This window comes from Bacillus rossius, chromosome 11, assembly GCF_032445375.1.
Source record: "Bacillus rossius redtenbacheri isolate Brsri chromosome 11, Brsri_v3, whole genome shotgun sequence".
NCBI classification, from domain to species: Eukaryota; Metazoa; Arthropoda; class Insecta; order Phasmatodea; family Bacillidae; genus Bacillus; species Bacillus rossius.
In genome coordinates this window covers 59,326,547-59,398,635 of record NC_086338.1, presented here as the reverse complement: position 1 = coordinate 59,398,635, position 72,089 = coordinate 59,326,547, and the positions used below count along the sequence as shown (strand labels likewise).

Sequence of the window (72,089 nt, the reverse complement as noted above, 5' to 3'; positions counted from 1 at the left end):
GACACTTTTATTTTTACTGAGGAGCTCGTAAAACTAAATCAACGAATAAATAAGTATACCATGGTGCTTGGCTTCATACGGGCGTGTGAGTGTATTTATGTACAATATAAACAGAGAACATTCTCTTTTAAACATTAGTACAATTATCTATATCAAAACTAAGATGAAATTCCAACTAAAATGGTTCGTACCTGTCCTTCAGAATAAAATTGTTTAAACAAATACTGTGTCGATATGATGAAGATAATTACAGAAAGAAGTTTGATTAAGATGTGAAAATAATATGTTCAGTTTCAAGCCACACGTGGTATGAATAAGATATAAAAGGGATCTCTGTAACGTACGTAATAAATCATATTGTAACGCAAGGACTGGCAGACATTATCATTGTGTTACACCTGTAACGGTTTTATCACCGTTAGCCAAGAATGCAGGCAATTTGTGTGGTTTCCTGCGGCTTTATTACAGGAAACATAATTGAAAAACATATATAACATAGTCTTTTTTCATATGTTGGAAATTTTTAAAATAGTTTTTAAGTTTAGGTCTTAAAAAATTCACCATCTGTCTCTTTAATATTATGTTATCATAAAATATGTCAGTGATATTTTAATCAATATCTGACTCTCGAGTGCTACCTTGTTTTGATTTGCAATACATCGTGTGAAACTGTTCCCCAGCCAGGAGCGGACAGGATATTCTGCTTCGCTGTGACCCACTGCCTGTAGTAGTGTCCGACACTGTGTGTGTGTGTGTCGGAAATGTCAGACACGACACGAGGTCCCGTGGGAACTGACGAAATGTCACGTGAGCTCCAGCCGACAAATTACTAACCTCCCTCCTGGCAACACGGTAGAAAAAAAATTGCACCACGTGAAAGATAACGGCTGCTTCGACCCAAATTCGTGCGTCATTTATTTTATATCATTAGGGTAAAAAGCTTGGCTCGGGTGTTCTCAAATTTTTGCCATGTTAATCATTTAAGTCTAAATGAGAATGTTTCCAATCCTTCCCCCAACCCCTCTTTTTCCCACGTGGATAGCAAAACCTTTATTTCGTTATTGATTACTATTTGGCATCTGGGTTGGCACCATGTCCGTGAAAATGAATGTGTAGCCGATGTTTCGGCAAACCTTGTTGGAGCCATCTTCAAGGGTGGTTTATAAACGAAGACCTTATTTATGGCACACACACATATACATATATATACATGTATACATATATATATAAGATGAAACGTCAGACACACCATAATATTCACGGAAGTGAGCTCTACACCTATATTTTTAAAAGTAATGGTTAAAAATATTTTTATTTCCTCGAATGCCCTACAATATTGAACAGTAATATCCTGTTGCAAATTTCTTTCGTTCTGTTGAATTGTAGGTTGATTCTGTCGGTCAAATTACACATAAATAAGTGGCAGTACTACCAAAGCGACATTGAATCTCTTGGATGTTGAAGTTAAAGGGGGGGGGGGGGGGAGATATGAACTAGGGATGGGCCAATCAAATCCTCAAATACCATCAGATCCCTAGTATTCGAAAGATTCGATATTCGAGGAAAAAGATTAGAATAAATATATTATAGGAAATAAAGTAAATTTAAAAATTCAACATTAATAACCTCAGAAGTTTACTAGGTCAATATTTTTCTTGAAACCTATCTTGTACACTGCACTCGCGAGGCGCTTGTATGGTCCCGTTAGCGCGTGTGTGAACACTTCTGGCACTTTTTATTACGTCAGCACCGTAAACTGTAGCCAATTAAGAAAATCAAAAATGGTGGAACACTAACTTAAATACATTAAAATACATACTAAACTAACAAATCACTCGCAGATACAAAAATAACAAAACCAAATTAGCACATAAGATAATCATGAATTACGTAAAGTATATTACATCTTAAGTTTAAAAATGTTGTCTGGAAATATATCTTATGCTATAAATTGGAATTAGAAACACTTTATAAAAACTAACCAATACGTAAACCAAATTTGAAATACAGTTATATTTTCTTAAAATAATTCACAAACTTCGGATTTAGATTCAACACGAACAAAATAAGCTAAAAAAGTGAGAAAAAAGTTAAATTAAGTGGGAAAAAAGGAAGAAAAAACATCTGAATAATGTGTGGGATATAATTTTTATACTTATAATAAATTATTCAATGGAATCCATCATACGCATGAGGCTATTTTTGCTGTGGTTGAAAACGTTGTTCAATTAAGCATTATCCATAGGATTTTTACTCCATCAGAAATATTTTCTCTATAATTTATGATGAAAAAAAACATTGTTTAGTTCCACCTTAAGACCATCAGCTGAAATTTGTCAGTCAAATCCTAACTCAGTCTGTGTTTGCACGCAAGCCAGAAGACGTCGCAATTACAACGCGAGGAAAAAATCTTGATAGAAAAGTTTCCGCAGTTAATAACAATTTTCTTTTCTTTTTTTTTTAATTTTGCTTGGTTTTTACATTTATGCGTAAAAAATACTTTGACAAATTTATGTGCAGTTTCATTATTTAACGAACGCTAAACTTTTGTGATTTTATCAGTTTTAAAATTACTCCCCAAAACTTATTTCTTGTAAAGGTCAAAAGCGGAAGAAAAAAAAACCGAGCAAAAACGTGCAAACTTAGTTTTACGAAGTTCTTCTTCCTCAACTGAAAAAAAAGGATCAAATTACGTTTTTATATTTTTTTTACAAGAATTTCATCGTTATTTCCTGGGGTCGGGAAAGTAATTTTTAATGTTCTTTCTAAAGCTCGTCTGAAACCAGATATTCTTAGACGAAACTGGCTTCTATCCTGCCGGTCTCAAACTACACGAGTAATATAGGCAAGAGACGATAAGAAGAAGGTAATCTGTGGTCGAAACATACTTTGATTATGATGGGCCTGCTCGAATATCAGTCTCTTTTAGTTTTAAATCTAATTCGAGTGCAATTAAAAATATACTATCGAAAACCAATTTCAAATACGATTACCATAAGTGGAAAATTATTTCAACATATCTTACAGCACTCGTACTTTCATGCAGCTGAAATTATAAAAATTGACTGTAGATGAAGATTGTTTTCAAATTTTTAGGACGTCCTTTGTATTGTTTGTGAGATGCTTAGCGTTGCAATTTTTTTATTTCGTTATTCTCCGCCCTAGATTACTCTACCGGCTGTAAAGAAGTTTCACATCAAAAATGAAAAGTTTCAAAATTCATATTTACATATACGCACAGTTGTTTGCATTTTTACGACAGGTACTTGTCTTTTTTACAGGCAGCGTGGATGCCAGATTTATAGACACACCCTATTATAATTTTTTGTGTGTGTAAGTGTATTTTGGGTACTTCTTTGCTTTTTTTTTTTTGCCATCGCACTACGCTGCTTTGTTCCGGATCCATCGGAATCATCCGAAGCATAAAGAGTTCCATAAATTGATTTTTTTTTTTTCGTCCGCTTGTCGACGGGGTTCCTGTTTCGCTCCGCGAGTGCACTCGATCAAGGAAACGACCATCACCGCGCTCGTTCATCGACTGAGTTTGAAATAGATGAGTTTCAAAGTCAGACAGCGCTGTCGTCGCCGCTCAAGCCAGCGAGCGGAAATATCGCGTGACACCAACTCTCGTGCATTTCATAAACAGTGAGTTTTACAGACAAGTGATGATGATTTTTTGATGCCTATGTACAAGGCATATATAGTCTTCCAACACTTGTAGCTATAAGTAGCTTGGCTTCTGGGTTGTAGCCGTGTCCTTGGCGGATAATTCACAGACGTTTCTGGTCGACATTGCAGTCGCCATAATTAGGGAGCTGTTACCTACTGTAGCTAACTGCTCCATGATGATGGCGACTGCAATGTCGACCAAACTTCGGTGAATTATCCGCCAAGGACACGGCTACAACCCAGAAGCCAAGCTACTTCAGACAATGGCCGTGAAAGCCTGCGCACATTATTAACTTGTAGCTAACGAATTTAATTGAAGGGAAGGATGTTATTTTTGAATTAAACTACTTTTTTCAGAGCAACAGTATTTGAACAGCGCAAATTAAGAATCCAAATAGTATCTCTACTGCACGGAATTGAAAAAAAGGGGGGGTTTATGTGTTATTTATCATAATGTATCACGTTTTTATACCATCATTTTGAAACGCCTCCCATTTTTAAAACTAGCATTAAATTCGTCTACCGTAAAGATTTGAAAACAACCCTAAATTATGTCGCAGAATACTTTTAAGCCACCACAATTCTTAAGAAGTATCCGAATAATGCAATCAGGCATGACAAAGATTTTCAATAACTTACTGCTGCATCGGAAACCAAGACAATAGGCTGGAAATTAAGAAAATAAAGAAACAAAAAGCTAAACGGAGAGAAAACTATAAATTATGTTAATGTGTCTACACCTGTTTACAGCAGCTAATTTCGGCTGATTTCTTTGCGATCATGCGGTTTTACGTAGAATCTTTTTTTCTACATATTTGTAAATCATTTAATTTTTTTTTGTTTGAACTCTCGTCGACATGGACGCACACGCCAGCTTCTAGACGAGGGGTGAAGCTCACAGGCCCAGAGTCAGGGTGAGTCGTTCTGGTCGCTGTATCGTGCAGCTCCGAGCGACGCAACAATCCTGTCACAGCGGATCAAAATAGCGGGGTTTTTTTCTGGGAGGAATCGACAATGGATTCACTGACCCATATCATACACCTGGAGCTCAACCGTCTAATCTTTAATGTAAAACGTAAATTTCTCTTCAATATTTTCTTTACTACGTTCCATTTGATCCTGTTTGAAACAGAGCGGGTTGAACATTCGACTGCAAACATGCAACGATTTTTTTTTTCCCAGTCCGAGTTGCTCCGCGATGCTGTTGACTCAAGGGCTGTTTGATGGAAAACCAACCCCCCCCCCCCCCCTATACTTCCCCATTAGATTTTTTGTGCGAGTTTCGCGTAGTTTTATTTCCGTCCGCGGCGCAGCGCTCGCGAGCGGGAGCTATGCGATCCTTGTCGTGTTCGCGGAGCTCAACTTTTTGCTTCGCTCGTGTTTTGTTTTTGTTCGGTGCGGAGCGCGGAGGAAGTTAGTGCAGGGGGAAATGGCACGCCGGGTGGCGTGAGATGCGAAAGTGGATTAAGGGCGGCGGCTCGGGCGAAGGGAGAAGGGGGGAGGTGGTGATCCAGCGCCTCGATGCAGGTCGCGATGCGTCTCCCCCCTCCACCCCCCGTGTTGCTGCAACTCGGCAGGAATGTTGCTGGATGCACAGGCGTCGACCAACACGAAATAAATATGCACGCACCAAAACAGGCCAGTCGTCAACGTTTGCAAGCTTACTTTTTTAGTCAATATTGTTTTAGTAAAATATATATTTCACCCAAAATTTTAAATTAATTTAAAAAAAAAGGTCGCGTGTAACTCAGTACACGCGATAGAAGCGAAACTTCTTCGGCAATTCAAAACTCGACTCGTATGTTTATCGTGAAGGGTAAAACGGCAGACAGAGAGAGAGAATACGCAGCTCTTTGCCGTTCGTTTTTCTAAAAGTAGTCTTGAACAGCGCGGCGCATTGCCCTTGCTTTTATAATGTTATAAATACGTTGTGAGGTAATAATGTATAATATATAATAAAAATTCAATAATCTGTATTTATTGTATTAAAATAAGTGTTGTTTTAATACAAGGTCTGTGATGCAATAGGTTAGATTTTACACATCATTGAAGAGTACTAAAAGACTCGCTCATTTTTTTCCCTTAATGAAGTTGTGAATAGAAAAAAAAAACAGTTTTTTACCTAATGAATTTTAGAATAGTATTGTGAAAATCCGAGTCGTCGGAATATATAATATTCTATCAAGAATTTTTTTTTTTATGTAAATATACTTGTTATTTAATTGAAAGTAAATTTAATTTTGTTTTTAACACCACGGGTACCCGAAACTTTTAAATACAACTGAAAAAATTTTCGTTCATTTGAAACCATTGGATAAAACTGTACTTAACCAACTTCTTTGGATAACTCCGCGATATTCATGAGAACTGCATTTACCAATTTTTGACGTGATAACGTCTTATAAATCGATAAACGCCGGTTGCACGCACGTTAAAACATGACTCATTGTCACGTTCCGCCTGAGTCGAGCGTGCAAGAACCGGCCAACCACCGTGCGAGAAAATCTTCTATAATACCAAACAGGTTAAGGCGGGCTTTTTAACTAATTGTTCGTGTATTATATTTAAACAAATTATTTAAATTAAATTTGCAAAAACTGTAAATAATATTTGAAAATTCAAAAATATGCAATTTTTCATAAATGTTTTCTTATGACGTTATCACGTTAAATTATCGTCCGTGAACCGACTTTACAGACAACCCCCTTTTTTTCCTCAGTGTGACAATACGTTAGTCAGGTAGGCTGCCGAGCAGAGTGCAGTCAAGCGCGCGCGGGGAGACTGCAGAGCGGGGGACGTGCTTGGGTTCACTTGCCCAGACGCCACTTCGTTAGGGGCGTGCTTGGGTTCACTTGCCCAGACGCCACTTCGTTAGGGGCGTGCTTGGGTTCACTTGCCCAGACGCCACTTCGTTAGGGGCGTGCTTGGGTTCACTTGCCCAGACGCCACTTCGTTAGGGGCGTGCTTGGGTTCACTTGCCCAGACGCCACTTCGTTAGGGGCGTGCTTGGGTTCACTTGCCCAGACGCCACTTCGTTAGGGGCGTGCTTGGGTTCACTTGCCCAGACGCCACTTCGTTAGGGGCGTGCTTGGGTTCACTTGCCCAGACGCCACTTCGTTAGGGGCGTGCTTGGGTTCACTTGCCCAGACGCCACTTCGTTAGGGGCGTGCTTGGGTTCACTTGCCCAGACGCCACTTCGTTAGGGGCGTGCTTGGGTTCACTTGCCCAGACGCCACTTCGTTAGGGGCGTGCTTGGGTTCACTTGCCCAGACGCCACTTCGTTAGGGGCGTGCTTGGGTTCACTTGCCCAGACGCCACTTCGTTAGGGGCGTGCTTGGGTTCACTTGCCCAGACGCCACTTCGTTAGGGGCGTGCTTGGGTTCACTTGCCCAGACGCCACTTCGTTAGGGGCGTGCTTGGGTTCACTTGCCCAGACGCCACTTCGTTAGGCCACTCGCCCCGGCGCGCACTCGGGTCCTCCAAGCTGCCTGAGACCTTCAGGGAAGGGAGAGGGCAAGGAGGGGGGCAGGGGACTGGAAAGGAATCCGTGCGTTGACTCGACGCAGTGCGAGTTCGGTAACGATTTTCTTACCCTCCCTCTTCCCCGTGCTTTATCTCGCTCTTCCCTCGTTGCACCTTCTGGTCCGCTGTGCTCTCCTGCCAGGGACCCGCTCCTCTAGCCCCCCCCCTCCCCGCAGCGCTGTGGAGTCTCGCGTCACGCGACTGCGCTCAGGGGCTATCAGGTGACTGCCATCCAGCCGCTGAGGGTCAGCTGCAGACGGACACTAACAAACGGAAAACATGACAACCACAAAAATAAATTACACATGACTCACCCGATTTCACGATAAAATAATATATATATTTTTAAATATAAACACACTGCGACACACTGTCGAGTTGCGTCATCGGAGTTCAGGCAGGGTTTCGTCTGGAAGTGCGACCACATGTCCTGTTGCGCCGCTGAGTTGTGATCCCGGGCGAAGATCACTGGGGACTTCTGGTCGGTGGCTCATGGCAGTGATCTGGGATCGAGCAGTGATCTCGGATCACACTTCGAGAGCAGACGTGGCATTTACACGTTTCAATCACACGTTAATATTAGAGGATTAAGTACAAAGTTGTATATCACATAAAAAAAAATTCTTATTCTGGTGTTACAATCTCTTTTACATTTTTTAAATTTAATGTTTTAATAGTTTTTTCGTCATGATGACTCTCCATATTAAACATAAGCCTTTTTTTTTAGAAAAACTATTAATATTTCTGACTACTTCGTTAAGTATTAACTTTTAAATACCAGAATGGATTTTCAGTCGTTATTACAATTGAAAAGATAAGGCAGCGACTATGGTAATCGCATCAAGCATTTGTTCGCCGAGTCACGGTCGATTGTAGCGACACGTGTCGTTCCAACCCGCCAATAGAAATGCACCTAACATTTCTTCAGCACCGCTTCTACCGGTTGTCACCTGTTGGGAATGGATGAAGCACAGTTCACGCGGACGGAGATCGTGTTGACGCAACGGTTAGAGGAATGATCCAAAGATCATTCTTGGGCTAGGATCATTGGATCGCGGATCGAAAAGCGGAATGAATGCTTCAACTGGCCGTGAGTTGTCGAGGCGCCCAGCAGTTTCGCTTCTGTGGTCCGAGATGCTCTGGGCGCGCGCGAGAGATTCTTTTACGGTCTGTTTGGCCGCCGAGTCGTAAACGTCGCTGTGATTGGCTCGCCGTCACCACCTGCTCTCGCCGGGGCAGAGGGGGGGGGGGGGGGGCGGGAGAGTGATGAGAGAGGGGGGAGGGGGGCGGGAGAGTGATGATCTGGCCGCTCGAGGTCGGCAGTGACGAGTGACGCTTCAGAGAGACTCTTACTGGCTGGAACAAGAACTGTTTGTGGCCGCCATAAAACATAACATACGCACCAGTAGTGTACTGCAGAGACTCCGAGCACAGTCTGTGGCCTGTCCGCCATATTAGGCTCCGTCAAGACCCTAGCAGCCATTTTGGATTACTTTGGCCAGTCACACTTCTACAATTATTTTGCATTTTTACGTAAAAAAAACTGAACGGCTAAAAATATAATAATTTCTCAGTTCATCCGACATAAAACAGTTAATTAATGTGAATTCCAAAATAGGTTTCCTATAATATTTCGCATTGTTCCAAACTGAGCCAATTTAACAATCTGATATTGTAGTAGTTTTGGAACGGGATGGTTTGGAAAATTGGAAAAATTATGCAGAGATGTGAAGTTTCACTGTTTGATGTGCGGTCGGTATGTATCTTTATAATTCATTCCCAACTCAGAACTAACCTAAAAGAATTTTGATATGAATGTCATAGTCTTCAGCTGAGTCACATTCACGAGAGACGACACGAAACTGTAAACTGATGCCTATAATCTTTCTAGAGATTTTTTTTTTTTCGAAAGAGGGATATCTTAATAGAGCTGCGGTTCAGAGGCAGGTCTGATCCTCCAGTAAGCAGCTCAGTGTCGCAAGACGCCAGTTCTGCTGACGGCTCGCATTTCAGATCGTCTAATCCTCCCGCAGCTTGGTCGCTTTTCCGGAGAGTCTCCGGAGAAATAGACACTCAAGATGCGAGCTCCCCTCCATCTTGTATATTTACTCAATATTTTGATATGAAATACTAAAAGAATAAAACTCGTAATAACATTCATAGTAACTCGGCCTTTTTTTATGGTATTGACTGAGTGACATCCCATATTTATCGTGTAAGTTTGAAAAGGAAAAAAAAAAAAATTATATCATTTAAGGGGGAGGAGAGAAACATAAGAGAATTCAGTGGAAAGAATTTATTCAGAAAATTATTAAATTAATTATATCTCTTGTTCAAGTATTTAACATTATTGACATCAACTGATATTAGATTGTTTTCCATGTGTTTGTATATTTATCTGTGCTGTCCATCCTTGAGGTTTTCCTGTGATAGCCAGTGTAGAACAGCAATAGTGTGTGTTCATTAAATGTTTTTTTAATCAGTCATTGCAATAATCATTCAAAGAAAGTATTAATAATGACGTCAATAGAAAAAAAGGATTTTGAAACACCGATTGATCACTTCCAGTTATAGTGTGTTTACTTCCCAAGAACAAGAGGTAAATGAATCCTACAATAAAGTTGTGACGGATTGCATAAGTGCAAAGAAGTAAGAATAGACAATAGACATGCGGCAGTATAACTATCGTTTTTAAACCTAAAAAACAGTAAAAATAAATATTTTTATTTCAAGTTGTAAATTTATTCTAAAAATCAATACACGAATCAGCTAATTTTATAGCTGCTAGGGACAAAGAAATTTGGAATACAGGGATAGCTCCGATATTTGAAAATTTGTGAATACTTGGATATTTAAAAAAAAAATTGACAGAATTTTAGTTAACAAACTAACAAGTATATTTTGATACTAGTTTGTTCATTAAATGTCTTGAAACTAGTATATATTATAATTCAGTATTCACGTGTAGTTGAAAACTAGTTTTCATTATTAATCAAACGCAAGAAATACAGTCAGTGAGTCAACTGTGTATTGATTTAATGATAATTTTTAGAGTGAAATAATATGACATTTTCAATGGAAATCTTATTCCAGTTTCATAATTGGGGAAATGAGAAAAAGAATATCATGAAACTATTTTTTTTTTAATCTGTCTCTACATTTTTTTCACGCTAAAGTTAGACACAGTTAAAATATGAAAGGTGGAAAAAATATTGGCTATGGAAAGGAAACGAGCCACTTATAGCGTGACACAAACTACTATATCTCATGGGGAAAAAAACGTGCAGCGAAGGTATGCCCAGAATAAGTTGGTTTTATTAATCAGGACGAGTCATGGCAGGCTAAGTTATTTGTGAACTCAGTGCTGTAAAAACGGCACTTTTTATTGCAACCGTGTCATGTGATCCAACAAATCCAAACCAAGAGATGCCTCCGATAAGGAATATTTTTACGTAACCTTTCGTCAATTAAGACGATGTATTCAAGACCAGGCTGAATAAAAAAGGTTTTTTCTTTTCTCTGGATAGTTTTAGGCTATTTTCTGAAAGGAAGAGCAGCTATTATTGAAAAAAAAAAAAATTATTCAAAATATTTTTTTAAAAAATATTTTTTATTTCATGATATATCTTTACTTAATAAACAAAATATCTGATCAAGATTCACCTTTCGAAAATTAGTTAGTTGACACTGAAAACGAACAAAAATGCTTAATGGTTTTAAAAAAAAAAATAAAAAAATTCTTCGCGCGCAGACTGGTTCCACAATATTTTTCACTTTTAAACATTAATCCGGATAAAATATTTCATAATAAATTGCTGAGTTCAATAATGTTTTACTTCCAAACGAGGTTTAATAAAATTCCCTAAGGATATATTTTTTTTATGAAAATCCAATAGAGCATGTTCATTAGTTTATAGTTATTATTACTAAAAATAATAAAAAAATTGTTGATGTTATGTATCTAAGGGATTGCGTTTGGTGAGTTTTGTTTACGCTATATATAATTTAATTAGGCCTAATTTTTATTCATGATGTAAATTTTTTAAATAATAGAATATTTGGTTTACATTTGCATGGTTAGGTTTGAGATAGGGCACATCCTAATTTGGCCAAAGTAAATATGTTACTAAAAACGCGAAAATGTCAATCACCCCCCCCCCCCCTCCCTTTCCCGGGTAAAAAAGGGTAGTATTCCTGACGGAACAAAGAGCGGTGATAACTTGCCTGTGCGTGGCGGCCAACCATAGGAGACTCAAAGACGTCCAAGTGAGACCAGACGGTGCCATCTGGGCGTGCATATTCATGGGGGTGTCTACCCCCTCCTCCCCCTCTTCACCGACCCAGTTTTCCCTTTCACTCCTCCCCTCTCCCTCCCGCCACAATTACGTGCCCGAGACAACCAAGTGGGGCCGCGTGCGGACCAGGCCTTGAAACAGTTATTAGTAGGTGGAACACGACGGTTCTGGACCACTGTGAAACTAAAATAACAGGTCTCGTCTGCACGGTTCTCCCACACGCACCCCACCACAACTGTGCGGCATGCCGTCATTTCGCGTCCGCAAAACACACCTTTCACGACATGACTAACTTTTTGAAACTCCACTTTTTTCTGTTGCGACCCCTAAGGGCCATTAGATTAGATAACATCACCAGGTCGCATTAGTGTGATTTCATCTATGACATGCGAAAATAATTCGCACTTATGCTATCCGCTTTTTGAGCAAATAAAAAAAAATAAAAAAAAACTTACTTCTAGGATTCAGTCTTTTGACGTGATTGTCGTTGACAATCGATTTTTTTTTTCGACACTTCTATCGCAATGTTCTTTCAATCAAGTTTCTTATTTCTAGGGTTCGTAGCCGGTCATGTGGCCGACGACTGAATGTGGGTTCAGAAAAACTAAGTTAGGTTTCAGGTGTTTCAGTTATAAAGCAGTTGGTTCAGGACCGTAGCCAAAGGGAGTCCAAAGGTTCCTTCCAGGATTTAAAGAAAAAAAACACAAGAAAATACAGAATGAAAAGAATTATTTATAATCGTTTGTGGGCTGCAATAATGTTTCCTTCCCATTATAGCCCGCTATGCCTCTTACATAGAAGCGGAAGGAATTGTATTTACAAGTATATATGCTTTGCATATTTACTTGTTTTAGTGAAATCATCAAATAATTGAGCTAATAACAAAATATGAAAGACAATTAAACACAAATCAAAATATACAAATATTCAGTTTTCTTTAATCAAGCAAAATCATCACTTAAGTTTCTAGGCGTGAACGTTGGGATTTCTAAACGTTTCCTTACTTTTCCCTGAGATTTTAGTGAGACAGTCAATATTTACTTCAAAGGAACTTGCTCGTGAAGCTGACATAAAGGGTGTACTGGAACATAGTCCCTGCCTAGACGCGAATCCGCACACGTCACTTCGTCGCTGAGAGGCTGGCCAGGGCGGCTGGAAATAGCCGCAGGACATAGAACAGGACCTCACCACATCCTCAGGAGTCTGCCCACACTCGCGTCACAGACACCCGAGATCCTGTTATTCGAGAGTAAAAATACTCACATACTTAGCTAGCACACGCGCAAAAGCTTACACAGTAAAAAATAATATCATAAAATTACAACAAAAAGGTTTAACAATTAAATTTTTATTTCACGTCATTTGATTTTAAATTTGTGTTATTTTAAAAAAACTTTAATAGGAACCAAATTTTCTGCAGGCTTCGTTTTAAAGGCACATATTATATTTAAATGAACTAATATGTTAAATTATTCATTTGGAATGTATGTGTGAAATTAATCTCGGTCTAATTTTTATAAGTACACTTTTATTCTGTAAACACACATCATTTTCAGGAACGTAAAATGTTCGTATTGAAGTTACAACAACCACATAAATGCCAAAATACATACCTATGCATATTGACAAACATCATTTTTCTGATTATTTAACAGTAGTTTAACACGCCAGCCAATATATATGACGCAACAAAATAAAATTATTTTGAGGTCAAAAAGAAAGAAAGCTCACAAAGTATAAACATGAATTTTGATTTAAATATAAATACTTATAAAAATTTTGAATGCACTTCTCGTTAGTATTGCGGCACAGTTGCGAAGCTAGAGAGGGTCTTTTTGTTCTGTTTCCAGAACGGTTTTCATGGAAAGTTCACTGCAGAAGAATTAAGGAGAAGTTACAAGAAAAGAGAATTGCAAACAAAAAAAGTATATAATTTTTTTTTGTGGAAGGTGGTACTGCGCATGCGCTCACTTTCTGCAATCCGTCATTCTATGGTTCGGTTCATTCTGTAATCTGGCAACAATCGGGTCGGTCGCGTTTAGATTTTTTTTACAGGTGGGTTCCGGCCTTCACCTTGGTCGAATGACTGCGCTGCCGGCTTCTATAGTCATCATAGTTTAGATATCGTCACTGTTGGTTTTAATTTCAGTATAGAATTTATTGTTTTTTGACGTGTTACATTTCACATTTTCAGATTTCACAGATATATTTCTGTAATGATATTTGAAAACAGAAATCTGTGTCACTGTCGCAGCGCTAGCTGCTCCAGGAAGTCTGTGCAGTGATGGTCCAGTGTCCGCTGTGCGCCTCGGCAAGTATGTGCCGCTACATTGTGTTTGCTTTAAACGAAGATAAGGTTGTAATATCCAACAGTTATGGACCACGGTCATGCCGAATTATCGATTTTGCCAAACTATCGAATGTAAATATAGTTTACACTAAAAAAATATTTAATGTAGATTACAATAGTGTTTACAAAAAAGGTATAATAAGTGGTTCTGTGGAAATAAAAAAATACAGACGAGCGTAACTGTTAAAAAAAAAAAGTTTGTTTATCACGTTGCTATGTCAGTGTTTCAGATTTATGTTTCTAAATATCATTACGGAAATATATCCGTGAAATCTGAAAATGTGAAATGTAATCCGTAAAGAAAAGGAAAGTCTGTACTAAAATTAAAACCAACAGTGACGATATCTAAACTCTGCTGACTATAGAAGCCGGCAGCGCAGTCATTCGACCTGGCCTCCAAGGTAAAGGCCGGAACCCACCTGTAAAAAAAAATTCTAAAACGCGAGCGACCCGATTGTTGACGGATTACAGAATGAACCGAACCATAGAATGGCGGATTGCAGAAAGTTGCCGAAACATGAAATGACCGATCAAAGACATTTCACTGCGTGTTAGTTCATCACATCGATGGTTACAAGCTCGGTCAATCGGCGACTCTGTGCAGTGATCGATGGGTTGTCACCGAGAACATCGGGGCGTGATTAATGGACCAGGCGGCCCGGAAGCGAGCGTTCTGTCTCCCCCACTTCACGTAGTCAGCCCATTTCCGACCTTCCACGCGTAAACCGTGCCGCGCGATATTTTGGCGCAAAGCCAAAACAAAATAATGATGACAATGGTCACAAACAGGGTTTGGCTAGGGGGTAGGGAGGTTACAACATAACACCCGTGTTTCCCTGGTGCCACAGCCTGGAATTAAGTGAACCATTAACGAGCACCGGTGGCAGCGCATGTCGTAATTATCCGGGCAGTTGTGAAAGTAACGAAGTTAGTAGAGGGAGCGGGGTGTTCCCGGGACACTGTGTGTAAACATGGCGGTTGACGGGCTGGGCTATATCGGGCGAGGGTTTGGGGGGTGTGGGGTAGGGAGGATGCGCAATATCAACTTCCCTTGCTTTAGTGCCGGTCGCAGATGGCTCCTGTGTATTTAACTTTGCCACGTTGGCTGCCTGCGTTGCTGCGTCGACCCCCAGTTCACTTCGCCCGCGGCGTGAGACACAGCTGGTCTGGGGACGCGATACAACCTTGCAGCCTCTGCATTGCCTCTCAACTTTTCTCATTGCTTATTAGTTCTTTCCGTAATAAAATATTTCTACTGTCACAAAACCAAATCATTTGAAAAGTTCCCCAAGGAATTGTAACTGACTACACAAGTTAAAGCTGGAAACTTTCCGTAATCAAATTTGTTGCATGTACCTAATATGACCTTATGTCAATAGAGCTCACTGAAAACTATCTTATTTTTGGGCCATTCTTGAGTTTTAAAATAATCTATAAATTGTTATTCGTCTGATTGAAATAAATTGCAAACTTTAGCTGGTTTATATTAGACACATGTGCATTATTTTGTTTTGTTATTGTTTATTAATAAACGGGCAAAAATATATGCTTTCTTCTAAAGAATTTCAATGTTGACTTTACTTTTTCAAATGATAGCGAAGTTAATGGAAACAAATAAAAAATGGCTCTTAAATTTTATCGGTGAAGCTACATTTTATTTGACACCATAATGTCTGCAATTTTTCCAAAAGAATAATATTTTACAAAGAATATTATAACATTTTTATAAACACATATATTTGTAGCAATTGGGTAGAAATATTGAATGATATTCATGGCAATCAGGATGGTTCTTCTGAATATAAGTTCAGTTTAATTCAGTTGGCTTGAATCAGCAACTAACTTCTCCCCATATAGAGAATAACGTCGTGATATCAGGCTAGCGGGACCTACTATCGACCGGTCGATTGGTTCACCGCCAACTGACATCACGACTGACCACTCGCCGAATGCAAACAGTTTAGCTCATTTACACTCGTCTCTTGACATCACATCGTTCCCTTCTGAGACGCCAGCGCTCACTCCTCGCTGCGGAGCTTCGAGGAACTACACCTCTGCCCACCACAGAACTCGTCGGGCTAGAGCGTATAAATATCTAAATTGTAATAAACTAAATGTAAGGACACATTCACGAGTTAATGATTACTAGCGCCAGACAACATATTCAACATATTTTGTTCTGATGAACCTTCATCAGATGTTTGTCTGTCTAATTCAGACAATCCATGTTAAATTATGTCAGACGTTTCGGGCTCTATTTTTTATCGAATAAAGGAAAAAAGGCAAACAAATGTGATACTTCTATGCTTAGGAAATTAAGTTTCAATTAGTCATTAAGTTCCATGATGATTAATCAATTTAAATATATATATAATGGAGACTGTATGATATTACGAACTCGTTCTGTGGCAAAGTGAAAATGAAGCACTAGACATCTTATTTGGTGTAATGATTTACCCACGGTTCTTTTTGCACATCCTGAGTGAACCTAAACAATAAACAAGGAAAAGTGTTTATTCAATGTCGTACAACCCAGGAGAAAATATGGAAAGCCTCAGCATGGTTCGGACAATGAGAACATTAAAGTGTGTTCATTACATGTAGAACAATAGTCTAAACCGAAACAAAAAGTATCCAAGAAGAATTTGTGGCTTTATATGAATAGCACTCGATGTTTTGGGGCAAAAAAATTAATTACTGAATTTCCTAAATTTTCACAAATTAAAACATTTGAAACAATTAACAACATGATGGGATTTTTTCCGGGTCTGTGACTTCCACTTCAGAGCTGCCGTCTGCTTGTATGAAGTTGGAGAAGTGCAGAACACATTCAGCCACGAGCAGTAGTTAACTATTCATGAGCGGAGTTCCCGCAACACAATTAACTTTCCCCTCTTTGTGCGAGCGTAAACGCTTTACCTCAGCATCGCCAAGTGTCTGCCTGCAGGCAGTCGCAAGAATTCAGCTCTGAGCACACGCTGAATGAAGCGTGCATCCTGCCAGTCAGAGCGAGTGCAGTTTGCATGTTGCGGTGAAAAGGCCATCATTTGTACAAAGAACTGTGCAGCTGAGAGTGTGGGGTCCAGGTTAATACGGTTTAGCGGCGAGAATATGTCCGTCTGATAACACCAGCATAAATAAGCTGTTCCAGCGGTGTTTATCCTTTCTTTTCATTGAGCAACTTTTGCACAACGCCCTTTATCATGGCGGTTGCTCTGTGGTTCGTTTCGTTTCACCATTAACTGTATGTAATTATTGCACCGGCATTCTAATTAGTAACTGGTTTCCCGTGAAATTATCTGCTTGGCTTTCACTGTATATTAAACGAGTACTTCTGCGACACATTATTGCACAGAATATAGAGTTGTCGTTTAAAGGCATTCACTGTTATTTTCGCTGTTTTAGTGTGACTTATTAAGTTCTCTTTATGAAAATGATCTATTTCATTAAGAATAGAATTGTTATTATTATCATCTTCAAATATTTTTTAAAGTATCTTGGTTTATAGAAAAGACACTAATCGTTTACATACGTTAGATGAAAACTTTTTGTAAGAAAAATCCATATTAATATTTTGTTATTAAAATGTTTAAATTTTCGTTATGAAATTCATATAAAATTATTAAAATAAGGAAATAAATGACGAAAAGATGATATTTATTAGTTTAGGTAAAACGGGCAAATCGAAGTATTAATTTTTTTTTTTTACGAATATACAACTATTAATGACTAAACCTTGTGTTTCGAAAAAATTTGGTTTCTCAAATTTAGATCTACAGCTTAAAAAAATGTTGTGTGCAATACTACACATTATCATTTAGAACACATAGTTGCATTAATTTTTTTACAATAACCACATGCAATTCTGTATATTCTTAATAAATGGAATGTGGTGAGTTTTTCTCGGGTTACTCCTGTTTAATCAAAAAACGCATTCTCTAATATCTGTATGTCACAGTTTCGTCCCTAATCAGTCTCAAATGATCACCACGTACTTGATACGTCTAACTATAAGTCATCCGTATGGTTTATTTACATTAAATTACAGAAACTAAAAAATTTATCTGAAGTTCTTATTGGAAAACATATTCTCAATTCGCAAATTTAACTTCTCTTTAAGTATATTTGCGTTTGTTACGGATAATTTAAACTAAAAAATAACTTTGGACTAACCAAAGTAATACAGAAGCACTTGTCTTTAATTTGTAAAATGTTTGAAAAGTAAAATTTTCATAAACTTCCATTTAATGTGTTTTAAATCATTTAATATTAATTTTTCATACATATATATGTTTTTAAATTCCAGCAGTAGAATGCCACCATCACTACTCATTGCGACAAGGCTGCTCAATTTTTCTGTCGATAACTATACGTGTATTTTTCAAATGAACATAAAATCATCGATATTTTAACGGGAATAGGGCAGCACCATTGGGCTTGGATTGTAATACATATTTCTTTTTAAATCGTATGTTTCAACAACAGTGCATAACACCTAACTTGAAAAACTCATTGATGCCAACATTTGTGGACTGGTGGAGTAAATATGACAGTGTTTAACTGCCACTCCGAAATAACTAGTACTTTTCTTCCGGAGGAACCAGAATAAAATATTTTAGTTAATTTTGTGCTCTAAAGAGATGTAATACCTGGGAAGACATAGACAAAACTTCTCCAGAAGGGATACTATCAGCAATTTCCTTTACTTTACATGAGTCAATCATAATGTTTTTAAAAAATATTTAAATATACATAGATTATTAATTTTATAATTTAATTAATTCTGGTTTTTTCCCACGATTCATTTGTCCTTTTGGAAGAAATGAATTATTTAAACACCAGTAGATAATGCAGTACCCAAAAATTAATTTTGTTGAAAGTTTAAATGTTGTTCACTGAGTTATCTCAGAAATTATTCAAATATGCTTCACAGCCATTGATTAATTTTTTAATTTGATTTAAAGGTGTTTATTTAGGCATTTCGATAAGAATAAACCTTTAAAACATCGATGGCTGTAACATGTTTGGTGCATGTTTAATCACAAGAACAGTTCATCTCTAAAAGTTTATTTTTGTATGTCGTGCGGGTAGAAATACGCGTTTTGACAACACGCGATATCTTGTGTCACGTCACGTCCTTCGACATTATTGCCGTTCTAGTCGCAGAGAACATCCGCGAGAACAGTCGCAGAGAACATCCGCGAGAACAGTCGCAGAGAACAGCCGCGAGAACAGTCGCAGAGAACAGCTGCGAGAACAGCCGCGAGAACAGTCGCAGAGAACAGCTGCGAGAACAGCCGCGAGAACAGTCGCAGAGAACAGCCGCGAAAACAGTCGCAGAGAACAGCCGCGAGAACAGCCGCAGAGAACAGCCACGAGAACAGTCGCAGAGAACAGCTGTGAGAACAGCCGCGAGAACAGTCGCGCGAAAACAGTAGCAGAGAACAGTCGCGAGAACAGTTGCAGAGAACAGTCACGAGAACAGTCGCAGTGAACAGCCGCGAAAACAGTCGCAGAGAAAAGTCGCGAGAACAGTTGCAGAGAACAGTCACGAGAACAGTCGCAGAGAACAGTCACGAGAACAGTCGCAGAGAACAGCCGCGAGAACAGTCGCAGAGAACAGTCGCGAGAACAGTCGCAGAAAACAGCCGCGAGAATACGGATTGCAGATGAAGAAAAAGACGAGAGACTACGGTAGAAAGGGGGTTGATTGTTTTGGGAAAAGAAAAAGGAGTGGGGAAATTCTGCTTCGAGAAGCGTTATTTCCTCTTGAAAGAAATATTAAGCCGCCTCGGGCGGGTGTCTGCTTGGCCTTGGATTGGCAAAGGAGGGCGAAAAGGGGAGGAGGGCTGTTTATCTTCCAGAGTCTGTTTGCTTTTCCTTCCCGCTGGGGTTTGCCGAGCCGACTGTGTGTGCGACTCTATTCGTCTCGGAGGGAGTTTTGCCCTAACTGTTCACGAGGGGAGCGAAGTTACTCTCTCACGTTGCATGCGATTCTAAAGGCGCATTCACACTATGACGAATCCAAAGCGAATCGTCTCGTTCAACTCGAGTCGAATAGAAAGTTGCTCCAGTCTGGACGTGACGAACGAGTCGCTTGTAATTTGAAAGTCGAATGGAATGGAGACAAATCCAACCCGAATGAAATGGATAAGGGTCGGAGTTGAAAGACGAAATCGAATGGGGTTGCCTCGTCTGGACGTGTTAAATTCCTTGTATGAACAACGCATAGTGCTCCATTTCAAATGATTTTTTGAATTGAATAATTGTGTGAAGTGATAAATTTTTGCGAATTCATTTGGTATAAGCATAAAAATTAAAGTTCCTCTGTGAGCTGTACTAATATTTAACGTGTGTTCCTAGTGGCTCGTACATGGTTCAGTTACTTTACTGACAACTGTTGGCTAAAGGTCGTGGAAGAACTTGTCGAAATAGCTGCGACACTATCACTAATTAAATACAAAAGTACGTGGCTTCGCAGTTGAACTAGTGACAAAACGAACCCATCAGAGCTTATTCAGTATAAAAGGCGCTGAATGATGCACAGTTGAGTCTCTATGAGCCGAGATAGTGTGGACTGAGGCCACCTCGGGTAAGAGACATCTTGAGTGACATGGGTAGAATTTTAAAATCTGCGTCGTTTTCAGCTGGCCCATTGGTGTAAATTTCGGGTCAACATGCTTCCAGCTTTTCTTCAGTGTTAATTCCTTCACGTTACTTCATTATTCACTTAACCAGTAAATTGTACCGTTGAGGTTAATTCTATTAAGGCTTTCGACAACAGTTCGATATTTTTCTAGGGCCGCAAACAAATGTTTCGACCTTTTCCAGCGATGGCAGTTTATGTCGTCTCGTATAAAACGGAACCTCAGTTATTCGAGACTTTACTGTTTTTTTCACACAACTAAGTTGGTTGAGTCCTTAATGACATGCACACAAAATCCGTCAATTAATCAGTGGATTAATTATTCATGCAAATCGCCTGTGCGTGCGAAAGACCTGCCATAACCTGAACAACGCCAACCACGCGGCAGCCATTTTGTTTCGAGATATCGCGTGCGAGATGGCCGAGTTGATAGGTTCATACCAGTCGACTTCGATAACGAATGCATTACTCGAACACGACATGTAAATGGCTACAGCTAATACGTTACTCATATTCCTGGTAAAAATTACAATTATGTTTATGTGCTACATGTTTTAAAAACTTATATGTATGGTTTGTGTCATAGTGGCACCCATTTCCCAACATTCTCTTACAAAGCAGCGCATGAAGTATATGTAAGCACACCGACAAACACATGAAGTTGTTTACGTACTCTGGTGACACAGCAGTGGTAGAAGAATTCGTAGAAAATTTGTATTATTTTTGGATACAGCAAATTTGTTATATGTAACATGCCACTAACTTCACTAAACCTTTGCAAATTATCTGCAATTTCCAACAATAGGCTATATACTAAAGGCAATGGCGTTTGCAGGTGAAGGTATGATGGGGGGTTATTTAACCATCCTCCCTCCTCCTCAAATTATAAAAAAAAATCTATCATACCCACCACGTTGCGTCAGAATTCCAAAACAATTGGTAAAGTACTTTCGGATATTTATTTTGATATGCAACGTTATGTCAAAATTTCAAAGCAATCGGTGAACAACTTTCGGAGATTAGCAATTTTGTAGAAACGAACATTTATATATATATATATAATTTCTCACTTAGTATAATGTCTCAATTTGTTTTTTGGTGCGTGTAATTGGTTCAACAATTTATATTTTATTTGCAAAATTATTGTGAACATCATTTCTGCATTTTTCGGTTCTTTTTTTTTTACAAGCATTGTTTTTCTTGAGCAGAAGATTTTTTTATTATATAAGTTTCCCCATTCTGTAGCCACATTAAAATACATATATTTGTTATAATACAAGCGTCACTAGTTTTATTGAGTTGTATACATGCGTGAACGTGTGAGTGATTTTAGAAAGTGTCAGTATGTTTATGAAAGGTTTGTGTTTCTTATTTTTTTTTAAATTCAAGCATGACATATTAGAATTTATAATTTTTTATAACTATAAAAAAAGTTATATGTTCTATATAAATATTTTAATATTTATTAGCATATAAATTATTTTTTAATAAAGTGTTTTAGTTTTTAAGTCATAAAATAATATATAGTATCTTATTTGCTACAAAAGTGTGTTTATTAACTTGCTATTAATTTGTTTATTTAATTATTTTTGTAATGACATTTATTTAGCTTAGCATAATTAATACATTTTTATTGTCTTTCTTTTCTTTGCAAACTTTAGTGTGAACTAGTTACAAAATATGTCAAATGTATAAAATTAAGGCAGTTCGTTTTTTTGCACACGAACATTATACAACAGTACACGCATTCTGCCACACTTCTCCTGCGAAGTGCAAACATTCCCGCGAACAGCCCGCGAACAGAGCGGAGACGGAATCCGAAGACGAACTGGATAAAGAAAAGAAAAAGATCTTCAGGGAAAGGCAGATTCGGAATAAACTTTAACCTATTCGAATTCACCTCCGGCGCTAGAACCGGAACCAGAAGCCAGGGAAGGGACAGAACAACCTCTTTTTTTTTTTTTTCGTTCGCTGCGCCCGGGTCATGGAGTGCTGCTTCAAGAAGATTCGTCGCTTCTTGGAACGAAGGTCAAGAGGCAACTGCAAAGCATTGCATTGCGCCCTAGCGTTTTATACATGTAGCTAGTATATATTGTGTAAATTTTTTTCAGATTGAAGCCATGTACGAACTCCCGTTATATAAATAAACTTTATCTCAGAAGTGGCATCAAAAAGCTGTCCAAACTGGAAGTGAATCATGAAGGTGTTACCCACCGGTCTAGGGAGTGCAAGTAATAGAAAGGAGTACGAATAGCTAACAGTTTATTCACAGAATTAGAAAAGACGGTGTAATTATAACAATTATCATGACATTAAATAATGCTGGCAATAGTTAGGATTGAGCTTCGACACTCACTGTGAACAGACAATTTGTTGCAATTAGTCTTCCCAAGAGAATATCACAAAACTTACGTTCAAAACGGATTAAGAACTTAACATGATATTACGTTAAAAGTTCTTAAGGCCTCGGAATAAAAAAAGAGAGAAATCACATAAATATTAATAGTTATGACACTAATTATCATTAAATTAACTGGCTCCTTAAAAAAATAAAACGTTTGAAATAAAAATTAAAGGTCAAAGAAAAGAAAGCATATGGCAAATGACTATAGCTATATTCATACCACAAAGGAGCAGCTAAGTATGAACATGATTCAATAAATGGACGTGAAAATAATACCGACAATGAACAAGGTCTCTCGGTAAATCTAACTTCCACCACTGTACAAAGGTTTAAGAAACAAGAAATATTATCAAGAGTCGTTTGCGACCGGTGCGGTTCTTATGTGTGTCGCTACTCGCCTCCACAAACTTACCCGCGGTCGTAATGCGAACTCTGTGAGTAGTGTCGACTACTCGTCGGCCTGAACTCGCTCTGTCACTCGCCAGCTCCCGGCGAGGCACGGCTTGCTCGTCCACAGACACGCGGGAACAGCAGAATTGCTCAGCCACGCCACGTCTGCTCTGAAACGCAGAAAACAGTCTCCGTTGACTGCATCGTTTGTCGCGTGGTATAATTTGCTAGCGGAAATCGTCGAAGACGAATGTTATCATTGAAGGGTTACATTTAGTTGCCGGCTGTCATTCGGCGTGGACACAAAACTCACGCCACTATTGGTTACGTCACCATCGCCGTCAACATCGACCTGCAAGTTAACTGCCCTTATCCTCAAGTCAACAACAAATCCCACTCGCTGAGCGAGTTCGAAAATTCCCACGCGCTCTATAATACTCGAGACGTCCAACAGCAGAGACGACTCGTTAGCTGGTTACAATTGAGAATCGCAGGGGCTTGCCACTCGCGAGGCGAGAGACCGTGGAGGTATCAGCGGGCGGTCGGGGGCAGTGTGACGTGTGCTTGTCTCGGAGGGGCTGTTCCTCTGCTTCTCTTTGTGCAGGGGGGTGGGGGGGTTCCAAGTGCCACCCCGCCCCGAGGGACTGCGGTAGCCAGGACGTTCTTAGGCGGGCTCGGCTTCCACGTGGTGTGTACTTTACTTCGGCGATATCCCGGGCCAAGCTTCGCTGGTTGCCTAACTACACTAAACGTCTGCTGTTTTTTTTTTCAATAGCCATTCCCAACAATGGCTTTATCAGCCATAGCACACGCTTCCCTTCATCCCTTAGCAAATGCAGCCACAATGTAAAGGATGCATTTCTTGCATTTCTACGAGAAGGATTGCATCTAAATACTTTTACTGCTAACACCACCTATTACATAACAGTTGGTCATGCTAATGTGCACATGCATAGTCATTTTGAGTCGTTAGAGAGGCGCGCTGCATGTGGTGTTCAGAGTTCAGGGGCAAGAGAGAGTTTCGTGACGGTGACAACCTCACGCAACACAGGTTAAGCAAGAAAAATTAATTCCTGTAATTCAAATTTTTTACACCCTGAAAGACAATGAACCAAAGAGAAAATGCATGTATTTATATTGTCCAACCGATTTAATCCGTAAATCTCTTAGAATGAAGCAGCAGCCAATGAACAGAACACATTACTTTGTTTGTGCAGGAATGTTGTGAAGTCCAGGATCGTGCCATAAAACAACGCGAATTTTGTAGCTCATCAATAGAGATCGTTAATTTTGCCGGCGTATGTTAGCACCAAGATGCACTTCAAACCTCTCTGCATCTCATTGCACTGACGTTATTTTGTCACGCACTTACAAGAACTAGAACCAATGGCAGACATTCTGCAATTGCGACTTCCACGTGAGTCGGGTCACCAGGACGATGACATCATCCTTCAGCTAGTGAACAACTCGTATCTTCTGAAGTATGTACAGGACAGTGGTGTCTAGTCTAGTGGTTAAATATTCTGGTAAGATATCGGACCTCTAATCATCGGAGTAAATCATGTGGTTCAAATATGTGTTGCTACCAAATAAATATGCGAAATTCTCTTGATTCTAGTCATAAGAGTAAGAATACATTTCCACGCAAGCTGCTCAGGAATGCGCCATTAAGTCATTTTCATTTGCATTGTTTAAGAAGAAGAGCATCGCCATAAACTAAGTTTTGAGGGTCGTCTGGTTTAGCTGTATTTACAGTCCATTCGCGGCTAGATGGTTTCACTAAGTGCCATTTCACGGCATGTGTGCATGTGTGCGTGTTTGCAGGTGGGTGTGTGTGGGTGTACGTGTGTGTGTGTGTGGACGTTCTCACCCCAGGCATTAGCTACAGCCAGGGGTGCGCGTATTTAGGCGGTAAAATATTTATGGGGCGGTAAAATGCTAAACAGGGCGTTAAGAGTTGTCGCGCCCAGCAGTAAACATGGCGCGCGTATATTCCACCACTTGGCCTTATCTGCACGCGGTCTCCGCTTTAAGCCGGGTTCATGAATCACGCCGGAGAGAGAACGTAGAGTTTCGCAGAACGCAACAAGGTAAATAACAACGTTTTCAAACACGCGCTTATTAATTACGCGTCTCGGCTTGCATTTCCCGCCTACTATATTTGAAGTGAAGAGTTCCGAAACATTTAAAGCTGCAGATGAAAAGCTTATAAAGGGCTACGATTTTAGTTTTATCACACTCATAAAGTTTTAATTTATTAAAATATCACACAATAAAAAAAATGTTTATAATTGATACAATGATTAATATCACTTTTTTAAAGAAAAAAATATTATTTATGAAAATAAGCCCGATTAAAATAATTTATGTGGGAGTAATACTCAAAGAGCACCAGATAGCGTCGCACTTATCATTTCGCAACATCTGTACAAATGCATTTCTACCTAGGCGTTATCTGAATGTTTTACTTGTGTGTTAAATTTTCAACCGCCGGCACTTGAGATCGATTTCATTTTATTTGTGTTAATGTCAGGTGTATAAAGCACTTGTGTATTTGTTATTTTCTTTAAAAAATATATATATTATGGCTTAATCGAATTGTGGGGAAAAATCATTTTGAATATCAAAGTGTTAGTTTTGTTACATGAAAAAAGAATTTTGAACAGATTGGAAACAGAAATCAAACACATCTCTCAAAAGTTATGTTTAAAACTTAATCTAACAATTTAAGCAAGTAATTAAAAAAAATATTTTCACTCCCTTTCAAAATAATTAAATGGAAATAAATTTTTAATTATTCACTAAACAATTTAATTTAAAGAAAATATACTTTATTCCAAATTAAACATCAGACAATGTTGGAGGTAGCAATGCTGTTTGAGAATAAAAAACAAACAAAAAATGGTTTTGTTAGAAATAAATTAATATAACGCGGACCCATTTTTTGCGAAAATATTAAAATCAACGAATAAATACTTAAAATTAAAAAAAAATAGCTTTTCTGACATAATTTCGTCTAGGGGTATAAATTAAGGCAACTGGACGGAGTTTGGTTTTTATGTTCTCAGCCGAAATTAAAATTAACTAATTGTAATAAATTGTATACAGAATCGGACATCATGCCTGTACTTGAGAGTTGTTTGTTTATTTAAGGAATGGAAATTATCTTTAAATGTGCCAGGAGACCTTCCGTAGTGAGAATGTGTATAATGATTGTTCAATTCTTATATTTATCACGCTGTTTCGAAAGAAAATATATTGTTCATGGGGTACACTTTTGCATTGCAAAATGGTAACTAATATGTAATGACCAGAGTGAGGCTACTTCCGAATAATTTATGATTTTGAACTTCATATTATAAACTTGTGTACGTTATATACTTTGTCTGTTGATTATAAATAATTTATGGTGATTTAAATTAACTTAATATTTTTTAATTAACTGCAGTCGATTGCGCTATCAAAATTGCTTTAAATTATTTCAATGAAAACCTGTTGTGTTGGAAAAAATAAACAATCATATTTGTTTTTAACATTGAAATGATGTATTTATTACAATCGCGTTTTTTAAATCTTACCGTGTGATTTTTGAGTGTGAAACAAGTGATTTATGATTGCGACCGATTTGCAAAGTTCTTTAAATGATTCATGCAGTGGTGAATTTTGATTTAATGCAATGTATTGTACATACGCCATTGTATTTTTGCACTGTTTATCATGGAAAAAATCATAAATGCAAAATAAGAAATAAAAAAACATATATTACCCACACAATCAATGAAAAACACATACCCACAGAATTAAGTCTAAATCAGTTGATAAACACATAAACCCAACTGATGAACCTAAAAAGGTATTGTGGAAAACGCTTTACTGTCGTCGTTGTGTTTTCCATAATACCTGTTTAGGTTCATAATTTGGGTTTAACTGTTTATCAGCTGATTTATGCTGTTATATGTGTGTTTATGTTTTTCATTTTAATTTCTTATTATGTACTGTATTTATGATTTTTTTTCATGATAAACAGTGCAAAAATGCAACGGTGTATGACCAATAAATTGTATTAAACCGATTTGAAACTTGCCAAATCACAAATTCCAAAATCACGAGTCCCCAACTCGAACACGACCTGAACTAACTGCGGGGAGAAGTTCCGGGTTGTTTCCTCGGTCGCGTGGTTGGTAGTAGCTATTATAAGCACTAGGATTGAAAATGACTGTTTAATCTAAAATCAAACGTCATGTTTGCGGAATATTGCGATCGGGTAATGGGCTGCAGCGTCGCAGTACGTAATGTCGTCTGAAAGATCGATGACAATTAATAATCGAGTCTTGCTCGACCCACTGGCGCTGCGCCTACATTCTCGTGACGAATGGGCTTGCGTCTTTATTTTTTTTCTCTCAACCTTAGGTCGTCGCTGGTGGAAAAAGGGGAAGGCTGAAGCTCCTGTATCGACTGCGAGTCGACATTTCGATAAATCGACGATCGTTGCGTAACGTCTTGTAGTCCTTTGGTCGTGGCGAGCAGGAGAGCCCATGCATAATACAGTTCCGGCCAGTCCGGGGGCAGGTCAAGGATGGCGGAGTTGGCCGAAGGCGAGCGAAGTTAGCCGAAGTTAGGTGAGAGACGACTCTTTACACACCTGTATGTAACAGCATATTCTCCTCAGACGTTGGTGTATTTTTAGAGCTACGGTATTTGAAACTGTCTTTATGTCAAAATACTATCAAAAGTATGAAAGTATATTTTCTTATTTCGCCATTTCATCATAGCTGTAGGTGTAATTTACTTTCTGGTAAGAAAATTTACGTTCGGAATACATACCTGTAAGTTAACCACTAATGCTAGTTAGTTTTAAAAATAATATTCTAAAAATTTACAATTATGATTGTGTAAAATTGTATTTCTTCCGAAATTTCTTTTTTCTTTTTTTAATTAAACTTCTTTACTGTCGGTGGGTTAAAACTAGCGATGATATCACAGGTTTAAAAAAAATGTAAAACTGAAGTAATAAAAGAGTTGAAATACTAGAAACATGGCGCAGAGTGTGATGGGTGTGCTGAGTGGGATAACGAATCAAATAGACGGTCAGAAAATTAAAAAATGTTTAGCGGAGTTTTCATTGCAATTTGTGTTACAACCGTAAAACTACTGTGTTTATTTACTTTAATGTATAGTTTTATCTTTGAAACAATACTTGTAGTTTTTGAATTGAAATGTGTGTGCTGTCGGCAATGCAGATGCTAGGAGCAGCAACAAGCACGAGACTAGTGGCGTGTGGGTATGGCTTCAGTTCAACCCACACTGTCAGTCATGACTGGTCGATCAGAACTGTATGCTAGACTGGTCGTGTATGTGGGGGAGGGGGGGAGCCTTAACACTTATTCCTAGCTGATGTGCTGTCAGCATATATATTTTTTTTTAATAATACTCACTTCATGATGGCCTGTTTAAGATTATTACGAGCAATTTGTTTTGAAACTATTAAACAACTACGGGGCTTTAATCAGATACGGTTAGTTTACTTAACCAATTGCTAGAGACCTGCAAAATTCGCGGATTCATTGACCTCTAGGATAGACTCCACAGTCCTTTAAATACTCGCGGAAATGACACCTGTTCATTGGCTACTGACGCGTGAGACGTCACAACTACGCTGTCCGTGATTCGGCACTTTCTTGGTTTTGTGTTTCCCATTGGCTCACAGTTCCCCGGATAAAATGTGGGCCAATCGCAGAAGCGGTACGAAGGTATAGTTGTTTTGATGCTAGCCTATCGCAAAATGAATCCGCGAATTTTGCATGTCTCTACCAATTGCTAACCAGATTTTCATAAAATTTAAAAAAGGCAGCCATTTCATGTTTTGAAATCAGGTCTGCAATGAAATAAATTCCTTGTTCACCAGTTGCGTGGCCCCGTGCAGTGCTACAGCTCGATGCAAGTTAACCTGTGCGCAGCTTTGAGCCCGGGGTATTTCTGGAAATATCAAGAGGGTTTCTTTGACCTTGGACGGGCTTTATCGAGATCTGCTGGTATCAGCTCTTCACGATCGCCCCAACACACGCCGGACGACGCGGCAGAGTTGTGTGGAGTGGGGCTCGGCTTGCATGCCAGTTGGACGTAACGTACAGTAGTTGTTCACGTCGCATGACCCTGGCCTTTGTTTTAGCCTTGCACGTGAGCTCGACGTGCTAAAATCTGCTTGCCTCGTCATTCTCGTTATCCACGAACAAAGCTTCCTATATTATTAGAAACATGTGGTTTTTTAAATCACCAAGATACATATGTACATATAATGTGACCGTTAAGCAACATATATTCGTAGTCCTAAACACAGTAGTAGTACATGAAGGGAACTCCTGCGGCAGAACTCCAGTTGGCTGTGTAGTCACAATCAATGATGGCGGCCAGAGTAAAGGTCGAGGTCAAAGTTCATGGGTAATTGTCCTCATGAGCTCACTGGTGGCTGATAGATGTTTCATGTAAGCCGCTTTGAAGACATTTCAAGCTTTCAACAGTTTTTGCGTTATGAAACTGTAAATTTTCCCTCAAACTGTATTTTTCCCTCGAACAAGTATTTTTTTTTTTAATTTTTATATATTCTTAGATATCTGATAGATAAACCTTTCCTAAAATTGAAAATTTTGAGTTATTTTGGTCACGTGTGGGTACATTTTGAATCAATTTGGGTAAATCTTGGTAAATTTCAAATGTCAAAATCAAAGGTCATGGTCAAGGTCATCCAAGGTGGAGTCCTTTAAGCCACAATCCAATATGTCGGCTGACAATCCAAACTATCATCCTGGACCGTGCTGCAGGAGCAATTTTTTTATACTATTCACTATATATGTATTTTGTTTTGCCAAAGAAAAATTTTGTTTACACGATCTGCCTGAAACCTAACCTAACTAGTTCTAACATTTGTCGTTTTGGAATTTTTTGTGTCAGACCTCTTTGACAAATTGCTTTTGCAAAGAAGCTTTATAAATCTCAACTTTTCACTTCCGAGTAGGATGCCGAAGAGATATTAATTACTGATTAATTTCTAATCCAACCTAAAATCTAACGTTTAGTGTACCTTCCCCAACCGCCACCACCTTATACTGCATTGTCGATGATTTATTGAAAACTAAATATATAATTTAAAAGTTATTGAACTTATCTCAAACTGAACTTGTGTGCACCTGACCTGGCCTAAACTGAACAATACTGGATCAATGTTCCTGGCGGAGCAATGACCGGTTGTGCTGCGCTGTCGATGAGATGACACAATACAGTCCATTTACTGCTAATGAACTGTACCTTGCTAAGCCAAACCTAACCTTAAACGTTTAGCCTATATGGTTACTTTAGTTTTATCTGCCCTTTCCTACCGAACCTTATATAAGTAAATACCCTGACAAAGTCTAACCCAACTTAACTTTTGGCCTTCAGTATTTGACTTTTGACCTGACCTTTGAAAGGTCACATCTTGCATGAATGGCGAGAATATAAAACAATAATCGAATCTGATCGACTTGACAGAGTTCGAAAAGTTTCGTTTTGTCATTTCGTAGACCTACACGTACAGAAATATTCAATACAGTTCATGTTACAAAAAAATTGCTAACCATTTTTCATAAAATAAGGGCGTGAAAACAAAAAATCAACAAATATGGAAAAAATTGGCTAAAATATTACTAAATTACATACGATAAACCCCTATAATAACCAAATATTTGAACGAAATATATTCCAATAATTTTCTTTTATAATTGCAAAATAAAATATTTCTTAATTTTATTTACCATAGAAGTTTTTATGTAATTTTTCAATAAATTTGTTTCATATTTATTTTTGGGTTTTAAGCCGTTTTTATGAACAGAGTTTGCAAATTGTTTTAACTTAACACTGTTTTCACTATTTCTGTACATTCAGGTCTCCGTAATGAGTATATATATATATATATATATATATATATATATATATATATATATATATATATATATATAGCTGACAAAACAAACCCCATCGGATTCTGTCAATTCGTTCAGATTGTATTATTTTTTTCATTCTCATCATTCTTGCACGATGAGACCTTTCCTACCCTCTTGAAAAACTTTATCCTCGACCCATATTCCTTAACCTTTGTTCATTAAGTGCGCCCCTCTCAGTTCGTCCTTTAACAATTTTACCTTCCATAAACTTATTCCAACCATCCTTACTTACTCTTACCTTTGACTTTTTGTCTGCTGTTTTAATTAGACGTGATACCTAATTCACGAATTCACTTTCAACAAATCCTACCTTACAGTGCGTAATCCAACCCAAAATAAAAATAAAAAGTGTTAGGTTGACGAGATACATTTAACTACATTATTCTAAACAAGCCCAATTAAACACAGCCCCTTGAATCTTGTAACTGGAGGTTCAACCTATGTGCCTTGACTCAACAACTCGTGTGCTGTTTTAGTTAAATAAAACACTGCTCATGAGACACATTTTTACTGTGCCAATAGCTTTTTTTCGTTCTTTACAAACGACATTTTTAAACACAGAAAACACACCAACAGATAACCTCTTGGCATTTACTTCGTATTACGATAAACAGCATGAATTTCTGACTCGGGTGATAATGTTTGGCACGATCCGGGGGGAAAAAAATTGACTTAAGATGGAGTTGAATATTCAGGTTTTTTTCCTTCCTACTGCAGAATTGTCAACAAGGAGCATTGAACGTCACTACTTAAATGACATATTTATTTTGAATCAAACTTTAATGCGAAGTGATTCGTGACGAAGGGAAATCAACGAAGGAGCTGATGATTGATGTTGTTTTGAGTAAAGAAAAAAATATGAAAAATGGGGTGGGATCGCAATACTTAGGAGATATGGTGATGCGCAAAGTCGCACCAGTGTGAAGCGCGCACGCTTGCAGCATTGACCGCAGAGCACACGCGCGCAGTTCACATGAGTGCGATGAAAAGATTTGCCGCCGAAGGTGGTGGCTGGACATCTGCTGTAAAGACTCGTAACCACTCACATAATGTAATTTATCAGCTATTTTATTTACTCCACTGCGTCGTGATCCCTTGTATATAATGTTGTACTTAAATTACAGCGATTCATTCAAAACTATTTTATTTGAATTATTTTAGTATTCTTAAAACGTGGCACATTATATTAGTTTTCTTCCAATTTCCTCTGAAAAACAGCATGCCAATTATTTATATAAAAGTATCTAAATATATTTTCATAGGGTTTGCTTGTTAACAATCGATGAAGATACTTTTAGTGTATTTTTAATAAACCATTATTAAATAGTAGCTTGGCTTCTGGGTTGTAGCCGTGTCCTTGTCGAATAATTCACCGACACGTCGGTGAATTATTCGCCAAGGACACTGTTACAACCCAGAAGACAAGCTACTTCAGACAATGGCCGTGAAAGCCTGCGAACATCATTATTAAATACTGAAACTATAATTTTTTTAAGTCTGCTTTATTTCCTTTTTCTGCAACAGTTATCCGTTTTCCCATTCTGACGACTTTCCTTTGTGGAACTAATACAAAAAATAAGTTCAAGCGAAACTGTAGTTTAAATAGGTTCCACAATTTTTGCTCTTACCTAAATTAAAAGTGAAATAATGTAAAAGTGTCGCCAGTGTTGCATTATATCCTTTTTTTTTACTCCTTTCGTTTATTACTTACTATAAAAAAAATACATAGAAGTAACAAGCTTCAGAAACATTTCAGTTCGTTTCCTGCAGGAAATTACGATGTTCGTGGGAAGTAGGGCAGGAGAGGAAGGATTTTTCTCGCCGGAATTCGCCGCGAGCGAAGACCGCGCGTCACATCTGCTTCTCGTGTAAGACGCGGGAAGCAAACTCTGAAGTAAGAAACCCGAACGAAAAAAATTACAATAAGTGACTTCACTTTTAATTATGTTTCGGATATCTACAATGTAAAAATAAATACTACTTGGGTGCTTAATATGTATTGAAGAAAATAACCTATACAATCAATAGGAAATATAACATACCAAGATTGCGCATTTCATGTGCATTTAACATTTTCCCGGACAAAAGTTAAGGTATACCATGTACTGGTAGTAAATATCTTTTACAAAAAAAAACTTAGGTTCTTTAGCAATTTTTATTTTGATAATTTTATGCGTGAAAGTAAGAATAAACTTTGCAGTGATATTTTTACGAAAAAAAATTATTCCATGTGCGTGTAGTTTCTTTTGCAACTACCTTGAACTATGTGTAGGTTTACTTTCTTTTTGTTATTGTAGCTGTGGAAAAGCCTATTTCTTTTTTATGTTTGTTTAACTTTTAATAAATTGCTTTGCTTTAGTCAGTAATTAACGTATTTGTTGTCGTTGCTTATTTTCTGACAAGAATTCGTACATCTAATCTGTGCTTGTTAATGTATCCACTCGTTGTGTTTTCTTTGCTCTGTTTCATCATTTTTCATATTATTATATGACAACTAGTTTTATGTTAATTTTTAGAATTGTGTTTTCGTCTTGTGTTTTTCATTGCGTTTCCTTCCTGTTATTCGTGGTTTTATTCAGGGTTGGAAATAAAAATCATCCATTTAAATTAAAATTATTCACAACTAGCAATTATCTTCAGGTGTAAACGCATTGTTTCCTTTGATTCGATTTTTAAACTATCATACAATTTTCAAATAAACCTTTACGTTAAAACTGAAAAATGCTTTTATGGCTACATATAAGCATTTTTCTTTGTTTATAATGAATATCTCGATAATTTTAGATGCTGAAGAGTTTCTGTGGGTTTTTTTATAATACAATGTTCAGACACTTTTTCATTTGAGTTTTACTTCTCCTTGTTTAGTAAATAATAACATTTAAAAAGCTTTACGTATTCGGACATTGATGCAAAGTTATTTTGTTGTTAATCATCTTCAAAGGTATTGGAGATGGATTAAATGATATTTCCGATCGCTTTTATGAACGCTGTGACCACCTTTTCCACTTCTCTGTTCGCTCTGAAGACACGGAAAAATACCAGGAGTCATCACAGCCTCTTTTATTTACCTGGAAGTTATCGTTAGAAAAAGCTGCGATATAAAACATGCGATATAATCGGAGAACCAGTAGAGTGGCTGCAAAGTGTCAGAAGAAAGGAGAGAGAGAGAGAGAGAGAGAGAGAGAGAGAGTAAGGTCAGCGACGAAGTAAAAAGACAAAGTATTTAAAGAGAGTAATGAAAAAGGGAATCCAGCAGTGTTGCTTGCAGGAGTCTCTCGACCCGTAAAAGCTTCTCATGTCTCCGGCGCGCATCAAGCTCTGAGAATAGTCGTGAGCGGGCGAACCGGTGGACTTTCATTCCGCGCCATGCGACACTGAGGAGAGACAGACGGGAAAAAGAGAAAAAGAGACGGAGAAATTTCTGGCTTCCTTTAAGGGGCCCGCCTCGTCAGGGGTGTATGTGTGTCGGCGAGGCGGGATGATAAGCGCGACGCTCGCTGGTGCTTCTAGCGCGGTGTCTCCTCTGGACTGGCGCGCAGTCTTCTCCCAGTGCGTATGAGCGGTGACCGTAACATTATATGGCGGAGAAATGTTGATAAAGGGGTAAAGCAAGTCATTTAATTGCTTTAAAGAATCTGTACTGGTTGTTTAAAGCCTAAAGATTACTCTGAAAACATGCGTTTTAGTCATTTTAACTCTTCTAAAACTACAGTTTAAAAACTTGATCCGAAATCAAAAGTACTTTTCGGCCCTCAGCGAACTCTTAAATACTTTTCGTAAGCAGACCCCACTCGGATATCTTGAGTAGTTATCAAATCGCGTTGTTTTTCCAGTAGCTCTGCGCACCGAGTGTGTGTCCGGGTGGGTGGGGGCCTTAAGGCCCTGCCACACTATCACGTTAGTTAGTCTCAAGGATATTTGACTAAAAAGTTGACGGGTTATATTTGTCGATTTTATGGCTTCCAGTTTTCCGTATTAAATAAAGTTGGGCAGATAACCTCAACAATTTTTTTTTTAATATTGTCAAACTGTAATTGCTTATTACTGGACTGAACCAGCTGGAAGGCACTCATGCTCGTGTTCAAGCCTTCGTAATTATTGTCAATTGCACGACATTTTACAGCCATGATATTACACTAAGTGAATATCTGTAGACAATATTGGTGACAGACAACGAATGCAAAGGAGGTACCGTGTTAGGATTTTATAAATAGCCTTTAAATACTAGTAATGACGATACAAACACAACATGACGTGTGATACCAAGCCTAAGTCATCACACTTGTCAAACTAACTCTCCAACTCCTAAAGGCTTGACCAAAGAGTATCCCCTACCAGGGTATCACCCACCAGATCTAGGGACATGCGGTTTTCGTGAAAAGTTTTCCAGACCAGCCGTATTAATGACCCACTTTACTGTTTTAATAAATAAACAAAGGTTATTGTTTCTTTCGTTTCACTTGTTGGTTCCTAAGAAAGATCAGCTTCGGGGTTTTTGAAGAACATTTTGGGTTCACAAATATTTGAAACGGAGTTCGTGTCTTCAATGAAATCTCAGAATGAAATAATTAATTTTATTGTTGCTAAAATATAATTCAGATCTTATTGAAGATGTCCACACAAATTTGCATTATCCTTAATATATAACACTGGGTCCAACATCCAAGCTGTGAGTTGAGAATTAAGAGCAACGAATTACGAGTTGCAATTACTAGTTGCAAACGTTTGTCAAATGTATAAGCAATTATATACAAGTGTGTGAAAGTATGTAGTAGTATTTGGAAATTTTCAAAAGCATGTAAAAGAATGCGAAAGTTTTCGAAAGTATTCGGTGCTGCTGGTACCATCTTTCCAACCGACTGTAGGGTTTTGGGGACTCTTAATATAATTAACTGATCTGAAAGATACGATCTGACTTAATATAATTAATAAATAAATTATTAAGATAAATTCAAACGATTAATTATTCCTGTATTATAAATAAAATATAATTAAAATTAGAAGCAAAATCAGAAAACTGGAAAATTTTTCTCTGTCGTGTATCTTCTCAGCGTGTATAATGAGTAGACACTGGAGACTTCCATCTGCACCGATTCCAGGGCTTAAACCATCACCGAACTGGGCGAGCGAGTTTCGGAAATACCTTTTTTTTCCCTTTATTCCTCTTCGTTCTCCTCGGCCACCCTACCTGAAGGGTTGTAAATGTTTTACGATCTGGATAATTCATTTCGTGTCTGCCCCACTTACCTATTCTCCTTTTGCTCTTTCAGCTCTTCCGACGTTTCAGTCCGGCATTTGTCGTCGAGAAAGAAGGGGGTGGGGGTGTGGTTGTAATCTCACAACCTGTGCGTAGGAGAAATCGAGAGGGTCTAAAATGAATGGATCCAAACGTAACTTCAAAAGTCATAACTAAAAATTTTCGAAAAAAATCTATGTAAGAACGATCTTAAGTAACTTGGCTTCTGGGTTGTAGCCGCGTCCAAGGCGAATATATCACCGACGTTTCGGTCGACATTGCAGCCACCATCATCAAGGTAGACTGTGTTGAAGCAGAGAAAACACATTTATAGATTTGATGTAATTGCAAAAGCATTACAATTGGTAGCATTTCTTAAGTGGTATTATTTTTTTGAAATTAATTTAGTTCTGAATAGTCAATTGTTCCATAAATAACTATGAATACTTATTAAGGCCATTTTTTCCCCTCTTGTGATTGGCAGCCGTCTGCAATAAAGGCCATTGGCCTGTTTGGCCGGGCCTTTCAGGACGTGTTTGCTTCCGCACTGGATGGCTGTGATTGGTGTGCCGACAGTAGACATGTACCTGAGAGAAACTCAACCAATCACGAAAAACAAACGACGCTACAACGCTGCAACACACAACTTATCTCAAAACCATTTTGCCAAAAATGCATTTTCTTAAAATTGAAATGTACGTATATATTGCCGTTGTAAAATAATATAACATGGAAATGCTAAAACAGAAAAATGCAATTTTATTTTCCCAGAGCATATCAACAACATTATTTTTAGAAGGGGTCCAGGTTAGGGAGTGACCTAAGTGCGTTCCAAGCCTAAACCTATACGCCTAGTCATGCTGGGCATCATACACGCAGAAATCGTGTGCTCTTATTGGGGTAACTTAACTGGCCAGCTAAAATAGGAATTTTCACAATGATCAACTCTCCTCAACCCTAGACGCATAAGAGGTGGGCTCTGGTAAAACCTGCGTGGATTCAGTGAAAACTCTGAGCTCTAGCTTGGCGAGCGAGACATGGCCTTAAATTATTTAAAACTTTGTTGTGTGGCTTACGCCAATACATTGTACATTAAATGCCATAGAAAAACCTTAAGAACGGATAAAGAGATGAAGCCAAAATCAGTTTATGGTAAATGCATTGATAGCGCAGAGGATTCTGTGGAAGAAATTGGTCAGAACACAGACTGATACATTGGACTTACAACGATGAGATATTTGCAACAATAACAGTTAACAACTTGGACAACACCGCGACCAACAATGGCGTGAAATAAAGTTTTGAATCGATCTTCCCCGCCACAAGAGTCATTCACAGAACAGCCTTAAAATTTGCGCGCGCGAGTGTTGCCAACCGCGGATATGGAGTTCCCCACTCGCGGCCTCACGTCGGGCCGACCACGAACTGACATTAGTCCCTCGTTATTGATCCCCATGACCCACTGCGACTGACCTCCGACAGCCCCGCACTGATTCCCACCCTTGCCACCCTGCCTCGACTGGACGTAAACATGACGGATATCACTCTGGCTGAAAACACATACCTCACCTGAGAAGCCTAGGATTCACAAAACCTTGAGTCAGACTTCAGTGTAGGTACCTAATTCGCATTCGTGTGTCTTCGGATTATTATTTTTGTCTGGTGTCAAATGCTTACTCAATGCGGTAATTTACCGAAGATATGTTGTTGCACTGTCCACAAATTAATCATACTTTCCTAAGTCCACTATTTACTCTACCTACTGGAGCTGAGCTCAACGGTGGTTTTCTCTGCTGTTAATTTCTTACAATGGACCTCGGTCCTAACACACTGCTTTGCACTTCTCACTCGTCCACCGCACACACAACACTGTCCCGGATGTTTCGGTTCCCGTCGCTCCGATCTTCGCACACGAAGCCCGTCGCTCGTCGTCCACTATCGCTCGCCAAGATGTCACTCGCCCTCTTCACTTCACTGCCCTCGCAGGTCGGCACTCCCTTTTAGGTAACTCTCGATACCGCCCTGGGAAGGTCTCGTTGCCCTTCCAAGCGGCACGTTATCAGAGTTTACTCAACACTCGAAGCTGCGAGAAAAGTGGCGTCCTAGTTACGCCACTTCACGCAAAGGGGGCTCTGGGTACCTGCCGAGAGAGAGAGAGAGAGAGAGAGAGAGAGAGAGAGAGAGAGAGAGACGGAGAGGCGCCAAGATCTTTGAGAAGGCTCTAGAAGAGGGGTAGAGTGGTAGGGTCGTTCCGTTTCGAGAAACGTGTTCCCATCCAACTACGGAGACCTGCTAGCACTGTAGCTCTGTGTTTTCTCTGATAGTCCGTGTTACGGGGGACGGGCTATATTCGCCCGCGGCGCGTCGCCACGGAGTCTCGTGAAGCGAGGGTCCTAATCGCGGCGCGGTAAATAATAAACAACACGCTATCCGCAGTTCCTGGGCCTCCTTCGGCCTTCTCTTCCACCGGGCAGAGCGGGTGACTGACCCCCGCAACCAATACACGCCGCAGCGGGTTGCGACTCAAACACGCCCTTGCGTTACTTATCGTGCGTTGAGTGACCAGTCATCTACACAACTGACATGGGTTTTGGTACTTGACGTGTGTATAAAGTCTCAAATACTTTTTGTTACAGCATCTTGAATTAATGGTGAAGGTTTATAAAATTTTTCTTAGTTACGCGTTCTCATGTGAGACCAAAAAAAAAATTCCATACCGAAGTATTTTGCATTTATGTAAGAAATATTGTAATATTATCTCTGTTGGTAGTCAAAACAATTATTTTGGTCATGTATTTTATCTCGTTACTGAATTTGTAAATTCACAGGTAGCAGCGTAGTTGGCGACTGTGTTTGGGTACAGCAAAATAACGTCGAGTTCTTAGTCTTCCTGTTACATGATCGTTAATGTGAACAATGCTACGTTGCTTTTGTGACTATTTAGACTTAAAACCGTTCCGACTGTTTGCTTAAAATAATTAAATGCAAAGCTGCAGTTTGATACGTTGCATGACTTCCCGCGTGTCGAAACATTAAACACCAAATATATTATAATGTTATATGTAAAAAAAATTAGAGGCCACGATATGTTTTTTTTATATTAGACCCCCACCAAAAACTTATTTCCGGCCACAGCAAAACAATTTTTCATTCTCAAAAATAAATTACTTACTGCAAACAATAACTAAGCCACTTACTAAAAAGTGCGGTTTGTTTTAAACAAAATATTTGGAGGAAGCCAGCAGCGAAAAATTATTTTGTGACACTCTTTAAACTGTTTTATTTTTCCGCGTACGATTTTCAAAGCTATATCAAATACTGAACAATGTGCCAACTGCATGGAGGTATTAGTCTATGGAGTGGGTGACTGTTCTAAACTTGAAGTCACCCTGGTTAACAATTGTTAACCAAAACCAACCGTAGTTGTATGGAGGCTAGTGCTAGAGGTTTGCTTAATAGCCTGAAAGGAACTCGCTAGGGAGAATAGCAAAAAAAGGCCATCATGAAGTGAGCTTTGTTGAAGAAATATGTCGCTATACAGGTGGAAAAAGGGTTGGAAGTCGTTCTCATTTGGGCCTCAGTTATTAGCGTGTCAAAGATGGCATGCATCAATTTAACTCCTTACTTCCATGGTCAACTGTGTCACTTGATGTAAGTTTTTGGACATACGCCATTGCTAAGAACTTTTTCTGTTGAAGAAAATCTAATAAATAAAATAAATAAATAAATAAATAAAAATACCCAAAAAAAGACAAAAAACACACAAAATTAAGCAAACAATTGCTGTTGTCAAAAAGGATATGAACACCACAAAATATTCCGTAATAGGAATATGGTCAACAAACAAAGAAAAATAAAGAAAAATGTACTAAGAGAACGAAAGAAAAAAACCCACAAATGATGAGAACACAAAAATATTGAACCCAAAATAATTCAGCACAACAGTTGAAACGAGACAAAAACACGACAAAACGAAAAGACAAACGAACACAATAGTTTTACCAAAACAGAAACATTTAAAGGTAACACAACTGTGTCATGTCAAGCGTTTATTTTTACTGTCACTTCCATTGCGAAAGAAGCTGTCCAGAGTCGAGGCCAGCTCGCGGCTGAGGCGTGGACTGGCCTAGGACACCCGGAAGTGTCGCGCTGTCCTGAAGACGTCCGGGTAGGGACTGTGTGGGAGGCGGGGGTCGCTGACATTCCGCATGCATATCGCCACCACGGCGGGGCGGGGCAGTGGCAACACGCTAGGCCCCCGACTGGGACAGCCGCCAGCCCGTCATTAGCCGCCAAGTCTCCGTCGTGAAACATTGAGGATCTTCGATCGGGCGACCAATTCTGGCAACTTCACTTCCCCAGTCGGGTCCTCTTGTTGTGCTGAGTAAGCGTCGTCTCTGGAATGAAGAAACACGCCAGGAAGTTTCCGATGGTTTCGTAATAATAAAGATTAGACATCCGGGGAAATGTTGGCTTCATTATTGACGTCATACTACTATGGATGGGGAAAATTCGTGGTTTCAGTTGCCTCCAGGATAGACTCCACAATCCTCTATGTACTCGGGTAGATTACATTTGCTCATTGGCTACTAACTCCTGATGCCTATTACTTTGAATACTTGTTATTAGATAATTCTGTTGTTGAGGGTTTTCCATTTGCTCGAAGTCCTTCCGATTATCTGTTGTCTAACCATTGAAGCAGATCATAAGTAAACGTTTTTGGAGTCTAACCTATTGCGATATGAAGCCACGAAATGTTCTGGTCGCTACATATTACACTGTTTTTGGAGGGGAGGAGAATGTTTTCCTCTGGCTACAATTCCCAGAAAAGGGTTTGAAATTTGATTACAGTGAATTTACTTTCCTGAAATTTCAATCAGATGTTGAAGTGTCTCTTCACGTGAATAATAATTCGAGCAACAAGTAGAAACCAGGAAATTTCACGATTTAATTTGGTTTCATGTTAAAATTAACAGATATATGTACACTCTCACCATATATTCTTTCACATTTTTTTATGCTCCGTAACCTCCCCTTATTTTAAGAGGGTCGGTGTGTTCGGTCCCTCATGCTAGTCTGCAGTTCACTGGCTCATAGACGTACATGGAAGTGTAAACGACTGTCATACAATGATCAAAGAAATGTAAACGTATAATTGTTTGCAGTTTATTTTTAACCAAAATAATCTTTCATATTTCCGGATCTCTACCAATAAATATTTGGTGGCAGGAATCTGTACAACAACCTGGTTCATACCTTGTAGACAGAACAATAACGTGTATTTCGTAGGACTGTAGTAATTGGCTGTTGAATTTCTGAGTATAGAGTAGTTTGCAAGTGATGAGGCAATTATTTAGCTGCAGGTTTATTATTGGCGCAGAGGGTCCCCGCATTAACTGTGGACCAATAGGATATAGGCAGCAAACAGAAAAAATGAGTTTGAATTTTACCCTATAGCGTTACGTAACCCAAGCATTAACAAAGTACTTAAGTATATGCTGTCACTGTCAATACAATCACAAAATTTTAAAGTAATTCTGTATAAAATATTTATATCTACATCATAAATGCTTTCATATTCGTTGGTTTACAATTATTTATGTTTTGTTTCTTCTTATACAACCTGTAACAACTACCTTTACTGTATAATTCACTGCACTGAGTATACTTACTGCTAGGTGAAGAGTAGCCAAAATTACAGGTAAAAATTGCGTAAAATTGAGAAAACTATTTACAGTGTGAATCGATACTTCGTGTATGTGTATGTGTGTGTATATATATATATAGTTTCCGAAGTAAAGTAGTGTACTTTACGTTCTTTGATTGTTTCTTGCAAGGTGGAGATTGATTTAAGATTTTGTTTTGGAATTACACCATTACTGGTTACACTGCATGTCAAAGGAAACCTCAGTGACGGACAGAAAGAAATTAATATTCAAACACACAGTAAACAAGCCTTTTTATAGCCTGTTTTCTGTGTGTTTGTACATCCATCTTTTATTTGTCCGTCTTTGAAGTTTTTTTAAAGACATACAGTGTAACCAGTAATGGCGTAGGTATGTCTAAAACAATGTTTTGAAAAGTATGAGGTATCCCTTACTTTCCATTCACATTTTAAAAATGTTTCTTTACAAAATTTCTCAGATAAAATGTAATTTTGGTTTATAAATAAACCGAAAAAAACTTCGACTTCAGGTTCATCACGAAAAATAAAATAATGTAAACATAAAGAGGCCACTCCAGTGTTTTAGGGGCACTACGCAACCCGCGTTAACCTCATAAGATTCAATTCTATTTTCATTTTGCTTATAACTAATTAACTAATATATATTTCGAAATGATGCTTGCTTTATATGTAAGACAACGATGCTCTTATCAAAGCCCCTTTCTTCAAAAACGTGCATAAATTATGGTTCAAACCTAGACAATACACTTATTCATATTAGTAAAGATTAGTATAAAACCATAATTTATGCACGTTTTTGAAGAAAGGGGCTTTGATAAGAGCATCGTTGTCTTACATATCAAGCAAGCATCATTTCAAAATCTATATTAGTTAATTATTTATAAGCAAAATGAAAATAGCATTGAATCTTATGAGGTTAACGCGGGTTGCGTAGTGCCCCTGAAACACTGGAGTGGCCTCTTAAGATAAAAGTGAGGTCCGTCGAGTGAGAGAAAAAAAAATGGGTGTTATATTTATTCATTTTTTCAAGCTTACGTTTGTCCTGGAAGGATCATAATTAACAGGACTCATTGTAAAACTAACAGGTTATGTGATACACCCAGTTCAAGTTTACAGTTATGGGCAGAGTAACGTTTACATCTTTATATTTTTTTAAGTGCAAGGTTTTAAAAGTTATACATTAAATACTAGGGCGGGGGCCCAACCCAGGGCCCTTGTATTCCCTCGACGGCCATTTCTGGATCTGGAATGCATACGCTACTGACTTAATGCCATGCAATTTTGTTTTCTTCAGGGGGCTTTATAAGAGATCGTGTCTACGTTCCGTCGCTACCTTATGATTAGCCAGAGTTGAGACACATAATTGAATAGGCTTTTGCTTCCATTACACAGGACGTGTTAACCAAAGTGTAGGAAGAATTGGACTTTAGGTTGGATGTGTGCCGTATAACTAAAGGTGCACATTTTGAACATTTGTAAGAAAAACGAGGGTAGTTTATCTTAATTTTGATGTATTATTTGTTTTAAATGGTCTAAATTAAACTGTTTTAATATACCATTGGATCAGGGACATTCTTTTATGGACACCCTGTAGAAGCGCTGCTGTTGCTGGAGGGGCGACGAACTCAGAGCTGACTAAGAGAATACACACACTCGCACAGACTACCTTACAATAAAATTCAACATTCCGTTCCCTTACACATGACTAAAAGCTACTTGGACCAAAGTAAATTTAATTACGAAGTAGCTTGGCTTCTGGGTTGTAGCCGTGTCCTTGGCAAATAATTCACCAACGTTTCGGTCGCCATTGCAGTCACCATCATCAGGGAGCAGTTACCTAATGCAGTACTACAGTAACTACTACAGTAGGTAACTGCTCCCTGATGATGGTGACTGCAATTTCGACCGAAACGTTGGTGAATTATTTGCCAAGGACTCGGCTACAACCCAGTAGCCAAGCTACTTCAGACAATGGCCATGAAAGTCTGCGAACATTATAAATTTAATTATTTTGACATGTGGCGGGAGGTTAAAGAACGACCATAATTACCGTCAGCAGACTTTTACTTGAGTGTAAATAATTAACTGAATGAGCTAAAATTAACATTGTGTGTGACTTAATTGATTATGACGTAAAATTGCAACATGTATTTTCCATCTATTCAAGTATGTTTCGCCTACAACATGGCGATCGCTTAAAGAAACGGAAGTATCCCAAGTAGACTCATAATAAACCCTTTGGATTCCAGCGGAAATTCGATACTTGACCAACAGGCATGCGGCGTAACCACTATTTCAATTTGGAACCGTGGTTCGTAATGTGCGTGTAAACACATATACAATATGTAATAGTTTGTCATGCGTGTGCCACGTATTTGGCCTTGTATCAGCCATCTTCAAAAAGTGTTTACCAACTGATGGCTTGATGTGCCTGATGTTCACAGTTTGTACGTAAGGCCATCCACTTCGAGTTGTGATTGGTCCCTGCAGACGGCTATGGTTGTAGGAGGGTCTTGCCAATCAGGGTGGGTCTACTCAGTGGTTGCAGCAGCCGAATCCTACAGTCATGGCCGCTTACTGGGACCAATCAGATCTCGAATGTGATTGGCCCTGAATGAATACTGAGCCATAACACCATGCCTTCAGTTTTTTAGTATTCCTTGAAGATGGCTGCAACAATACCAGCCGAAATTTCAGACATACTACCATTTCCATGTACGTGACCTCAACCCAAAAGCCATTGAGTAGATAAACCAAACAGTTTGGATACGACAAAAAAAAACACCAAGAAACCACCAACCTACAATTTAAAACTATGCCATAAATAAAAGTTTGGTAATGTTGCTAAACAGGAAATGGAAGTTATTAACCTTTAGTATTGTATGGGAAATTCTCCAAGAATCCATGGCATCTTCCATATTTTAAGATATGCCAAATGCATATGAAACATCTTTTACTTGTATGGATATTAGCTTCCATTATGTGTTTGGAAAGCTTTTAATTTATTTATCATGTTGTAAATAAATAAAAAATCCTGTTTGATACAAGCACACAAAATTTTAAGTCTCTGTAGATTTCATTTTCATGCCAGACATTATATTCAGTGAATTGTGTTGTGCTCAGAAAGGAACAAAATAGTGTTTATAAGTTTGTCGCTATGCTTGCAGATGAAAGAAGATGGCCGTACAACGATGACGTCACCGTAGTGGCTAGGGCGGTCGGCTTGTTCATGTCGGAGTAATATGGTTCTGTTGGCAACACTGTTCTTCCTGCAAAGTGCTGGATGGGTTGGTAAGTCAACTGAATTTTCGCGCTTTTTACATTTGATATAACACTAAGCAGTATGGTTTGGGAAAATTAGAGAATTCATTTCCCAATCGATTAAAATCCAAATACTGTACCATTGCGTTGATTCTGCTAGCGGGCCAAAGTCTCTGAACTAATATGTAACCATCAAGAAAAGAAGCGTCGAATCACAGGCTAAACAATCGAGACGTCTCACAAGTCAACAGCCAATCAGCAGGTAGCATCCGCCCGAGTAGACAGAGGTCATTGAAACCAAAATGTTTCAAGTCTTTATTATTATCTTTACGGAATCTGTTTGAATGGTCAAAACTGGATATATTTTATCACATAGTAAATGTTATGGACGCCTGAATCTAGATTGTGGGCTTCGTTGCCAGAGTCACTAACTAGGTAATACATGTCTTCTGATTCAAGCCCACGTTCATGAAAATAAGTTTCCCGACATTTCGGCATACCTTATTGTAACCATTATCAATGGAGGGAATAATTGTTACTCGCCCTTAATGATAGCTGCGAAAATAAATGCCTAGACGCTGGGTTCATTATTTTCATGGACGCGGCATCGACGCAGAAACCTATAAGTAGTTTATTACCTAGCTTTCATGAGTCGATGTGTTTTCTCAGGACACTCGTGTATCCCGTTTCCATTATTACATACCTCCATCGCTCCATCTCATCACTTCACGGCGAATTGTTGCTAATGCTGGAATCCCCAACAGCGCGACAGAAACCTGGCGAAGGAAGTGATTCGATGGAGAAATATTCCATTATTGCAAACATGACGTTTTTAACCGCGTGACAAACCGAAACAGCCGACTAGATATAAAATGGTTATCAGCGACGTCGAGGATTGATGATATGAGAATGGAGGGGAAAAAAAATTGAAGAAATGAATAGGCGGAAGAAACGGAATTACCTCGAGAAAATGCCACTAGAAACCCCCTACTGGGTTTAGACAGCATAAGTCATGATAAGTAATGATGACAAAATATAAAAAAAATCAACATGGCGTGTGAAACACAGACTTAAATAGACATCTGCTTTAGCCTATGATGTGTTTGGCTAAACGAATAGTAACCAGAGTGACTTCAAATTCAGAGACTCCACATCGTTAAGCACTAACTACTCCATGGTGAGTGTCCTCCAGGTTCGATGCCCACTCCACATAATAATTCCTCCATGTTAAGAGTCCCCAGGTTCGATGCCCACTCCACATAATAATTCCTCCATGGTGCATGTCCTCCAGGTTCGATGCCCACTCCACATAATAATTCCTCCATGGCGCGTGTCCTCCAGGTTCGATGCCCGGCGCCGGAGCTCCAGAGAACATCACGGTGGAGTTCCTGACCCCCACCTCCGTGAAGGTCTCGTGGACCACCACGGCGGAGAGTGTTGACAAGTACGACGTCACCTACAAGCCCACCGACGCCAGGTGTGCCAACATGCCGCCATGGCGCGGTGACTGAGTAGACGGAGTGTTGTGCCCTGCGCATGGCTCCAGTGCAGGCTCACATGTGTCACGATGGTCACTCTTGGGTGGTGTAGGCCTGACCTAACTTATTCTACTTTTTATTATTATTTTTAAATAAGCGTAAAAAGGAAAATAATTTCGTAATTTAATTATTTTTAATTAGTTTATAATATGTTTTATTAATTAGTAATTTTTGACAAATGGTTTTCGAGAATCTTAAAGACCAGCCTGAATTGGGTGCTTTAAGTCGTGAAGTATAAAGTTTTGAATCAACCAGCTATTGCAAAAATCTCTATTATTTAGGACATCGTTCATGAATCAGAGTAAGTTTTATGTTTTATTTACTCGGAAAAACTTAGATTGTCAGTAATTTTCGAAATTGTTAGGTTTTTAAAAACCATTAAATTAACTTTTTTGAAATTCATTAAACCTCTTCATAAACATTTAATATAAAGTTATATTAGGAATTCATTTTTAATCGTGAGCAAAACCACGAAAATAACGAAGCAAAAACAATTTAGGATACTTCCTCCTTCAGTCAACAAAAAAGTCAGTTATTCAATATTTTATTACGTTTCAGTCACACACATATTTCTATGTGATTGAAATTTCTCTTTCATGTTAAAATTTTAGAGGTATTCACTGTTTAATGTTTACTGAAAGTGAGTTTACAATACACTATAAATTTGAAAACGACTTGTGAATAAATCGCTACATAAAATTCAATTACTTTCGGATTTCTTTTATTTCTCGGAGTAGATACTGTCAAGTATATAAAAGTACGAAAACTGGGTAACTTTACAGTGCATTAACACTGAATGGGACCACGGAAGACGGGAGTAAAATGAAGGAAATTCTTGAAATAGAGTGTTTACCCGTGATGTTTGCCTTATTGGAACTTACTTTACTGAATAATGAAAATCGAATTTTGAAGGAAACTAAAATTACATTTATTTCAGTTTATTGATTGCAAAAAGAAATTTGAAAGTTCAAGAAAATGTCACTAATTTGCGTTTCCGCAATCCAATAAAATCTAACAAATACTCAGCAATAAGACTGTCAAGCCCCGCTAATGTAAACAAAGGCTTGTGTTTTTGTTAAGAATAGTAAATGTAAAATTTCAGTACGCAGCTTCTTGCTCTGTCACGAGTCACTCGGTTGCTACGTGGGGACCTGACCGAGGGGGGAGTGGTGCTCCGATGTGTCGGCGTGTCTCGTACAGCCGTGTTCAAGAGCGATGAACCACTGAAGGGCTGATGTTCTGGCATAGTAGGCGACCATGATTCCAAGAGGGTCCGACAAATCAGAAAGAGTTTGCTTAGTAGGTGCAGCATCTTTGACTCTGGCTGAACCTTGGATGATGACCGTTCATGAACATGACGATGATAGAATTCCAGATTATGTAGCCATCTTTGTTGCTTACGTTATCAGGATTTTTTTTATTTATAACATTTTTTGATTAATTTTGGGATGTAGAAGTAAATTTGTACAATTTGTTGTGCTTGGTCAAAATGGATTGTAGTGCTTTGCTTTGGCTGTATTTTACTTTTGTTGCATTTTTATCTAGGTATCCCGTAAACTTACTAAGATATTTGTATATTTTGTCTCCAGTTATCTTTGGAGAGTTAGGGAGAATTGTTTTCACCTAACGCCTGCCAATGAACACGTGTCGCGGTCCTACTTGCAACACCGCCCGGGTCTTGGAAACCGTGTTTGCGGAACTTCTTGAGCCGCGAGTTCTAACGTGGAAAAGGCTCGCGTGCGGAGGAAGCGATGCCCTTCAGACCGCCTTTTTTTTATTCCTATCGTTTCGTGTGTCTGCGTCGTTATGAATGTTTCGCGAAGCCGGCCAAAAGGAGCGACAGTCACCGCCATGTGTGAAGCAGAGCGAGAAGCACTATTGGTTAGCTTATAAAATATTGCACCTCTTTGACCTGGACAGTATGGTAAAGAACTTTGTCGAAGCTAAGCAAAATCGGTTTTTTCCACCTTCTCTAACATCTGCAATAGAGATTACTAATATTTCAAGGATAATAAATATCAATCGAACTATGCAATTTCGACTTCAACAGTTTTAAGTAAGTTTTTTTACATATTAATATTGGATGTTTTTCTTCGTTAAAGCATAGGTACTATATAACTAAATGGAGTGCCTTGCTGCAACTAATAGTTTTCCCTATAAAGTTATTGGCTTTAATATATTAAATTTGTTTTTGAAATGACTACAACTCTGGCAAAGGTAAAATGTTAAATATTAAAAATTTTTTAAGGTCAAACAAAAATTTGTTGCAACGAAGATCGTGTCTGTTTGTTCCTATCTGTCTCCTTAATTGTTAATATTTTAGATGCTTTGTTTTAGATATACTTTCACTATCCTTGTGTCGTGTCAAAATTGTCATTTTTGGTTAAGTTACATTTGTGTTCACATAAATCACCTGAAACTAAAAATATATACTTAATCTTATAAGTTGCTAACTTAAAATTATTAACGAAAATTAACGTTTCCGTAGTCAAAATTTGTTTAAAAAGTATGAATCTATTATTTTTATGAAATGTGTTACGAGAAATTGTTCTGTATTTTTGCAATTTGATTTCAAAATTATATTTTTTTTGTATAAAGTTGAGAACCAATTAAATATTATGTTTTAGAACAAAAAATTATCTCTTTGGTTTGAGAATTTTTGCAAATATTTAAATTTTTTAAAAATCATATTGAATCATATAACATCAAATATAAACATATATTTGTTAATTTATACACGTAATAGTAAAGTTATGTTATATTTTATGTTAATAATTTATAATTACAACAATTAAGTGATATTTATTGGTACAGTATGCATATAACAATTAATTTTTTGGCTACTACACTTAATAATTCCCTTTTTTTCAAATACATTTATGTGCATATTTTTTTTGTTTCAAACACCTAAATAGAATAGCCCAAATAAAAAATTTTGATCAACATAAACTAAAATTATAAACGTTATGTACTTGTATTTTAGTTTTTGGAGTACGTTCTGCAAGGGCTTTGCCTGAGAACCTCCTTAATTCCGCTTGAAAGCCTTACCATTGAGTGAACCTCGTTTTGCTGATAAAAGGTTGGCCGCAGATTACCACTCTGAACTTTTTATATGTAAAAAATGGACTGGATGCGAGTGTAATTCGCTAATGGTTACTCTTTTAATTGGCACGCATGGAATGGTTTTTCATGTCGTGTTTAAAATTTCAGGGTCGTTTCTATCTTCATTACAGTTAAATATGCGTGTTAATTAAAAAAGCCTTATTTTATGTAAATATGTTTAGTGTTATCTCTTTAATTTCTTGCCGTCCAGACTTTTAAACTGTATGCGTGAAATATTTATAACTAGTATCTCTGCTCTCTTAAAAATATATGTTCTTATTAGTTAAGTAGGGAATGATTAACACAATATGTACACGTATCTATTGTGTTACCTAAACGTGGTGCCCTAAAGCTTTAAATATAAAAAAAATATACAATGTCAGATCAAAAACAGTATATAGGTACTACTTCAAAGACAATACAAATCTGATTTTAGATTTGAAGTTTGTATATCGAAGACGGATGCTATGCCAATTAAGAACGAAACTTGAGTTAAAAGTTTCCGAGTTCGTTTCAATGCTACATATTCTCCCTACAGTCACAGGTCTCTCCTGAAGCAAGAAACCATCCCCACATATTCATGTCAGGGGTGAACTCATGAAAACATCATTCACCGAAAGCATAAGACGTTTGTACCAGGATTCGAACCAGCTTGCTCCGAAATGTAAGTCCACTGTTATGTCACTCCACCACTTCGTTTGTGAAAGTTAATAGTGTTACAAAAAAAAACAAATACTGATGAATTCATCGTCGTATCCCGGAGACTGCGCTAACTTAATGCTTGGCAAAGGATTCATTTAAATGGAGTATACACAACTCATTCGACATTAATGTTTCTGGAACGTCCTTTTTTTGACATTGTAAAAGTTTTTAAATAGTCTCTTTTCGTGATGGTTGGATGCCTTGCACCAACCCTTGTTTGCGTACCAAATTGCTTAATCTAAATGAGGAAAACGAAAATAAAAAGTTCATTCAAAATCTTGTCCAGTTCTGATATTAAATGTATATTAAACAACCGTGTCAATTTTTTATCCAACCCTGTTTAATAGATGAAATTAATGTAAATATAACACTCAACAACTTTAACTTTTAACTACATATTTTTTTTGCAAATGTTGTTTTGAATTAGGATTGCTGAAACGTGTAATTGAAAATGGCAGTGAGGCTATGATTGAGACGTGTTCCCGGCTTGTGAAGTGCATGGCAGTGGGAGGCCGATGCATGCACATGCGCGGTGCTTGTTGACCCGACGCAGCAGCGCGAGGTGCCAGGGGACCTCCATTCTTCTCGACGTGAGGCGCCCCTATGAAGCCATCTCGCGCGCCTCAATATTTAAAACCCCGGCTCGCCCGTCACTTGTCACGTGTGGCTGCGGCCGGGGGAAGGTGATTGATTCATTGCGAGTCTCGGGCACAGCTACCTGCAGCTACCTGCAGCTACCTGCAGCTACTTGCAGGGCCGGCGCGTCCATACAGGCGAACTAGGCAACCGCCCAGGGCGCCAAGTAGCTGGGGGCGGCGCAGCACGACACACAACAGCTGATAAAATATGTTTAACGATTATTGAAACTAGATGAAAATGGATTTTTGTAACAGTTTGGAATGTTTATATTGATATAAGTAATTATTTAAAGTCCACGGTGACCTGTTTATGATTTGTAATAAGTAAAAAAGTAAAAAAAAAAAAACACAAGCTTGCTTACATTTGATTGTTGACAAAATCTTAGGCTTACGTGATGTATTTTGAGGCAAGGAATTTATTTTGGGGTGTCCGGCCGGGGTGGTGGGGGGGTCATTTTGGTTTTTCACCTAGGGGCCAATTTACCTTGCGCCGGCCCTGGCTACTTGAAGCTACCTGCAGCTACTTGCAGCTGCTACACAGGACGAGAATCCCAAGCTACACCACAGTTTCTATTCTTCAGTGCTTTTATTCCCACAAAAATAAGTTAAGAATCTTTTTTATTTTTTTTTATTTTTTTTATTTTTGACTGACCGAAATAATAACCAAATCAATCACTGAACTGAAGTATTCCGCTATTTGCTATTTCATAATATGACTGTAATTTCTTAAAAAGGAATTTTTTAAGCTCTTTTTACTGTAATTTATTCGATTTTTTTAATCAATGTGGCTTATATTTTTGGTAATAAATATATTCGCTAGTTATCGTTCCTTATCAGCTGTTATCATGGAATCAGGGATGGTCAGGAGACGGCTTGCTGTGACGTCGATGAGGTAACATTTTTTATCTCGACATCGCCATACTGTCACGGCCAAAATATTGGGGAAATGGTACTTGACCATGTCTGATTATGGTTGCACAGTCACTTCTATAACCTTGTTTCCAAATCGCAAACACTACACTTCAGCCAATGTTTAGGCGTCTAACCAACCTGATGCAGACGGTGAACTTAAAAAAAAAACGCCTTGGTCACGGCTACCATGTGACCATGGAAATGCGGCCAGGGACGTATCTAGGAGGGGGAGAAGTCAGTGAGGGGGAAGGGGGCAGCTTGGGCCTATCACACCTCAGCATCATTCAAACTGAACACCAGTTAGCTTGTAAGCTCTCGTTTGCTTCAAGGGAAATTTTTAAGATTTAACTGACTGAAAATAGTATAATATTTGTATATATTCTTATTTTAATGTTTTATTGGGCTTTGAATATGTATAGAATTTAGGTACCAGCGTAGTAAAAATAAGTTTTGTTTTTGTCATTTTTGAAATGATTTTTTCAATATGGTACTCTAACAATACAGCACAATTAAAACTATTTTTTTAAATGTGTTTTTATGTTGCGATTGAGCCTTGAACGCTATATTATTGTTATAACTGCAGTAGGCCCTGCATGAAGTATTAAACATTGTTAGTTCACGGGGTTTGATGGAATTTTACTTTAAATGTTACATACACGGATCATGAGCGGCTCCAAGGTCTCAGAAGGAAGGGGAAGGGGGGGGGGGATTTTCATTTTATGATTCTTATTCTTCTAGTTTTAGGAGAATTTTTTTTACGTTAATGGGGAACGGAAGTTTTAAAATGTTATTACTATGTAATTCAAAGTGATGGTAGATACATTTCGATTTCAATTCAGTTTTCATGATATAGCACGAGAGAACTTCCAAATATTTCACTGCCTCGTACAATGTCACAATTTCACCGATTTTGGCCGTTAGTATTATAAAACTTACACATTGATAATTTATGAGGAAAGAAAATAGAAATTTCTGAAGAAAAATCATCGCCGAAATTTAGGTTCGAGGTTAGCTTATTTTTATTTTCAGTTATCCGGAGAATGCCCCTAACACACTACTCTCTGGGGGGGCCTTGATAAAGTGCCTCGAAAATATTAAGGTACCGCAGAAGTAAGTGGCCCAGGGCCCCGCGACTGAGGGGGGAGGGGGTAGTCACGTCCTGTCTGGTGTCAGCGGCCCGAGACCCGCCGGAAACTGCCGAGTGGGGCCGAACGACTGCGCGGCGGAGGGCGTAAAGCCACGCAACTCGCGAACGGGCGCAGCTCACGAGAAGAGGTCGTAAGGCTTTACTCTCCGACCCGGAGGAACTGGTGAAGGCGGGAGAAGGGAGGACAGCTCCCAACACGTCTGCGAGAAACTGCCATCGCCGTGTTTCGCTGAACCAAAGACAACGTATCTGAAAAACAGGAAACTCAGCGTTGTTTTTTTTCTGGTACACGTACACAATCACCAACTACACTGCCATCTATGAATCTACAAATGAAGTCACCTGATCGAAAGTGCGTGACGGTACAAAGTATTGGGGAAAAAAAATGGATTGTCAACGGCTTTTTAAACTCGACCGGAGGCACAAGTCTCACATGATAAAGTATTAATAATAATAAACGCATTCAAGACATGTTCATTGCCAGGATGCTCGATACCATTTCAGAACGCTGTATATATATATATTTCGCTGTTCAAACAGTTCTTCCTTACATTGTAGTGTATAATACGTATACATACTAATTTAGTTTTCATCAATTACTAAAGAAACGATCAGGTCGTAACACATTAACTTAAAACACCCTCTTAAAAACCTTAATTTTAAATAATAAATAATGTTATTGTTAATATTTATTATTTTATTCATAAATATTTCAATTAATATTTCATTATAAAAATTAACGCTCTCTATGAATTTACTAAAGAATACATAGCTAACTATAGTTGTGCTATCTACCGTGTCGAGTACACATCTGGCTACTAGAGTTGCCCCGCTGTATGAACCACGTGACTGAGGGCTTTGAATATATGTATACTGTATAGAAGTCGTGAGTGGATAGGATTTACTCTACGTTTTTCAGAAGCGTATGATAAGCAGCTTGGGAACTTCACCGCTGCAGTGCGCTGCCGTAACGCCCTGTATCGTCTTAGTTGTTATTTACACGTTAGAGCGCAGCGCTGTCGCCTGCTGTCATTCCCCGCACCCCTCATCCATCATTCACTGCAGCTCAACGTCGTTCAGCGGGAGGGGGAAGGGGTGTTTGAAGAGTTCGACACTTGTCCGCTAGGGACCACCACAAGTCGATGCCCTAGAGATGGTGGCGATTGCGGCGGTGAATTAACCAACTACCTCAAAACCGTATTAGAAATTTTAACCTGGGCTGGCGACTTCTATACAGTATATATATTCAAAGCTGAGGGTGAGACAGGTCGAAAGGGCGGCCCGCGGAAATCCGCAAGGGAATCCCAGCCCGAGAGATTTCCCGTGGGATTTAACAAGTCATCTCTGCATAAGGTGCTTGTTTGTTGAGCACTGCCCATATTTTGGCCGATATGCATGCAATAAGCAGGAAGCTAAAATATATGCAGGAAGTTTTCCCTTAAAACATAGTTTTGACGTTTACGTCTATCAACTCCGTTTCACAGTTTGTTTTCGTTTATTACACACACACATATATACACACCTATACTGCCTAGTGTCGTTTAAGTTTTATCGCACCCCCTCCCCGCTTTTCCTTCTTGACAATCCTACAAATTGGTGTCCTTGCTACTTACACTGACTGTCCCCAAGCCACTTGACTGTATGTGCTTATCCTTGTGATCGCAAAACTTTTTTGTCCTCTTTTTGCAATCTAGTTCGTGTTTAAAACAAATCTGTATGCAGAAAGTTTGGTCTTCGGTCCTGCGGAAGTATGTTTTTTTTTTTTTTTTTCGTGGAGAAGGTTCAAAGCGAATAGGTAAAGGACCAGGAAGGTGAAGGAGGGGGGGGAACTCGTGTTCCTGGAAGCGGTCAAGCACTCCGCCCCCCTGAACCAGGGAGAGGGGTGAGGGGGAGTTTGCTTCCGTGGCCAAGGTATCGACCCACGGAGAAGTGTTATTTCTGGAGGGAAAACTGCCTTCGGCAGAGCGGTCAATAACTGACCGTACCTTAACTCACCCGGGTCCGAGTGGTCATCCCCAGTGGCTGGCGAGACGTCCTCACGACCGCATCTTCGGGGAGGTGAGTCACATTTCTCCGTCAGCAAGGGGAAAGAAGTCGCTGTTAAATTGTTTTCACCTTAAATATACAAAAAAAAATAAACCTTGTTACTATTTATCAAGGAATTATCATAAATGTACGGATATATTCGTAAATTTTCGTGTAATAAATTACACATTTTTAACATTAAATAAATATAATCATCTGGGAGTGTTAATAAAACCTTAAAAAAAAAAAACTTGTCAAATTTACAGCGAAAACTGTCTTATTTCCTTCCTCGCGAATGTTTGCCCTGCTATAAATGGAACATGGAACTTCAGAATTCTGAATCCAGCGTATGGTTCCTGCTAAGATCCATAGTTGTGTGGAGCTTCGAGGAGCGCTTCGCTCATTCTATGTGCGTTCTTTGTTGAAAAGTCTGTGAATTTACTACAGTTGCATGACAGCCTCGCCTACCGTGAACACACCCGGTGTGCAGAGTTTCAGGAGAAACACCCCTTTTGAGCACTGTCCGAGAGGTGTTTGTTTACGAACATTATTTAAGAATGTGCTACGGGCGGATGAGTACTTCGTTTTTTTAAACTGTATTTTTAGGAGAGTAAAACGCGTGTTTTCGGAATAAAACACCCGGCAAAGATTTTTGAAAGCACACTTAGGGCTTCCGTTACACATTTATCTTAATTTGTCCACCATATAATGCGGGAAAATTTCACCAAAAATATATATTCCACGCAAGCACCCATTATAGTTACTGGAGGCAATTTTGTTTCCTCCCCCCAATGGATGCGTGTGGACATGGTGCTTCACAAACGTTCCTTTTTGAGTTTTAAGAGGCAGTTGTTTACCTCGGAGTCCACTTTTGAAGAAAAGGTGACAGGAGGAAAGGGCGATTTCTAAGGGAAACATCTGAACACCGAGAAGATTTCGTCGGTGTTTGGTCGCGTTGCCCGATCTGACGTCTTCCGTTTCGACAGCCAGAGACTTCCTGAGCCAACATGAAATGGGATAGGTTGACATATATAGTCCATAATACTTTATTTTTGACTAGGTCTTAGAAAATGTCCTGACCTTTGCCCTTCAGAAAAATTAGAATATGTACATATACGGCAAGATAAAATACCTTACGCCGTCCTTGTGTTTGTCTCGCAGAAGTAAAACTGGGTTCAATGCATACGAATACTCCCTCTCCTACACCCTAAAGAAACCCCCTCCCAACCCCTTAATTTATTATTACTATTACTATTGAATGCCATCCAACTCTGTTTGAAAAAAAAAACACTAAAAATGTGGTACACACATTTTATTCTTTGGATTATTAAAAACGAAAAATGAAAAATAGAATGACAGGGTACATACTTAAACCATGTACTAATATGAATAATAGACGAGTTTCAATCCCTATGATTAATTTCTTAAACTATAATATATTTTTTTAATTGATAATCAAAACCGTTACTTTAAATTTACATGGTGAAAAGTACTATTCGAAAATAATAATTTTAATTTAAGAGATATTCTACGTTCAATCATTGCAGACCATATTTACTACGCTTAAGACATAATTAATTTTCCGTTTTATCTTAAAATTAATTTTAAGCCTTTTGCTTAATCTTAACCAAGATATTCATTCACAAACAAAAAGCAAAAAAAAAAAAAAAAAAAATTACTTTCAGATAGTTGATAGACAACAAAGTGATAATGTGTAATTTTAAAATAATAACTTTATTCTAGCAATAAAATTATTGGTATTATACTTATTTATAATAATACTTCTACTCATATTAATTAAGGAACAATGTTGTTTATTTGAGGACTTGTTGAAAACATTTTTATCACAGCAAGCAAATGGAGAATGCGATGAAGTACGCTGAGCGGCGAGTGTCGGAGTGAGGCGGTGACTCCCCTCGAGGTGTGGTGAGGTGAGGTGAGGAGTGCAGAGCGGAGCTGAGGCACGCTGGACACGCGCTGTGTTGCCCGCAGCTACCGCGTGGTCGCCGTCGTGGCCGGCAACTCGGAGGCGGTGACCTTGACCGGCCTGCTGGCCGACACGCAGTACCAGGTGACCGTGACAGCCGTCAGGGGCGGCAAGAAGTATCGCAGCGGACCCATAGTCTTCAGGACCATGGGTGAGCGCCGCGCCCTGGCTGCCGTGTTACCAAGCAGCATCCCCGCAATATTCCACAGTTCTCTGCTGTTTTACCAGGCAACATCCCCGCAATCTTCCACAGTTCTGCAATGCCATGTCTCCGCTGTGTTACCAAGCAACCTCCCCGCAATCTTCCACAGCTCTGCAATGTCATGTCTCCGCTGTATTACCAAGCAATATCCCCGCAATCTTCCAACGCTCTGCAATGTCATGTCTCCGCTGTATTACCAAGCAACATCCCCGCAATCTTCCACAGCTCTGCAATGTCATGTCTCCGCTGTATTACCAAGCAACATCCCCGCAATCTTCCACAGTTCTGCAATGTCATGTCTCCGCTGTATTACCAAGCAACATCCCCGCAATCTTCCACAGCTCTGCAATGTCATGTCTCCGCTGTATTACCAAGCAACCTCCCCGCAATCTTCCACAGTTCTGCAATGTCATGTCTCCGCTGTATTACCAAGCAACATCCCCGCAATCTTCCACAGCTCTGCAATGTCATGTCTCAGCTGTATTACCAAGCAAAATCCCCGCAATCTTCCACAGCTCTGCAATGTCATGTCTCCGCTGTATTACCAAGCAACCTCCCCGCAATCTTCCACAGTTCTGCAATGTCATGTCTCCGCTGTATTACCAAGCAACATCCCCGCAATCTTACACAGCTCTGCAATGTCATGTCTCCGCTGTATTACCAAGCAACCTCCCCGCAATCTTCCACAGTTCTGCAATGTCATGTCTCCGCTGTATTACCAAGCAAAATCTCCGCAATCTTCCACAGTTCTGCAATGTCATGTCTCCGCTGTATTACCAAGCAAAATCTCCGCAATCTTCCACAGTTCTGCAATGTCATGTCTCCGCTGTATTACCAAGCAAAATCCCCGCAATCTTCCACAGTTCTGCAATGTCATGTCTCCGCTGCATTACCAAGCAACCTCCCCGCAATCTTCCACAGTTCTGCAATGTCATGTCTCTGCTGTATTACCAAGCAACATTCCCTGCGATCTTCAACAGTTCTGCAATGTCATGTTTTCGCAATATTACACAGTATTTACGGATATGTTTTTTTTTTCTTCCATGTGGTTTTGGTTCCTGCTTACTTCGGAATTCCAAAAATACATAAAGACATAACTTATGACTGTATGACTGTAGCATTAATGTATGACTGTAATACTGTATGCATTACCCATCTGTAGACAGGGCCGCAACTGGAGTCTCTGGCACCCGGGGCATTAATGGGTTCATGCGCCCCCCTCCCCTTTTTTTGCACATACCACACCAATAAAGCGTTCGGGGGGGGGGGGGGGGGGGGGTCCGGCGGCCCTCCAACGGAAAAATTGTGTTATTTAAGCATTTTCCATACCTACATGTAACAGTTTCTGTGCTACTGTAACTTCCATGTATGAACCCACTACCAATTTGTAGTAGGAATTACAATGCAAGCCGACGATTTCGGCGCCCCCACAGCTTTGCGCCCGGGGCGTATGCCCCGCTTGCGCCCCCCTAGTTGCGGCCCTGTCTGTAGATTACCATGAGGTGTTCACAATATAATTATAAAAAAAAGAACACACACAGCGGTTGGATGTTGTGGTATATGTCACACATATTCAGTGAGGATTAAGGTTACAAGCACTCAAAAATAAAAACGAGCTCTGAAATACTTTACGTCACGATCTGGAACTCATAAATTAAGTCATGTGGTTGCTGACTTCAAACTTGTTTCTCTTGCCACATGAGTGTGCCGAATTACGGATCATTCCAATGAACTGAACTCATACAACATGGTTTGTGAGAACGCTTTGTGTGCTTGTAAATGTTGATGTGGTCGGAAGACCATACATAATCTATTGAACATGCATGCGTTATTTACAATACTAAATATTTTATACTTTAAGAATCCTTCTCAATTATTAAAACTTTTAAAACATGAATTAGTAAATGATTTAAAGCTGTTTTGTAAAGACCATTTTTGAGCATACATTTTATAAAGGCTTTACAAATATGAATCATGTATAAAACATATTGTTGCTACAAATAACTTAAAAAGGCAATATTTTAAAACACTAGACTCATAATCAGGAAAACCTTGGTTCAAATCTTGGTCTGGTTATCGTTTTTTTGGTTTTACAGAGTTCAGTTTTGGGTTAGCTGCATATTGTGTATGTGGCCTATTTGACGTTGTTACGGTCTTGGAAAAGGTGCCCACGTCCATTTCATTCACTTGTTCGACTTTGAATTTCATGTCGTATCATCATATTTTATGGTTTCCGGTTACATGTTCTCATTTATTATACTGCCCATTTGCTGTTGAAATAATCTGCTCCCTCAATGTGTACATGTTCACATATTTGGTGTGCTCATATTGTGTTCTCCTATCCTGCTCATAGTACATTTCACATGGTACGAAGTATGTTCCCCTTTTGAGTACATAACCATTTGGTGTGCATATGACCTTTATTTCCATTCTATGAATGTGTTGTATTTTGTATGAACACGGCCTCTTTGCCATTCACACAAATGGTATCCTTAGTAAACTTGTAATATTTTTTTGGTAAACCTTCCATGCACGTGGCATACTTTGCTATAAACGTGGTCTGCTTGTCTTTGTAGCACTATAAAAATGTGCCATGTTGACTTGTGTACAGGATGAGTGAGAATTCGAACGAAAAACTTCTGCTGTAAGATCATCACAACAAAATAAGTAGAAACCCTCTATGCGACTAATGGTCTAAAGAGTTTCCCAAGACTGTGGCATGCCCCCGTCTTTGAAGGTGGTGCTGATCAATATTTTTATTTTTTAGTAATAAAGACGGTATATTTAAGTTGGAACACTGAACATCTGAATTATGTCCACAAACACCGCGACTTTTGTGGTTACAGCAATATTATTTCATTGAAATAATCTGGAGTAACTCACCTTAATGTCCACATATTTTTGTGATGCGTGTTACTACCCGACATAATTCCAATAAAATAATTTTTTCTGCAGCCGCAAACTTCGCGGAGGTTGTAAACGTTAATTCAAATAAAAATATTAGAGACGTTAAGTACCCTACTTTAATTACTTTGTGTGTTATATTTAGAGACCTGAAAAATTCGCGGGTTCATTTCGTGTTTTGCTAAAATTCAAAACATTTATACCTTAGTGCTGCCTCTGTCATTGGTTCACTGTTAAACTGGAGGACTGAGGACCAATTAGAGACCCTCACTCACAGAAGTGTCGAATCACAGGCCACCCAGTCGAGACGACTCACAAGTCAGCAGCCGATGAACAGTTGGCATTTGCCCGAGTGTGTAGAGGATATTGGAGTCTATCCTGCAGGTCATTGAACACGCGAATTTGTCCTGTCTGTAGTTGTGTTAAGTGCAGTGGCGTAGCCAGGATTTGTACATGCGGGTGTTAAGAAGCATCCGCCCCCCCCCCCCCCCGTATTAAAGCGGTGGGTCCGGGGGTCCTCCCCCGGTAAAATTTGGATTTTAAGGTGTAAAATAGTGCTATTTTAGCAGTTTTCGGTACTTAAATTTAAATATTGTAATGGTAAAATTTTTATTAATTTTAATATGAAATTTGTTTGAGTGATGAATAAGAAATTAATTAAAGATTTGAACCCCCCCCCCCCCCCCCCCCCCCCTCTGGCTACGCCCCTGGTTCAGTGTAAGTGTTGTGGAGGAGCCAGGAGACTGCAGGGGTGTCTGGGGCCGCAGAGCCGCCCAGGAGCTCCCCGCAGCAGGACGAGGGAGCGGCCACGGCGGGGCCCGCCCCGGCACCGGCCCCCAGCGAGGGGGCGGCCGCCCCCGCCGGCCCGCCCCCCTACGTGCAGGTGCGCGGTGTGGAGGTGGGCATCGTGCTGCTCGTGCTGGTGGTGTGGGCCGCCGCCATCGCGCTCTTCTTCAACCGCTGGGGCAAGATCCGCATGCTGCTGCCGTACCAGCCCGACTACAAGGAGCAGCTGAAGGTGCCGGGCGGCGGCGCGTGTGCGGCGGGCGGCGCGTGTGCGGCCCAGCAGCACGCGGCGGGCGCGGCCTGCCCGCAGGTCAGTGACTGCCCGCGCTCACGTCTCCCGGCACTAGAGGCCGGGAACATTCGCGGATTCAACCAGCGATAGGCTGGAATACAAATACGTATACCTTTCAGATGATATTGTTATTGGCTTACTGTTCATCTGGACGAATCTCAACCAGTTGTAAACCCTCTCAACCTAAGAAGGATCGAATCACGGGCAAACCAGCTGAGACGACTCAACAAGTCGGCAGCCAAATGAACTTGCGTCATTACTTGCCCGAGTGCACAGGGGAATGCGCGGTCCATCCTGAAGGCCATCGAAACCGCGAATTTTTCCGGTCCCTAAACATAACTTAATAGAGACCGGAAAAATTCGCGGTTTCGATCGCCTTACTTGATTCAACTTGTTCAGCTTTAATGAAGATTGCAGGTTTTCCAGTTTTCTCAGAGTTTTCTCTTCTTGTGGCTTTCAGGCCGCTTCAAAAGTAAGGTGTTAATCAACGTTTCGGTTGGCATTGCAGTCGCCATCATCAGAGTAACAGTCTTCCACTGACTACAACAGTAGGAGACTCTTACCCAAATGACCGAAACGTTGGAGAACTCTTCACTTTTGATAATGCCAAAACCCACAAGCTAAATAAACACGTGTTTCAATCAATTTATTTACAGGAAAAAAAAAACATTTGTACCGAAAAATTAGAGCTTGGTGTTGAAATTCTGCACTGGAAATATAAACAAGTACGCATTTTCAGTGTTTCCCTCCTGATGCCACCGAGCATGAAGTGCAAGCAACATACACTCGCCCGAGTGGAAGCACTGCTGTTACAGTGGCGAATTTTTCGGCAAAGAGAGAGCGAAGCTCCTCAAATAACGTGTTGAGTCATATCATATTTCACATGAAAGCGAAACAAGGATCACAGTAACAGGAATGTGGAGATTATTAACAATAAAACTAGCCAGAGGAGAATTTTACACATCAAACAGCAAATTACTTACAGAAATACAGAAGTTTTCGAACCTGAAGCATTTAACATGGTTGTATTTTACTTCTGGGAACAAAAACGTATAATAAGAGTTGTTTTGAATATTAATTATAAGTTATAATATTAGAAATACCAAAACTTTTTTTTATTTTGTTAATATTTCATTAACACCAAACTTGCAATGATTTATGTAGAATTAAGTTCATCTAATGAACAAAACTCTTTCTTAAAGTGAAAAAATAAATAATTTTGAAAAGTGACTTTATAAATTTATATACATTTTATAATTTTTAAATGAAAAACACATACCATTTTATAGTAACATTAATTTTTTTATATACACACAATCATACAACATTGATTATCAATGTTGCAAAGAACTGCGAGTGTCATGTGTATCTAATTTTCTAGCGCTATGAACGAATCCCTGGAGGTAACAGCCCATTAATGAAGTCTTACAGGAACGAAAGTGATTGAAAACGTGCATTCGGTGAGACATGGTTTCAACTTAGCATACATCCCTGTAGCTGCTTTGCACCGAACATTCATCGGTCCAACACGCAACACATGCAGTATGACGTCATATTCAGTGACAAGTTGGATCTGCGTAACACTAGCTGTAGAAAAAGCATAACACTTTATGTCAACCGCTAGAATAGGCCTAACAGTAGAGATTGTTTCGCAAAAACCTTCCCAAGCATAACTTTAGCCTAATTTGTGTACCATTTTACAAATTACTGCCGAAATGAGTGTCCAAGTTTGAAAAAGTACATATTTAAAAGAAATTTATTCATATTACATTTTCCGTATCGATTAACAATACGTACCATCCGTCACTTAACAAAAGAATAAAAACATGTGAATGTCAGAGACACTATAAAAGTCAGCAGTCCATTTAAGTTAATGATTTCTGGCGTACATTAAATGAATATATTTATTTAACCCAAGAAAAGAATCAAAGATTTACGTTACATGCAAAATATATCTACCAAGAATCATTATACTTCTAACTGTACAAGAAAAGTTCATTACTTAGTAATTTCAAAGTCATGAAATCTTTCAATTTTTACTAGGGTCTAAATCAACAACCAAATAAATGAAACGCTAATTTTATATTTAAAGGTTTTTTATAAAATACTTTTACTTATACTGTTACATTTTATTAAATTTCTAATCCAAGACCTCTGCCGTTCACTATAACAAAAAATTAATTAATGGTAATATAGATGAACGATTAAAAACTTTCTAAAACAATAAACAAAAAAACTACCCATTTCAAGCTGTTTTTTATTACATTTATTAGAACTCCCACGAATGAGCTTTGAAATTAACAGTATTTTTAAAAAGTACCAAATGATATAAAAACAAATGAGTGTGTGTACTTATGCACGCGCATGAAAAGTTATACTTCTTTGGCATCATTAAAAAATAATTTTTAATTGCATGCAAATAATTAATTACAATAAAATAATAAAAGGGCTTGAAAAAGATAGTCAACACAGTCAATAAAGTTTAGTTTAAATTTGAATAAATAAAATTTAGAAAATAATAAATATATATATCATAATTTGTACTAAATATTATAAGATTCTTAATTTTAAATATTTTTTATTGATTATTTAATATTTTACAAGAAAAAAATAATTTTAATAATAAATTCAAAAATTTAATTTAAGTTGATTAATTTTTTAAATATTTATTATTTTCTTAATTTAATATTCACTTTTCATTTTTATCAAAATGTTTTCATTAAATTTGTTCATTTATTTATATATATATTTATTATTTATTCAATTTAATAATAAATATTAAAAATTAATATTTTAATTTGATGTTCGATTTAAATTTTTATCACAAAATTTTTATTAAATATTTATTAAATTTATTTCTTTATTTTGTAAATATTAAATAACCAATAATAAATATTTAACATTAATATTTTAATATTTAGTATTAATTATATTAAATAATAATATTTTAATTTAGGTCAATAAATAATACATACTGATAGTTAACCTCAATTATATTGGAGCACTTGATAAAGTATATAAGCACAAATTTTTTTACTAATATTTATGAAAAGTAAATTATATTAATCAAAATATTCAATTTAAATCACTACTGAATATAATTTATTAGCACTTATATAATTCGCACTTGTATGAAACTAAAACACGTGTTGTGAATGTAGAAACTAGAAACATGTGGATAAATATTATAAATATGAAAACAGTGATCAGAGGCGACGAGCGTGCCAACATGCGCGACTAATAGAGGTTCTATTTATATTTTGTTGGTAGCTTTTATTCGAGACTTAATGGGTGGTTTAGCGGGCAGCTTCAACCTGTTAATTTTGTGTTACAGTGATGCGCGCGCATCTTAAAATTTCACTCTCATCATTTTTTCATAACGTGCCTAAAGAAGTATAACTTCAAAAAATCTTATAGAATATTTCTAACTGAATTTCTGTCAGATATAAACTAAGTGCGGATCTTATGAGGGTGGGAACTCACAATCTAGTTCCCTAGTGCTACTGCAGTTAATGTATTTCACAATATTATGTGAAGTCTAAGGTTTAACCCTCATTAAATTAAAAACATTAATTAAAATATGCCAGGAGTAACTAATTCTCCACTGGTGATAAATACGCGTTTAACCTTATGGATTAAAAAAATCAACTTATATCTAAACGGAGTATGCTGCGACAAATACATTACCCTTGGTGTTTTAATGAATCTACCGATTAAAATGTAGTCAGACATATTGAGTTTGTAGCATTAATTTTGTACAATGAACAATTATAGAAAAGGAATAATTTATAGAAAACAATTTTTTTTATAAGCAGACTGCACAAATCAATACTCTTTCTAATATGCGTACTTTTATTAATTTTTATCATTGCTGTGCATGGATCACAATTAACACTCAGAAAATTCACTACCTAATAACTTGTCAACAAAAATCTTGAATAACATGGATGCAAATATATTGGATTCTTACAGTCAAATATTTGATGGATTTACAATAAATAAATAACAATTAGCACATTTCTCTCCGAATCAAACATTTGAAAAATATATCCCGAATAAGTAAAAAAGGGCATTTTCTGAATTTAAGTCCAAACAACGCTTTGAAAATCTCTTTATTGCACTATGCAAGCAGTCTATAGTAATAGGCATGGACACCCTGCATATGCCTGAGTTCTTTCACTCTGTGGTGCATTCTTCAAATGAGGTCATCAAATTTGTCTTCGTGCAAACGGTCCCACTCCTCTATTGCAGCTTCAGAAAGTTCCTGAATACTGTCTGGTGGGTTTAGACAGACTAAAATGGCCACTTTCAGCATGTCTCATGCATGCTTTATTGCATTAATGTCTGGGGACTGTGCAGACCAATCCATTCGAGTTATGTGTCTTTGGAGATACACAACACTGTCCCATGATGGTGAGGTCTTGCCTTGTCATCGGTTAGGATGAGATGATAGCCTAATGCAGTTCGGAAATTCCTCATACATGGTTGTAGCACCTCTGGAATGTATCGGGGGGGGGGGGGGTATATTTACTGCACCCTGAATGGTAAAGAGAGGGGTCCACCATCCCATAATTATTCCTGTCCAGATAATAACACTTCCGCCATCATACGGATGGGCTTTCCTGGACATGTTTAGATTTGTGACGTGGTCCAAGGGTCCTTCATACTCTTATTCGTCGGGTGTCAGATCTCATCAGTAAACATAGTATTACCCCAATCTGCTATCGTCCAGTGTTGATGAGCAAGAGCCCAGTATAACGTTTGTATTCGTCTACGTGGCATATCACTGTAAGGTTGAACACAAACTGACTTTAGTGTCCAGTGATATGCGACAACGCACCGTCTGCTAACTAATGGGCATCTTCACGTGACTAATATACGAGGACAAAGCATGCCTGCAGTAAACACTGTCGAATTTCACGGTTGTGATAGTCTAATGAATAGCATGCCTATGTCAAAGCAGCATGGAATTTCTCAAAATACTCGTTTTAGCAGTATTCCGAACTTTTGTTGAGGTAATATTTGTTCTGGTATCTGATATAACTAAATATCTTAAATATTTGTTTTAAACTTATTCTTTATGCGTGGTTAAAGCCTTTTAATATATTTGGTAATGTTCCTTGCCAGTTGTTACTTAATTCTTCAAAGCATCATAAATAGTTAAAAAGATTGAAATTGTAGTTAAGCAAGGGAGTCAGCTTTAATGGGTGTTAAACATGGGTATTTTATAATTTTTTGGGACAGTTAAAACTTACAATTGTAAGTATAACATACTGCTTAATTTTTTTTATAATTTTTTACATTATTCCGTGATTAATTATATGAGTTTTGCTTTAAGAAAAAAAAATATCTGTTCAATCTGCCACAAGCAAAAGCATGATGAAAATAATTTTTGGTTTGAGAATAATTTTTTTTTCCTCTTTTATACAATTGTTAAACATTTCATGTTTCAGTAAATAATAATTTATATATTTTTAGAAATCTAAGGCTGGTATGTGAAATGAACGCCAAAAAAAAAAAAAAATTAACAGACCAAAAGTTTAAACTTTTTTTTTAAATAAGCTTTAATGATAATCTGAAGTTTTAGGAAACATTTTAATATTTTAAAAATATTTGTGTAAAAGGAAAATGTATCATTTAGTTGTTTAACCAAATTGAGCCTTAAATTTCTGTATGTTCTCTTACTCCAAAAAAGTGTGGTACCGTAGCATAAAATAATGATATAAATAATCTTAGTTTGTTAAGACCAATCTAAATCATACTATTACAATTTCTAATAACACTTTCAAAAAAATTTTCTATAGAAATTATGTCTACTAATTAGTAACGAATGCTAAAGTTAAATGATAATAATTAGGTTACTAGTCAGACTCCATTAAAAATTCATATAAATACAAAACAGGAAATAATTAAAATTTTACTTTCCTAAAATATATATGTAATTCAAAAGTCAATAAAAAATTTAAAATTAAACTTTATCATTATGAAATATTAATTCACTAAATTATTAATCTAATGTTTCTGTTGATATTTTATTCTAGATTTTTAGGTGAATATAAAACAAGTAACTGAGTGAAAAGAACACAAAATGCTGGAAACATTTAATGTTTAAAAATAAAATGTATTTACGATTCATAACAATTTAAAAAAGACTAGATAAATAATTTATACAAAATACATTTTTGGGTGGAAGGAATTGACGGGAGGATACATCTAAGAAACATTAATAAAAGAGATCATGCAAGTGAGAATTATTTCACTAGGTTTAACCAATTTTCTTCCCTATATAATACATAATAAATACCTTTCAAATAAAAAATATCAACATTGCAGCACCAAAATAGAACTATACCACCAACTAAATAAGCATGCAAAGCGCTCGAAGCAGGTAGGCCAGTCTTGCGTGAACATGTGTGTGAAGGGAGAAGGGGAGCGGAAGGAGGGAGGAGGGGGGGGTCGCGCCGGAGAGCTGTTGGTGTTCTGAGCCGTGTCTGTGCTAGGGATGCTGCGTACTGGACCATTGTTTCAACTACCCGCGCCCTCAGCAGCCGAGAGATTGCGGCTGTCGGTTTGCGCTATTGCACCGAGCTGACACCTAGCAGTAAGTTCCTGGAACTCGAGTCCTCGGATTGCCTTTCGTCCAAACACCTTCCACTCGTGCCTGTCTTCTACGTCCTACTGATCACTTATAAGGCCCACGGAAAAAAAAATACACGTATCGTTTACTTACGATGATATAATCACTTTACAGGAATGAGTTGCTACATATCTACGTAATTTACACTTAAAGTTAAAAGTGCTACGCTATGTCACTGCAAACCATTTATAACTTTATACATTGGTTTATTAATCAAATTTCATTCAGCATGATAACATGTTTCGAGGTAAATATATTTTAACTAAAAAGGATGATTAAAGATAACTTTCGTAAAATAATTTCCCTTTTTTTTTTAAATTTTTTTTCTGCTGCCTGATAAGTGATCATTATTGATCCCAATTTAAAAAAAAAAATAGTTTAATGTTTGCGGTTTGCTTTCACGATTTGTGTTTGGCATATTCCATGTGGAGATCCACACACTCGCTGTCTCTCCCCCCCCCCCTCCTCCCCCTCTGCTTGACTGCACTGTACCTGTACAAACACAGCCTCCTTGTGTTAGCCTAGCTGTGTGTAGAGTCGGGCCCACTCCGTGCACTGGGGGAGTACCTGCTTCTGTCTTTGGCGTGGCCGTGTCTGCACCTCTAGCTGCTGGGTAGCTTGTAGCACTTAGAAGGGCATTCGCTACGAACTACCTTCATCCTTCACCAAGATCAGAACATGCTCGTAGTTGTTGTATGACTGGCAAAGTCATGAATAACACTTTGGTAAGACTGATATTAATATATATGGTTTCGGCAACAATTGCAAGGCAGTTAACTTAATATCAAAATTAAATAACTGTTATTCTGTTCTAAATAATGTAAAATATATAAAACTTCCATGATAACTAAAGAGTTTTTACCTAAATAAGTTTTTATCAGTTTAATTTGAAAATTATTTTATAATGTTCTTACATCCTAAAATAGAAACAAATTTGTTTTTGAAGAAAAATTACATCATAAAATTTTTCTAAGCTTACTACATAAAGCATAGTAACATGCTACACATTTTTTCTAGAATAAAATTAAACAGAAAAATTTTATAAAAAATTATTTGAGTGTTGTGCTATTTTAAAAGTAGACAGGAGTGTTATAGGTAGATAACATTATGCACGAGAATGAGTAATTGTTATGGTATATGCAGGCTTCCAGTTGGTCTTCAAAACAATGGTTTTCTATAATGTTTTATGCATTTATCATGGATCTGATAAGATACGAGATTTTTTTTTTTAACATCCTTGATAGTATTACAACTAATGGTAGTTCAGGTAGGTATGCCCAACTTAGGTTCATTACTATTTAAAAAAAAAATTAATTTAGTGCAAGCATTTACTAAGTTCTAGTAAATAAAATATTCTCAAAACTGTACATGTTTGATGGAAAAATAGTTTTTTACAAATTATAAAGGAAACTACCGACCTTTGACTTTGTGCATAATTAAAACAACAAATTTTTTTAAATCTAGAAAGTTTGGGCAGAGACCTTGATTTTTAAGTAATATATATGTTAATGTAACGGTAATTATTAAAACATTTAGTTAATTCATCTCGTAGGTGTACTTACAGTTAATTTTATGAAATGACTGATTTCAAAGGTGATACTTACACTTGCAATGAAACATGATCTATGCACTACAAAGCCAAAAATGTTTGTAATTAACAGGTAAGAGTGTTTAAGGGACACTTGTGTTGAAGGTTAAGACTGGTTTCAAAATCGCTGTTAAAATTAAAAAAAAATCCATATAATTAAAAATTCTTGTTTAAGTTCTGTATGTCATCCAGTTAAAAAACTAACTGGAAGTAAATTAAAACTATGATTACAAATAGGCACCACAGCTACGTGATTATTATTTTTCACGCAATAACGTCTTATAAATCGATGAACGCTGGCTGCACGCACAAAAAAGCATGACTCATTGTCACGTTCCGCCTGAGCCGAATGTGCAAGAACCGGCCAACCACCGTGCGAGAAAATCTTCTATAATATCAAACAGGTTAAGGCGGGCTTTTTAAAAGCAGAAATTAAAAAAAAAAAGATTTATTTGTCCAATTTCGTCATTTCAAATTAACAATTTATTGACATTGATTTGATTTCAGTTTGTGTCTATAACTAATTGTTCGTGATTATATATTTAAACAAATTATTTAATTTAAATATGCAAAAACTGTAAATAATATTTGAAAATTAAAAAGTATGCAATTTTTCATCATGTTTTCTCATGACGTTATCACGTAAAATTATTGTCCGTCAACCGACTTTACAGACAAACCCCTTTTTTCGTACTTGTGCATGGACTGAGTGTATTGTAGCCCTGCTGAACGGTTCCAGCACCACCACTGGTCGGCCCACCACTTCGAGTTCGACAAGTGGCCGAGGACCGCCCCGCTGCGACCTGTCACCCGGCCCCGAGTGAACTCGGCCATCTACATCAGCTCCGCGCACGCCGCCGACTCGGAGTTCGTGCGGCTGGAGCCGTTCCGCGCGGAGCAGTGCCGGCGCGCGCGCAGCGCCGAGGACATCCCGCTGAGCGGGCTGCCCGCGGTCGCCGTGTCCCGGGCCTCGCCCCCGGAGCAGAGGGCCGGCCGCCACATGTGAGAGCTGCGCGCCTCCGAGTGGCAGCTGCAGGCGCCCGCGCCGTGACGCGGCCACACTCCTCGTGAGTCCACCGGGCGATTGAAATATCCCTGAGTCACCCTCGAGCCCTGGTGCTGTGATGTGGAGCCGTTTCAAGAAGCGGCAACCCGAGGACTGTCTACGCGTAGGTCGAGTCTTCTCGAAGATCCATCGGAGAAGAAGGTTCGGACTACGGAAGAATGAAATATCCCTGAGTCACCCTCGAGCCCTGGTGCTGTGATGTGGAGCCGTTTCAAGAAGCGGCAACCCGAGGACTGTCTACGCGTAGGTCGAGTCTTCTCGAAGATCCATCGGAGAAGAAGGTTCGGGCTACGGAAGAATGAAATATCCCTGAGTCACCCTCGAGCACTGGTGCTGTGATGTGGAGCGCACTGATTCAAGAAGCGGCAACCGCAGGACTGACCACGCGTAGGTCGAGTCTTCTCGAAGATCCATCGGAGAAGAAGGTTCGGGCTACGGAAGAATGAAATATCCCTGAGTCACCCTCGAGCCCTGGTGCTGTGATGTGGAGCGCACTGATTCAAGAAGCGGCAACCGCAGGACTGACCACGCGTAGGTCGAGTCTTCTCGAAGATCCATCGGAGAAGAAGGTTCGGGCTACGGAAGATTGAAACAGGACATGAGTAACTGCAAGTGACAACTAGAGACCCCCAGCACTGTGACACATCCCTGTGGAGCATTCCGTTCAGAAGCAGGCGGCTGAGGATTTTCAGAGCGTAAATCAAGTCAGCTCGAAGACCAATCACAGAGAAGAGAGAGCATCTGCCCCCCCCCCCCCCCCCTCCCCCAAAATAAATGGCAAAAAATTGAAGACTGTAACTGGTAGCTTCCATGGTGCTGTGTTCATAGCCACATGAAGTGTTTGAAGGGTTATCACAGCACCGACAGAGTGAAAAATAGACAGATGAAAAAAATTCAACAGAAGTGAGGATTCCAAATGACAGCTATACGCTATGATCCTGTAACTTCACAGCTTGTTTTTTTTTTTTAAATTCGAAGCAAGAACCAGAAGGCTTGCTGTGATCAAGCCAAGTCTATTCAAAGGTTAATAAGAAAAAAAAACATTGAGAAACCTAATTCAGGAAAGAACAAACAAGATTTTAGCTAATTCAAATGACAGATGTAGGCTGTAAGTGCTCTAACCTTTCA

General features: G+C 38.4%; 1 protein-coding gene across 1 annotated transcript; it reads left to right on the top strand.

Annotated features, from left to right (window-relative positions):
• The first annotated feature begins 45,341 nt into the window (after positions 1-45,341).
• On the top strand, positions 45,342-70,901 carry LOC134536492 (uncharacterized). Its single transcript, XM_063376214.1, has 5 exons — positions 45,342-45,465; positions 46,777-46,912; positions 57,492-57,637; positions 61,360-61,688; positions 70,635-70,901. The coding sequence occupies exons 1-5, from the start codon at positions 45,417-45,419 to the stop codon at positions 70,899-70,901; spliced, it is 927 nt and encodes a 308-aa protein (XP_063232284.1). The 5' UTR covers positions 45,342-45,416.
• Positions 70,902-72,089: the final 1,188 nt, after the last annotated feature.

Excerpts from the sequence above, each read along its gene's own strand:
- LOC134536492 (XM_063376214.1), top strand. The coding sequence starts at position 45,417 with ATGGTTCTGTTGGCAACACTGTTCTTCCTGCAAAGTGCTGGATGGGTT. Across the intron at positions 45,466-46,776 it reads GCAAAGTGCTGGATGGGTTG|GTTCGATGCCCGGCGCCGGA; the intron begins GTAAGTCAACTG and ends CGTGTCCTCCAG. Across the intron at positions 57,638-61,359 it reads CATAGTCTTCAGGACCATGG|AGCCGCCCAGGAGCTCCCCG; the intron begins GTGAGCGCCGCG and ends CTGGGGCCGCAG.